This window comes from Podarcis muralis, chromosome 9 (genome assembly GCF_964188315.1).
Source record: "Podarcis muralis chromosome 9, rPodMur119.hap1.1, whole genome shotgun sequence".
NCBI classification, from domain to species: Eukaryota; Metazoa; Chordata; class Lepidosauria; order Squamata; family Lacertidae; genus Podarcis; species Podarcis muralis.
This window is the reverse complement of record NC_135663.1, coordinates 41,579,857-41,651,945: the sequence shown is the minus strand read 5'-3', so window position 1 is coordinate 41,651,945 and position 72,089 is coordinate 41,579,857. Positions and strand designations below refer to the sequence as shown.

General features: G+C 42.4%; 2 protein-coding genes across 10 annotated transcripts in view; both read right to left on the bottom strand.

Moving 5' to 3' along the window:
- GRIA2 (glutamate ionotropic receptor AMPA type subunit 2) overlaps positions 1-32,255 on the bottom strand; it is a 76,344-nt gene extending 44,089 nt beyond the window's left edge. For 3 of the 7 annotated variants that reach the window (XR_003708198.2, XM_028743684.2, XM_028743686.2), the window contains exons 1-2: positions 31,434-32,254; positions 30,582-30,722 (exon numbers count right to left, since the gene is read on the bottom strand). Coding sequence is in view for 6 of the 7 variants with exons in the window: in XM_028743684.2 (XP_028599517.1) it covers positions 30,582-30,722; positions 31,434-31,527 (235 nt within the window). In the remaining variant the exon portion in view is untranslated. Of the gene's footprint in view, positions 1-30,581; positions 30,723-31,433 lie in introns of all 7 variants that reach the window. The other 4 variants (XM_028743687.2, XM_028743682.2, XM_028743681.2 and 1 more) reach the window with 3 other exon arrangements.
- Positions 32,256-41,353: 9,098 nt separating this feature from the next.
- On the bottom strand, positions 41,354-71,614 carry GLRB (glycine receptor beta). Of its 3 annotated transcripts, XM_028744032.2 has the most exons (10): positions 71,189-71,611; positions 68,259-68,414; positions 56,739-56,845; positions 55,586-55,653; positions 55,189-55,418; positions 54,313-54,395; positions 53,185-53,325; positions 48,746-48,898; positions 45,878-46,170; positions 41,354-42,225 (listed from the first exon to the last, which is right to left on the bottom strand). In XM_028744032.2, the coding sequence occupies exons 2-10, from the start codon at positions 68,378-68,380 to the stop codon at positions 41,929-41,931; spliced, it is 1,494 nt and encodes a 497-aa protein (XP_028599865.1). In that variant the 5' UTR covers positions 68,381-68,414; positions 71,189-71,611; the 3' UTR covers positions 41,354-41,928. The 3 variants fall into 3 exon arrangements, with proteins under 3 accessions (XP_028599865.1, XP_028599867.1, XP_028599866.1); XM_028744034.2 differs by lacking the exon at positions 68,259-68,414 and having other exon boundaries at positions 71,189-71,614; XM_028744033.2 differs by lacking the exon at positions 71,189-71,611 and having other exon boundaries at positions 56,739-56,841; positions 68,259-68,391.
- Between the last annotated feature and the right edge of the window lie 475 nt (positions 71,615-72,089).

Genomic DNA, 72,089 nt, shown 5'->3' with positions numbered 1-72,089 from the left:
CGGGGAAGTAAGGTTTAAGAAATAAGTTTTGAAATTATACTTGTTATTATTTGTTTGTTATGCTTTAATGTATTGTTATGTTTTGTTTTTGTAACTATAAGAAAAAAAACCCTTAATAAAAATTTTATAAAAAAAAACAAAAACAAAAGTAGAGCTGCCATATTTCAAAAAGTGAAAATCCGGACACAAAAGTTGTAGATATGGCCCAATATGGGCTGCCAAATGCCTGGGTCTCCCCGGACATTTTAGCTGTATGGCAGTCCTATCAAAAGTCACTTCTTTTGCTCCTCTCCCCCTTGTCTAAAAGGTTGCCCACCACTGCCATATACTAAACGACACATTTCTATCACCAAAAGAAAATCTTCAGTGCAAATAAGAGCACAACTGCCATGCCTAACCTATTGTTTTGCATACTAGTCTTGTACAGAATTGTTTTCAAAGGACACCATAGAAATTGCAAGTTCTGTGCTTTTGTGTTGTATTTCATTTGCCAAATTATCATCTGCCACTGCTCAATATGATTCTAATGAGTATTATTATGGTCAGTAATGGCAATTGTGCCTAGAATCCTTATAAGCATAGTTGGTCCAGAGCTTTATTTAAGAATACTCTGCTAAAAGGACAACCTGAGTCTAACAGCCTCCTCCCACTGTCTCTCCACCCTTTTTCTGGAGAAGTCCCATTCTATTCCTATTCTCTGAATGGGCAATTGGATCATGGTTGTTGTCTGCTGAGGATGAAGAAGTTGTGGCTCTTCAACCAACTATTGATTCCAAAATGAGCCAAAGAACTACGGTTTTAAATAGTTCCTGGGCCTATCTCCAAGAATGAAGTCAGTTCAGAGCCAGGCATGGGGAAGGGCCAAATTCAATGGGAGAGCAAAACCTACAGAAGGTTCCAGGTTTGATTCCTAGCACCTCCAGGTAGAAAGACCTCTGTCTGAAACTCTAGAAAGATGCTGAAGCTGCCTTAGTCTGAGTCAGATCATTTGTTTCATATATTCCTAAGGCCTCTCACTCAGATGAGAAAATAAGCCAATGTTGGTAATAACATAAATAGTGAGATATTTAGAAATATCTAGCCATTGATATATCTCTGTGAGAGTGGGATGGTGGTGCAGCTTATTGTGCAGTCTATAACAACTTTGGCCAATCTGGTGCCCTCCAGATTGGACTCCATAGTCATGCTGGCTGGAGCTGGTAGAAGTTGCAGAACAAAACATCTGGAGGACACCAGATAACTGAAGAATGATCTGTAGCTATATTAGTACTGAATAGTGCTATTAAAGCTGGTGAGTTTTCAGAATCACACCCCAGAGAGATAAAAATAAATGCTAATATTCAGTGATGTCAGTCTGATTTCTAACATTCACTGCAGTAATGAGCATAATTACCACGATGCATATTCATGAACAATATACAAAACCACATCATCTGTGGTAAAAATAACAGACATTATTGAGTTATCAGCTAATCAACTCCAACACAATAAAAGTTTACTCGCAATTTAAATCGGCAAAATCTTCCTAATTAAGACAACTTGATGAACAAGATATTATTGTGATTTAATGGCAGTGCCAATTAAGAGAGGAGGCCATCTAAAAATAAAACCTGTCTTTGAAATTAAAAATGAAAATATATCACTGTACACTAATATGAGTTGAAGGCATAGTGCATGTATTCTTTATTAATTTATTACTTGGTGTTTATTTTAACCATTTGCCATGTAATCTTGAACTTTATACCCTATTGTGTCTAAATATCTATTTCCTTTATTCTAACAGTTTATTTTACATTTTTGCTCACTGGAGTTAGCAAGTTTCTAGTTGAATTTAATACATTTTGTTTACCACCACTCACTGCGTGCTCCAGAACTCTGAATGTTCTCCATATCGCACATTTCCTCACTTGGACTGAGTAGTTAAGACCATTTGAACAACTGCACATGTTAGAATCATTCAGCTACCCGCTGATGTTACATATATACACAAAGAGACTCACTAAGACCGTCTACTGATGCCAGATCAGAGGTTCAAAGCAAGAAACTACATAGAGCAGTGGATTATAATTGATGCAGTTTTATAGAAACTTTTTATAGGGTAGCCACAATAGTCTACTCTGTCTTCAATGGCTAGTAGCTAGTAGTTCTACCTTCCCTGATGGGACGCAACATGCCTCTGAGTGCCAGTTGCTGAGAATCACAAGTGGGCAGAGTGCTGTTTCCCATAGGCATCTGTTGGCCACTATGAGAACAGGATGCTGGGTTAGAAGGGCCTTGGGCCTGATCCAGCAGGGCTCTTCTTAGGTTCTCATGTTCTATAAGGAAAAACAGCCCGCTTAAATATAGAATGGCCTTTGATATAAAGAATTCTTGCCATATAAAGAGGAAGGGGACAAATTTCACATCACTCAAATTATCTAACACACTGCTGCATGCCAATGGTTGTAACAAAGGACAGGATGCCTATACAGTGGAACCTCCATTTACAAACTTAATCTGTTCCGGAAGTCCGTTCTTAAACCAAAACCGTTCTTAAACTGAGGCACACTTTCCCTGATGAGGCCTCCCGCTGCCGGTGCCATTCCATCGTTCAGCTTCCATTCTTAGACCGAGGTAAAGTTTGCAAACCAGGACACTACTTCCAGTTTTGCGGAGTTCGTAAACCAAATAGTTTGTAAACAGGGCTGCTCTTAAACCGAGGTACCACCGTACTAGCCTTCTGGAAACAGAAGAGGTGAATCAAAAAGTGTTTGCTCTAACAAGGAAAGAGGCTGGATGTTACACTTGCATACTCACTGCAGATCCTGAACTGACGTTGAACTAGATGGCCTTTGTAAGGAATGAAAATGTCACTTTTTCATAAGAGGTCAAAAGGCCTCAGACAGTTGCAACACCAGAATAGAAGATTGCATCAGTTAGAAAACCATAGGCTTGCTTGGGAGCTTATCTTTACTGGCTTGGGATTAGAAGACCCAAAAACAGGGTGGCTTGCTGCTAGAATGTGGTTTATCTAGACACCTCAGCATGCTTCGGCAGGGTAGGACTCGTGCATGCCTAAGGGGTGGTCGGGATGTGGCTTTATCACTGGGGTAAATGTGTGAGAGCATAGGAACATGCTTCTTGATTTGGGCAAAAGTATTTAAGAGTGATGGTCCCTGAATTCAGAGGGATGGGAGAAGTCAACAGGGGTGGAGAGTTCAATATTTTAATTAGGTGATCATGATAGGCTGTAAGCCCTGTGCACCTCCAGCCAATGGGGGACAGGGGAGGGAACTTTTCGCTCAGAGTTGGAGATATATGCCTGTGTTTTTCTGAATTTGGACGTGCCTGCTTTGTGGACACCCATCCTTACAAGAATGTGTAATCAATAAACTCTTTGCTACTTCACCAACTTTGCTCAGATTTTATTTTAAGGGTCCCAAGACTCTGAGTCTTGGATCAGTGTTTTATATCCAACAGCCTTCAAGTTCCCTTCCAATTCTATGATTACATGAGTCTCATTGGAAACAAAACACATGTCTAGTAATAGATATGTTGCCTGAAGGCCAGAGGAGAAATGGAAAATGAAAATAATGCTAAGGTTATGAAAGATTTGAGGCCATTTCTGGGTCACTTCAAATCACACCTATTTTTTCTTCTTCATTAATTTTCACTTATGAGGCAGAAATTGTATGCTGATTGGATCGAGGTACCCTAATGCTAGAGTGAAAAGAAATTGTGCTGGTGTTTCAGGAGGTGAAATAGATCAGGAAGGCATACACAAATTCGTCCAGGACTAGTTTCAAGGGGGCTGTCTATTAGGGTAGTAAATGCTTCTGTGCTAAGGGAATCTAAGCTGGATAAAATGCAGGACTGCATTGCTTGTTAAGAGATATTGCTTATGAACCCCAAAGTAAAAGAAAAATCATCACGAACAACAGTTTTTCTTAAGCACCACCAGTCCCAAAGGGTGCGCCATTTAAAAAAACCTGAGTAAAACTGACAGGACTGTCATAAAAGTAGCTACTGCATGTATGACACTGGTGATTTGTTTTTACAAACGAGGCTCTCCCTACCAGAAGGATTTGTTCTCATGTTTTATGAGGTTATGATCATTTAAAGGAGATAAGCATCCATTATGATATTGACAAAAGTTATTTAGTAAACAGAATCTTGGCAATGGCAAGCAAATGCTGTAATCTGCAAATATATTTCCCAGCAGGGACTGCCAGCAAATACAGCCTTTCAGGCATTTCTGGATAGCTGTATGAAAATCAGCTTTCCTGAAATCCAAACTGCACATTTCTCTGTGCCCATCTTTAGCTTTCCATAAGAGCATGAATTCTAGCATTATACCATGATTACCCCCAAAAGTTCCAATACTCTAACTCTAACCTAATTTAATCTTCTTCTTATTCATTAATTATTATTATTACTTGTTTTTGTAATAAGGAATGGAAAACAGAAAACTGCTGATTTCAATAAGTTCTTTGTCAAACATAAGAACAAGCTAAGCTTTAAATGTGTTTTAAGAACTTGGCAAAAAATGTTCATGTGCTGGTAAATAATTTGTGATTAGAATATATGGCTTCAAATATTTTTCCTGTAAACCCAGGCCACTTTAGGACACACCTATATACAGTGGTGCCCCGCAAGAAGAATGCCTCGCAAGACAGAAAACCCGCTAGACGAAAGGGTTTTCCGTTTCGGAGGCGCTTCGCAAGACAAATTTCCCTATGGGCTTGCTTCGCAAGACGAAAACGTCTTGTGAGTCTCGCCATTTTTTTCCGCTCCCCCCCCTTTTTCAAAGCCGCTAAGCCGTTAACAGCTTAGCCGCTAAGCCTTTAATAGCCGCTAAGCCGCTAAATCGCTAATAGCGCTAATCTGCTTAGCCGCTAATAGGGTTGCTTCGCAAGACGAAAAAACCGCTAGACGAAGAGAATCGCGGAACGGATTCTTTTCGTCTTGCGAGGCACCACTGTAAACCCTGTGCACAGAAGCTGGTGTGCAAGTAAGATAGGTAGCTCCCAGTCTATATTTTCTTTGCACAGGGGAAAAAGCTGAGTTCAGAATTCAGCTTTCAAATAATTCCAGCTTTCATTTTGTGTTTGTCTCTTAAGGCAAGCTCCCAGCCCTCACTACCACAAATGTAAAATTGAAAATGTGTGGGTAATATCAGCCGGAATTCTGAAACCCAGAGATTGGCTTTTGAGAAAGGGGAAAGGTTTGCATAGCCAAGAGCTTGACCCTCCCTATGTGTCACAAAGCCAGATTCAATCATGGAATTTTTTTATTTTTTAAAAAAGTGAGCTAGTTTCTATAAAAATAGGGAAAATTAAGCAAACCTGAATGATTTGTACATAATTCAGCTTTCCTTGGTTCAGAATTAAGACAAATGTATTGTAAGGCACATCTTTTTTTACTTAGCATATCGTTTTAACACCACTTGCTAAAAAACTGTGAATATGGAAACAATCCAGCCAAAGGAAAGTGTTTTTAAAGATTATTTATTTCATTTTAAAGGACTTAAGCACATAGTTGTTTCTCAGTTTGATATCAAAGTAGTTTGCTTTGGCAGGATTGTGTCCATAAAAATTTAGCAGGTAAAACAAAAGAGACGGGCATTGTGCTATATTTATGTTTAAAAACCAAAAACATAGATTACCAAGCATATTATGTACCACAGATACTTCATGGATGATCATATTCACTGTTCAGTTGAACACAGAATAAGATATAATACGATCACTTCAATCATGGTACACGCAGCAGCAAGAGTTAGACAAACTGCAATAACACTGATGAGCTGTCTCAGGAATCAGAGGAAGTGAGAGGAAGCATGAATTTCAGCTTTGTACTTCTCTTCTGAAGAGCTGGCTTTCTGATTTAGCTTTGCTAACACATCTCCCTGCCATGTCAGACTAGGAACCATGCATCTTCAGCACCCATTTGCACACACAATTTTTCACCCAGTGGCGTAAGGGATATGACATAGCTGTCAACATTTCCCTTTTTTAATGGGAAATGCCTGTATTCCGAATAGGATTCCTCGCAAGAAAAGGGAAAAGTTGGCAGCTATGGGATATGAGTTTTGAAGCCAACTTCAGCTCAAATATGCTCTCCCGTCTGTATTTGGTTGTATATATTTATTGCTTGAATTATCAAAAAAAGAGGAAGATATTCTTTCTCAGAATTAGTTTCATTACAATTAGCACTAATCAAACATAAAGGAAAATCAAAGGCAGATTTGGGGATTCCTTGTCAAGCAAAACACTTGGGAGTTTTTTGCTGGAAGCTAAAACAAGAAACAAGAGATTTGACATACAAGTCTATGCTCTGGATGTATAAAGTCAAAGGGAAAGAGCAATGCTTGATAAATGAAAAATAGGGCAAGTATCAGAGACTTCCACACACCGTGCATCTGTTTCCCAATCTGGAAAATCCAAATAAAAGAATCCAACTAAGGGCTAGTACAAATATAAGTATGTACCACCTGTAGGCATATAGCAGAAATTTATAAATTTTAATGTGCCTCCACATCATTTACACTTACTGAAACAATACACTATCCCAAAACAAAGTTATCATTTGAAATTTGCACTTCTCTGAATTTTGCTGTGCAATTATTCAACCAAACAGTGTTATAAAAATGTGTATATTTCTGGAAAGTATGCATAAGGACGCGTGTATTCATGAAACTAGCATACAAAAATGATTAGGGGAAATTGCATATCAAAATATGGATGCTGGAGAAAATGCATACTAAAAAGAAACTGAAATTGATGATTGGCAACTGAAAGTGTGAATTGACTCCATTGCGAAGAACTGAGTTTGAGCTGATGTGAAATGATAGGAAAGGTTTTTCTGGAGTGCTGGATCTGCAATCGGCCATTCATGCAGGTGAGAAATTAGTGGTTGTTGTTAGAGGGGTAGAACATGCATGTATGAAAAGACTACTAGTTGTGATCTAGTTCTGCAAAATAGTCTGTCCTGATCTATCTTACAGGACTGTTGCTACAATAAATTACTGAGATAATAACCTCATTGGCTCCACAGAGCAGAAGCCTATCAGCATCCGCCAGCAGGTCTGTCAAAATCCCTTTTGCTCCACTCTTAAAAGGGAACCGGGGTGGAGAGCCTTGCAAAAGCCTTTGCAAACCTCCTGTCTTAAACATCAGAGCAAGATGGGGACTAAAAAGGGAAGGGGGGTGCCTCCTCCCCCTTTGGCCTGAAGATTCTGAGACTGGAAAATTAGAAGGGAAAAGGGAGGGTACTTGCAAGTGTCCCTCCTTCCCTCTTAATGCCCCAGTCTTGTGTTGTCTTGTGCCAGTCTTGTGTTGAACCTAATGACTCGCAAAAGCTTGCAAATGCTTTTCTATTACTACCATCATCAAGGAAACAAAAGCAAGGATCTTTGAGTTCTTCCACCATATGACAAGTTAACCCAAACACTACTGACACATATTTTTAAATTAATAATTAATTACTTAAATTTGTTAGTCATTTTATCTTGCCCAATGCAACCCAAAGCAATTTACAACCAAACTAAAATAACCTAATCTATCAAGTATGAAAATCTATACCACAGATGTTGATCCTGGAATATATGAATAAACAAGTTCATAATAATCTAATATACAAGTAGCCAAGAGTCCGGTAAGTCGTTTTGGTGAACGTGGGGTTATATCAAGTAACTTCATTAAATTGAAAGCTGTAAGGTAGCACATCTTCCCAATTTGTGAGCATTATAACACAAGTTGAGGAGATCTATGACCTTGTTTATGTAAATTTAAGTATTGTCAGCATTCCTTGACAAATCTAAATGACAAGTATGAAAGTCAAATGTTTAGCAAGTATATGCTAACTACCTTAGGCAAAGTACAACACAAAATATTATTCATCCTTTCAGTAGAAAAGCAACTTGATTGGTATTTGCTTACCCACAGAAAGCTATTGCATTTCAAATTTACCGGTAATTTTAGATACAGTATGATAGAATGAAAAATAGTACTAGAAGAGTATTTTGACTGAAGCTTAATTTTTACAGTAGAATGAAAGGGACATTTTTATGTAAATGAAGAGGTAGAGCACTGGGTTTAACTTGAACTGCCATTATTTTTACAATTTTACAGTCCACTCTGGACCACAAGGTGGACCACAAGGTGGTTAACATCTCCCTATCAAATTCATACTCAACTCTATGGAACAGGTGAAATCTTCTTCCCATTTTGTTGTACCACATGAATTACCCAAGGTCTTGTATGCTATCCTTGGCATCTTGATCACTGCTGTATCCAGTTTTATTCCTCCCAGGACCTTGAGAGAATCATGGAAGAAGCAATGAGCCTTCTTCAGGTAGAAGGCCATATTCCCTTCAGAGCAACACCCTGGTAGGCATTCCAGTGGGTGGGTGGCGCTAGAGTCAAAACTGAGTTATGAAGGTGAATCTTCTTTATGTATAGGACACTACATTCCAGCCACACACAACAAAGGCTTCTACACACACACACACACACACACACACACATGGCAAGCAAGAGGCATTAAAGGACACATTCCAAATCATTCACAGAGGAGAGTAGGGTTATGGCTTAGGACAGGCATAGGCAAACTCGGCCCTCCAGATGTTTTGGGACTACAATTCCCATCATCCCTGACCACTGGTCCTGTTAGCTAGGGATCATGGGAGTTGTAGTCCCAAAACATCTGGAGGGCCGAGTTTGCCTATGCCTGGCATAGAGTACAAGGGCCAGGTGACGAGACCACAAGAGCCACATTCAGCCGCTGGGCATGAGACTTCCTACCTCCAGACTACAGGAAACAGGTAATGGGGCGAGATTTAACCACACACTCAGCAAGCTGTAGCTGGAGAATGGCATACAGTGGTGCCTCGCAAGACGAAAAGAATCCGTTCTGCGATTCTCTTTGTCTGCCGGTATTTTTGTCTTGCGAAGCAACCCTATTAGCGGATTAGCGCTATTAGCGGCTATTAAAGGCTTAGCGGCTTAGCTGCTAAAAGGCTATTAGTGGCTTAGCGGCTTAGGAAAATGGGGAAAAAAGCGGGGGGGGGGGAATCGCAAGACTAGCGAGACAAAGCAAGCCCATAGGGAAATTTGTCTTGCGAAGCAACTAAAAAACGGAAAACCCTTTCGTCTAGCGGGTTTTCCGTCTTGTGAGGCATTCGTCTTGCGGGGCACCACTGTAGTTTTAGTTGCATCCAATGAAATCATTTTGTGGTTGGAACAATGCCCACTTACAGAACAGACATTCCTGTCCCTCTCCTCCCCCTACTCTCAAAAAAATCTGGTTTACGGTTTCTCCCAAGCCTCTGGGACAGATCTGAACCGAGGTGCACAGGGAGAGAAGAGGCAGATAGCAGAATGATTGCACTGGATTCAACTGGGGATGAACAAATTTTGATTCACTACATTTCTCCTTTTTTCAGTGTTAACGTCAGTTCTCCACAGTTCCATATCAATTTCTGATTATTATTATTATTTTATAACAAATCCTCATGAAAATTTGTCAGCATCTTAATGCAGCTTTGTACATAGTTTTCAACTAATATATACACTTTTTGCAAATAGTACTCTCGGATATAATGCACGGTTTGTATGCAATTTCACTTGTTTATGCCTTTCTAGGCACATTTCCCACAAAATTATGCATTTTGTACCTATTGTTTGGCTGGCTGGAGAATTGCAACACAAAATTTGGATGATGGCGAATACCTGTACTTCAGTTCTCGTATTGGTTTGAGAAGTGTGAATTAATTAGTTTCTCATTAGAATACAAACAAAATTGAATTTCTTCCCCATCCCTAGTTTAACCTCATATTATTATGAAGTTGGCAGGGACCCTACTGGCCACATCTCCAGTACGCACCATAAAATGGCCATCTAGTCCCTGCTTAAATACCTCAACTTGATACTGCTTTCATTGTGCAGCAAATCTGCACCTGTGAACTCTCCTTCATTGTGCTTGAGGAGGCTCATACAGTTACTTCTTGCCTAGGAATGCTCCTTATTCTAAAATTTGACAACCTCAGATGAATACCTCTTGAAGAAGCAGCTTCGCTTTGATACAGATCCCTTAAATAACTTCCTTTGAAGTGGGAAGCTCGACATGTATTATTTCCTATTAGGCTATAATTACAGCCAAGTTAAAAGGAAACCTCTTTCAAAGGTGAATCATACAATTATTATTATTATTATTTTAAAAAGGTGTCATCTTTCCCCAAAGTTGTCAGTAACTAGGATGTCTGGCTCCTCTGGGAATTTAAATTAGCCAAGTGAATGACAGCAGGTGGGAGATTTGTTCTTTTCCCAATACAGACATTCTTTTTCGAGTAGGTCTGTCACTCACTGGGGGCCAACACACAAACACCTCAAGGGCTACAGCCTTTTATTTCATTTGCTAACAATAAATGGCTTCCATCTACTGCCTGAGAAGAACACTTAGCCAGTGTAAAGAGATAATGTCACCTATTTTGTATTGCTAGGTAACTAGCTTTTGGCCTCCTGTATTTACTGTTAAAATTCAGATTGTAAGCTTTAATCCGCTTGCTTAGGAGAGTAATCAATTAAGAGCACAATGCCTATTTATTCAGAAGTTAATTTTCACCATGCACAATGGATTGCAATCCTCAGCATGTTTACTTGGGAGTAAGTCTCATCAAGCTAAATACAACTTATTTCTGAGTAAAACTTGCACTAGAGCATAACTATAGCCGGCCCATCTGACGGGGCCAGCTGTATGAGTTATGATCACACTTGTTAATTTTTAAGCCATTTGGTTTGTCTTGTTTCTCTGAAACAGAAAATATAGAAGATAATGTGGGTTATTGCTTTGTTTGTTACTACGTTATATGTTTTCATATTTTTATATTGTAAACCACCCTGTGATCCTCAGATGAAGGGCAGTATAGAAATTAAATTAGATAAATACATAAATAATAGAAATAGAAATAAAAGAATAGCCTTGACATGAAACGATGAAACAGTTAAAAGGTGTTACAGTTAACATGTCTACTCAGAACTCAATCCCATTTTCAGTGAAGTTTTCTATATGTCAGTATAGAAATGCACCCTAAAACCAGTCAAATTCTTATTGTTATTCTGTTGGCAGTTTTTGCTTAACATCAGTTCAGCTTATCTCACTTTTTATACATTTGCCATATGATCCTTTTAAATAATTTTTGACAGTCCTATTCAAATTTATGTATATTTATAAATAAATAAATGCAGGTGCCTTCTAAAAACACCAATTATTCTTCCCCTACATTGTCACCCTACTCATAATGAGCCTGTGCCAGCCATGGATAAGCACTTTTAAATTACATGGATTTCAGTGGAAGAGATGAAATCATCCATGAATATCTCCCCCACTGTACTCAGAACTGAACTCAAAAGTGCTTAGCATTAGCTGGATCATGCCCAACATGCTTTATTATCATTTTGTGTGGGCCAAGCCAGCTGTTCTTATTAATCTTCATCCTCTTTCATATATGCTACCTGCTAGCACAATTACAGCTGCTGTTGCCTGCCCTGGAGAAAGAGGAAACCACCTTACGCATTTCAGAAGGCACAGGAGGGCAATGCCTTGGTCACTCGGTCAAGGGCAAAAGGGAATTGCAATTATACTCCGCAGAGAGTAATAGCAAGAGACTGCTGAAGGGCAATGTGTAATCAGCAGAACGGCCAAAGGCATAAACTTATATAAACTCTCAGCAATTTGATTTTGCCCAGCACTACATGCCACAATGAATCCTCCATAGTTCTTTTGCTTATCAGAAGGCACGCTGTGCATTTTGAAACATCAAACAATATTTTGTCAGTTCCTACTGAATGACAGACAGATGGTAGGAGTGGTGGGAATGAAGTCAGGGGAGCTTGAAGGGCGAGGTCCAGTTTAAATAGCTTCAGTCAAGTTGCACCCTGGCCTTTTGTGCGTGGACTCAATTTACCTCATATTAAGGGTTCACGCTCTCCACCCTCACCTCTGTCAGCCTACTAGCTAGTGCTGCCTCCTTTCCTTCTTGTAAACCAGAGAGCAACAAGGTCACTGAATGCCTGCCTCCATCACAACGCTCAAAACCACAAGAAGCTCTGGTAAATGCAGTTCTCTAACATCCTTGAGCTCATACTATGGAGTTGGCAGCCCTCGAGATCTCAGTTTCCAAATGCTGCTTACTCCCGGGGTTCTGCTTAAGTTTTAAGTGCTTGGAAGAGGGAGGCAGAGGCTGTCATCCCATCAAAATGACAGGTTATTTACAAAAGAAAAAGAAAAAGGGAGTGGTGATGTGGGCAAGGGCAGTCATCATGGTAGGACAGTGCCACAGAGCCACTTTCTTGACAGTGGTGTGGCTACTTACCTGTAAGGTGTGCGGCTGGGGATGCACAGGCACAATAGCAGAGCCAATTGGCACTCCTGCCAATGTGACATCACAGTCCAATCTTGTTGCTGACTCAATCCACACCATCTAAGGAAGCTACAACAATGCAGCTCTTAGGAGAGTGGCTCCATGGCTCTACCCTACTACAGGTGCTACTCCTGAGAGCAGGGTCTGGATTTTTCTCTGGATAGGCAAAAACTGAGGCCAGTCACTTCATCCATTCTTTTCTTTTTTTGCAAGCACACAAGGTTTTATTTTAAAGAATCACAACAATCACAAAAATGAGTGAAAACTGAGGGCAAGCTGGGTTCACATTCCATTAATATTTGGGGGCCAGGTTTCTGAAATGAACCCATCTCTAAGTAAATCTGGCAACTCTGGGCCTCATGCATTTTAACTTGATGGATGTACAATATCTAAATGCAGGGTTTTATTTTCTTCTGGTTGGTATCTCTAAGAAAACATTCAACAGAGTAGTGCTTTGTTTGACAGGGACATGGTGTCTCATTCATCAATGAGATTCTTGTGTCGATCTTGTGTCCCAAAGTCAAATTCCACACAAACTTTGAAGGGAGGGGGATAAAGATATTTTAAGCTTTGATATATATTTCCCAGGGTTAAACCTGCCATTTCTGATGTCACAGGGCTGCTGCCCAATGTATGCACATGTCTAGTTTGCTGCCTCTTCTCTATAATGTCTACTGAAACATGTGACATGATGTCATTACACTCATGAGTTTCTTCATCATTGTCAATGACAGCCAGTGATGTAGACTGGGGTGTTCACAGCATAACGTCACAGCACTCATGGAGTTTCATTAGACATCATGGGGGAACTGAACAGAATTATACACGAGGACTGCATTTTCCAGATCATCTGTTATATCTTATTCCACTCTTGTGTCATAATTCTGTACATGTCTATGCATGAGTCCAATGGAACTTACTCCTAAGCATATGGTTACAGCCGTAGCATCTTCTGGAGGCAACCATAATGCCAAATTCAGTACCTCATCTCGAAAACAATCTGGATATAAGCCAGGATACAGAGTGGCAATAAGGAATGCTAGCGCTCAGAGGCACCAGCTTCTCAGGATGATTGAAGGGGTCCGATACGACGTACTGACATTGCACAACATCCTGACATTGCAAGTAGCCAGTTGGCAGAGCAGAATGTCCTCTGAACATTAAGGGGGCCCAGGCCCCTAGAAAAAATAACCGGGGGTCAAAAGTGCTTCGGCCCCAAGGAGCCAGCGCCTATGCTATTGCTGAAATTTAATCTCCTGTTATCAATGCATGGAGAATGAACATTCATGGAGATAGCTTGGATTTCTCCTTAAATTCTCATTGTTGATTAGGATGAATGGACAAAATTAAAGGGAAATAATTTTAACCAGCAATAATCATTTGAGGGCCTTCTTCATGTGCCACTTCCATGGGATGTCTGGCAGCATGAGAACAGGCCATTTCAGTGATTGTGCACCACTTACAGAATGTTCTCCCAAGGGAGGCACACATGAAGGTGATGCATGGGCCTAATCAAAGTACAGTATATTGCCCAGCTGTGCATTTTAAAGGATCTCAGGGTTAATGTTTTCTCTCCCACACACTTTAATAAAATAATAATAATCCCAGGTTTTTGTTGGACCTTCCTTTGCGATGTATAACATCAGTTCCTCTTTCACAACACACAGTGAAAGAACGTTCATATTGATCTAGACTCTTTCCCAGTTCAGTTAGACAGATCCTAGTGCCCTTCTTGGCTGGTATGCAAGGAATTCTCCTTAGGATAGTTGCTGGATATCTATGCCGATGTTGTCTAATGGGGCCAAATACAAAGTATCACATTTACCCAGCTGAGGCAAAAAACAGCTGGTCCTCGTGCCAAAATGCAAATTGTTTTTCAAATAGCTTTCAGCTTTGAAACAACACTATATGTGCACTCAGGCTGCTTAACAAAAACAAGTGTAAAACAAGTCCCCCTAGAAGCTCGTTTCACAAGTTTCTAGATTCTGCCAAACTGAGAAAGATTTAACCCCTGCAGCACATCAGCTGATAAGATGGGGTGTTAAATCTTGCTCCTTTGGCATTACCTAATGGGCAGTTGGATATGGCTTATGGAAAATGGCCTCAGAGGCCAACTTGGATCCCCTGGCCAGTGGATCCCCTGGCCAGGGGGTTCTCCACACCTGAAACAGATAAATGAATGAAATGTCCACACAGTTTAAGACAGCCTACCCAATATTCTGTTGATAGGGACAAAAACATTGAATTTATTCTTAGCAATCAAATACTATTGTACAGTGACATGGGTGTCTTGGATGCAATCTAAATGGAAGCTTCAGTTTTCAGAACAGGGGTAAGCCCAGGGCTCGTGGTTTTGAAAGAACAAAGCTATCAGAAGGACTACAAGCACCGTATACTTCAGGAAGTGATTTGACACAACCACAGCAAATTGAAGTACTGTTTGAAGGATATTACTCATACCACTCATGAGCTAGTTAAATCTGCAGTAACTCTACTGGTAATGAATTGTCTGATAGAAATCAATCTATACAAATCTCTAAGCTCTCGGGCATCAGATTCTTGCTTGACAGCAAAGAAGCCATTTTCTTGATTACACTAACCATTGTTCTGAAAGAAACCTGCTCTCATATGAGCCGTTTCTGTAGAGTTCAGGAGAAATAAATGCAAATGCTAATTGAGTGGCAATAAAATAACTTGGAACCACAGATTGCTGTAAGAGAATTAGCATAGTCAAGGATAATCTCTTTCAAGCATCTCTCATGGAGATGGACATCTCTGCGTCTGGCAAAGGCTCACACTTGTGCGGAGGAAAAGTTAAGGGATAGAAATCTGCAAAGCAAAGATAAGAATAACCCTGGAAACACTTAAATTAGGAGTATTTAGGAGCTAATTTTGAAGAGGGGAAAAACCCCTGACTTTATATTCCTCCCCGTCTCTCTTATCGCATAGATTGGAAATCTGTTATTTCCTTTAAAAATACTAGCCGAGCTATGCAAAAGCTTCCTGACACCAGCCTTTCTGAATACTGCATGATTTAAATAAACCACAGCTGTACTAATCCAAATCAAGAAATGTTAAGAAGCACATTTGCAACTAAGATATCAGAATTGCAAATAGTTTAAGCGTTACAGAAAATGCACTAATAGTGTGGAATCAACAGCATTTCATAGAATCATAGAATTGAAGACTTGGACACCAAGGGTCATCTAGTACAACTCTCTGCAATTCAGGAATCTCAACTAAAGCATCCATGACAAATGGCCGTCAAACCTCTGCTTAAAAACTTCCAAGGAAGGAGAATATACAACCTCCTAAGGGAGTCCATTCCACTGTTGAATAGCTCTTACCATCAGAAAATTATTCCTGATATTTAGTTGGAATCATCTTTCTTTCAACTTGAAACCATTGGTTCAGGTCCTACCTTCTGGAGCAGGAGAAAACAAGCTTTCTTCATCTTCCATGTGACAGCCCTTTAGATATTTGAGGATGGCTATCATATCTCCTCTCAGCCTCCTCTTTTCCAGGCTAAACATACCCAACTCCTTCAACCATTCCTCATAAGGCTTGGTTTCTAGACCTTTGATTATCTTGGTTGTTCTCCTCTGCAAAGGTACCAACCTGTCAATATCATCTAATGGTCCCGCAGGTCATTTTTCACTAGAGCCATGATTATAAGAATGAGACACGGCTACATGGAAGATCACTAGGACTGATTTCACGTAAATAAATGAAACTTACATTGGAATAAATAACTGATTTATTCCAGTTTCCTAATGGAATAACAAGGTTTCTTCAAATGCAATGTTTAATTGAGACAATCAATAGAGGGGGAAAGCCAGTTCAAAACTATAAGAGAAAATTTTCATCTGAAATGGATGTAGACCTTTAAAAGACCATTCAGCAAACTGCAGAGCATCAGTAGAAAATAACACCATACTGAACTGACATAATTGGGTTTTACAATGTTGCAGTAAAATATTTTCACATGTCATAAACTTGAGTAATTAATTTATTTGGGGGTAGGATCCTTTCCCCCTACCATTAAAAAAATCATTCAGTAAGCACCTGGGTACAGTATGAAACATCTATAAATAGAAATGTGGGCTAGCATTGCTGACCAAGCATCCTTGACTTACAATAGTAGGGGAAACGCAATGTCCTATTAAACCAAATGTAGCATTATGTAATTGAAATTAGATCAGGTATGAAAGGTTGTAATGTAATAAAAACTGGCCATCACCATATCACTTCCATGAAATTTAAAGATCCAGCAACCATGGGACCTTTAAGGAATAAGGCATCACAGTATATCAGCAGTTATGATGGGGCAGAATGTGAACAGACCCTTAGAGGCAGGTGCTAAGCAATGAGGACAGCATAGTCTATACCAAAATATGTCTTAATAGCAGGTGAACTGCTGAGAAAGGAGGGAGTTCCATGGATTCTGTGCCAGTTACCAGGTTCGGGAGAAGGTTCTACTGTAGATTCCTGCATTGAGCTGGATGAGGTAACCTCAAAGTTTTCTTCCAGCTAGCTCTAAAATTCTAAGATTCCAGATCCATTTCAGAGAGCCCCAGGCATGTCACTCTAATGAATGTCCATTGTAAATGCTTGGTACAGATTTTCATCTCATGACCAAGTGGAATTCCAAGAAAAATATGAGGGGCTTGGCAGCTCTCCTGAGTAACACACAACCAGCTAGAGCAGTTCTGGCTTCTGTTGCATATGAATCTCGTTATCTGTTCATTAGGGTGCATCCCGGGACCACACAATTGGGTTATATAGGCAAGACACACCCACAAATTTGATTACTGTGATTTAAACGAAAGTACATGAAATAAAGTTGGAATAAATCAAAACACAGAGCCTAGGGCTTGTTGATCAGAAGGACGTCGGTTCAAATCCCTGTGACGGGATGAGCTTCCATTGCTCGGTTCCTGCTCCTGCCCACCTAGCAGTTCGAAAGCACATCAAAGTGCAAGTAAATAAATAGGTACCACTCCAGCAGGAAGGTAAACGGCGTTTCCATGCCCTGCTCTGGTTCACCAGAAGCAGCTTAGTCATGCTGGCCACATGACCCGGAAGCTGTCTGCGGACAAACGCCGGCTCCCTCGGCCAAGTTGGAATAAATCAAATCACTGACATCAATTTCCTGAAAATCCAGTTTACCCTTGAACATTTTAAATCTCAACTTTAATCTTAAAAAAGCACCAAATAAACTTGGAACCCAACATTCTATTACTCTCCAGGATCATACCAAGAATAGGATGCAGGAAAGGAAGGGAAGGACAATGCAGCTCAGAGTGACTTAGTTCACAATGAATCCTATTTAGTTCTATGGCACTAAATCAATACATTTAGCCCAGAAAGACTAAAACTTGAGCTTTTCTTCAGTCGCTAGAGTAAGAGGCAGAAGTAGCCCCACCCAGATATTCAACCCCCAGGTGCATCTCTTTATCCATAGATGTGAATGGCTGCTGATGAAACATTGCTTTATTGAAGACAACATTACAGTGCTGTTCTGGCCACCGCAGCAAATGACACAGCAAATGAAAAGCTGATCCAGAACTGGGGTTCCTACCTCCCCCATCAACTCTGATGGCATATCTGCCAATCATACGGCATTGGGTGAGACATCCCAGATTGACAAAAGCCACCCTGTCTTCTGATGTCAATCTGGATGTCCCACTTCATCTGCTGCTGCTCCCACTGCCACTGTGAGGCCTCCACTGAGGCACGCTGAGGCCCACTGCGGTCTCTGATGTACTTCAGGAAGCTGGGCCGCAGTTCTGGAAATGCACTTCCGGAAGCATGGCACCGGCTTCTGGAAGTATGGCAGAAGCCATGGTGGGCCTGGCAGAGGAGATCTTGACTTCATGGCGGCAGCAGCAATAAGCCAGCGAAGGTTAGGCAGAGGACAAGGGGAGGCACAGCAGGCTGAAGCGGCCTGGGTAGACAGGGCATGGTGGGGGTGTCCCCAATTTGGTATGTGATGGGTATGGCAAATCTTAATGGATTTAAACCAACACATCTTTATAAGTAGTATAAGCAATCAGCATTATTTCATGCAGCGCAGAATTTATTTTTTAATTACAAGGTTAGTGTAACTGCAGAATTTACCCAGTAATTAAATATGTTTCCACGGTCCCAGTTTTAAACTAAATCAAAGGTGTGCAGTTGATGGTGCTTTTAAATAGGGGTTGGGAAACACCCACAACTTTTCTTCCTGGAAGATAAGTCACTTGTATCTAATTAACTGTCTTTTAATACCACACAAAATGTCAAAGAGGTATTAGAGACAGCTGGAAAAAAGAGGCTAAAAATGCAGAGTGTCTAGCTATTCACCGAGTACATTTGAGCATTGGAAGCAAATGGTGTTTGCCCATGCGGGTCATGATTTGGTGCCAGATACTGCCCTGATCACAGGCAACAATAATAAAGCACCCCTGGCACTCCTCATGTGCATCAAAGCTATTGGCTCATGGCCAGTGATGATAATACTGTTCTTGCCAGTATATGGTCTCTGGTGTCAATTATGACCGGCTTTCAGTCTTGCACGAAGACCCTGTTTATCCAGTACTCAAACCCTTGGGGAGTTAATCACAGCAAACAAATTGCTATTCAAAACCAGGATCTCATCTTCAGTATGTGGCCAGATCACTGCAGCATCCCCACCCTCCATTGCTCAAATACTCACCATCACATGTGAGCTTGCCAAACCAACAGGTTGCATAGGAAAAGGGTTTTGTAGGCTAAAAGGTGGCAATAGGCTGGAGAAAGGCAATATGTTGCATAGAGAAAAGATCTGGAGGCTCACAACCTGGGGACAATGCCCAGTGAATTTTAGTAGCTAAAGGGGTGGCTGAATAAGGGCTAGGCTAGATCTCATGTTGCTCACATGTTTAATGTTGATTAAATAAAGAAATAAAAATAAATAGCCAGTGTGGAATGGCAAGCTGGAATGGGATCATAGCTGGGAAGGAGATCTTTTATCCCTTAACCCTTCCATGGTCCTGATATGAATTGGGGCCCTCCACATCTGCTATTTACAGTAGAAGAAATGCTTCCATTGGCATATTGCCAATGCTGTTATGCAGAAGTACTTGCATAACTGTCTTTTTATTTATCATCGTAGGCCACTTTGGGAGCCTTTTGGGCTGAAGAGTGGAGTGAAATATAAAGAGAGAAAGAAAGAAAGAAGGAAAGAAAGAAAGAAAGAAAGACCCGTTTGGTTCCACTGATTTTTTCCCCAAGCTGCCCAGCTGAAAAGCAGCACAAAAGGAAACAGAGATTGCTTAAATAAATGATGCTGTAATATGCTTTAGGTAAGCAGCCTTGAGCTTTGGAAAGGTGGGATTCAAGGGTTTTAAATAAATCCCTTTTCTAAATAAATTAGTCTGCATACATCAGTCAATAATTCCCCTCCATGGCTTCATATATATTTTTATTGAAAAAGTAAAGAAAGGTTCAGTATTTACTGCTGCCAATAAACATTTACTTTTGAGCCATTTTTCAAAGAAGCCATTCATATTTTGTCTGAAAATATGTAAACTGCTGCTACTGAACCTTAACAATACAGTCTGCTGCCTTGTATTCTAGAATAGCAATGATTTCCTTTCTCCTTGACCTTACCCAGCTATTGATATACAATGGGTTGGAGACAGACCTGTATTCTTAAGCCTATATATGTTTTCTCTGTCCAGCTGTGTTCAGTGGAGCCTACTCCCAGGAAACTGTGCACAGGATTAGCACCTAATTTAGCTGTGCTTAACAGTGCAGTCCTATACTTCTAACTCTTCTGAGTTGAACAAGATGAAGTGTGTATTCGTTTGCAGCTTTAATCTCACTGAAATCAGCAGGAGGTTTACTCACTTTAAGCGCATTGCTTCCAATTGGAACTTAAAGGATTACTAACCCAACCTGGATTCAACTCACAGACTTTGAATGAATATAAAGGATGCAATCCATGGTGAACTCTCCTGCCCACCTCTCATGATAGCATAGGTGCTTCTCAGCATCTCCCATAAATGTGAATGGGATTCCTGCTGGAATGTACCCAATGGCTCTGGAATGAATGAACCAGTGTTCCCTTCGTCAGAATGTCACAGTGCAAAGATCCCTTCAGAGCTGTAAGCTTTGATTTAAAATTGTAATGCTCAACCTTTTCTCACACTAACACATTCTGACTTGTAGGATCTCACATATATCATCTCCACACTGAAACTACCATAGGAAAAATAACAATTTACTTTTATAGCACTGTTATTGGGCACTGAGGGACGCGGGTGGCGCTGTGGGTAAAACCTCAGTGCCTAGGACTTGCCGATCGCATGGTCGGCGGTTCGAATCCCCGCGGCGGGGTGCGCTCCCGTCGTTCGGTCCCAGCGCCTGCCAACCTAGCAGTTCGAAAGCACCTCTGGGTGCAAGTAGATAAATAGGGACCGCTTACCAGCGGGAAGGTAAACGGCGTTCCGTGTGCTGCGCTGGCTTGCCAGATGCAGCTTGTCACGCTGGCCACGTGACCCAGAAGTGTCTACAGACAGCACTGGCTCCCGGCCTATAGAGTGAGATGAGCGCACAACCCTAGAGTCTGGCAAGACTGGCTCGTACGGGCAGGGGTACCTTTACCTTTACCTTTATTGGGCACTGTAGGGAAATCCTTCACAAGGGAAAGGAATGATATGCACACTCTGGAAAAAAAGATGTATCTCCATGCAATAACTGGTATGCCATTTGGGATTTTATGGAATATCAGGAAAATGCAATGCACATTCAATGGACATTCTGTTCCTGGTAGAATATAAGAAATTGTGGACAATATCCTACTTGTGATAGAATAGATTCTTCGAATTTAAGTCACTTACGTCCATGGATTTCAGTGGGTGTGCTATGAAACGTGGGATATCACCCTATGCTCCAGAAATTATTAATTATAATAAGGGCTGTAACTCAGCTAAAGCAATGTTAACAGCACAATCCTTATCAGGTCTACTCAGAAGTGACCCCCATTGAATAAAATGGGACTTACCCCCTTATAAATGGGATTAGCATCGCAGCCATGGGCTACATTCACACAGCAAATTATTGCACTTTCGTGTTAATTTCTGCATCATATTTGAGCCTTCACAGAACGTAAAAGCCACTTCCAGAAATACAGTGGAATACAGTGCAAGTATTGTGCTCATTTCTATTTAATACAAGTTTAAGGCTCATTATTTGCAAGCAGCTTTTTTCCCTGGAAGCAAATAACAAAGAAATGCATGCTAAACTTCTGCTGTATTCCAATACAGTTCCACAAGTGGCTTTTATGTCCTGTGAAAGCTCAAATTATGATGTGGAAATTATAACAGTCAGGGAAACATCGGGGGAAATAAAATAAGCTGCCGTGCGAATGCAGCCATAGTTTGTTAGTCATGATTAAGTCGATTAATTCATCAATCAAATCTGCATTACTTTGCCTATAGGAAAAAAAAAATCTAAAGAGGGGAGACATATTTTCTTTCTCGTTTATATGATTGCAAGGGGCCAGAAGTGACACACTGCAAGATGGCAGGTGGGCGTGGGAGAGAGTGATAGCAGCAGCAAAAATGCGCAGAGAGGAAGACAGGGAGGAAAGAGTGGCTGGCAAGCACACAGCAGCAAATGAGAGATAAGGAGCAAAGAGGGAGAGTAACCTCTGTCCCAGCAAAGACACGGGAGCCGAATACTAATTGAAAGTGGGAGAAAAGGAAAACTGTGGAGGGAGAGGAGCAGAGTGAGAAGACAGCTGTGAGGGGAACAGCTGTGAAAGAGTTACAAAATTGATAGCCTGAGGTTGCAAGCTTAGTGGTGAGGCCAAACATAGTAGTGAACCACTACAGGTCTATGCCACACAAGGAATCATAGAAATGTAGCGTTGTAGAGTTGAAAGGGACCACGGGCATCATCTAGTCCAACCCCCTGCGATGCAGGAATCTTTTGGCCCAATGTGGAATGCACGGGAGGTGGTTTGTGGGTTCACATTTGAGAAGCAAGGATGAAAAGCCTCATTTTATTTAAGTGAACAATCCCGTTCAAGAAAACTGTGTAGCTATTGTTTATGCTGTGAATCAGTGTGCAAATTCTCCCATCAATCCTTGCCCATTTCATCAGTGGTAAGCTAAACCCTGACTTTTTAATAATGAAAAGTTTCTGCTCACATGTATATCTTTTTAAAGTGTGGTTTAATGCTTTGGGCAACTCTTAATTGTTTAGGCAGGGACGCGGGTGGCACTGTGGGTTAAACCACAGAGCCTAGGGCTTGCCGATCAGAAGGTCGGCGGTTCGAATCTCCGTGACTGAGTGAGCTCCCGTTGCTTGGTCCCTGCTCCTGCCAACCTAGCAGTTTGAAAGCACATCAAAGTGCAAGCAGATAAATAGATACCGCTCTGGCGGGAAGCTAAACGTCGTTTCCGTGCGCTGCTCTGGTTCGCCAGAAGTGACTTAGTTATGCTGGTCACATGACCTGGAAGCTGTCTGAGGACAAACGGCGGCTCCCTCAAATATAAAGCGAGAGGAGCGCCGCAACCCCAGAGTCGTCCGCAACTGGACTTAACAGTCAGGGGGCCCTTTACCTTTACCTAATTGTTTAGGCAGTCATAAAAGACCAACTCAATATAGTCAATGCTGCATATAGTAAATACCTCAATCACTTTGCACCAGGGGTGCAAACTTGAATAAAGTATTATGGGGGCCCAGGTAAGCCCCGCCCTGCATAATTGATCATATGACGCAGTGCACACACACCACTTGAATGGGAATGGCCATCAACTTTGTGGCGGCCTCGCTCCCTCAAATATTTTATTGTGGGGGCCGAAGCCCCCATGGCCCTAAGGAGTTTGCTCCTATGCTTTGCATGTTAACTACCAAACATAGTTAGGTAGCTGAGCCAACCAGAAATGGTATGTGCACATTTCATGAACCAGTTCTCCCCACTGCAAAACTTAGCTCTTCTGGGTGATTTCCTCCCCATTGCTTTGTGAACAGATGCAAAATGTTCATAAAGGGCAGGTATCAGGGCAAAGAGAACATGGAGAGCACAAGGCCTGTGGCTTATTATTTACTGACCCCCTACATGCGTTGATTCTCATTATTGTTCTTACATTTTTCATGTCGTTTTAGGCCGATTCCTTAATCCCACTTTAAAGCACATTGCAAATACATAATCTCTCAACACATGCCTGAGCGTGTGTATTCCACGCATACAATGTACAGTAAGCAAACATTTTTGCCTACAGGTTTGTACTGTCACGGCGTAGGTCTCACTTGCTGATAGAGAAAAGACTGAGTAACTAAATTATTAGAGCTACCTTCCTATCACTAGGAGCACTCTGCCATCTGCTGGACCCCTCATTTGCCTGCAGTCTTGTGAATGTGCTCTTCCGATGGAAGCAGGTCCAAAGTCCATCTGAGCTAGATGGGAATTGTAGTCTGTATTGTTGTATGTATAGAACTGATGTGTCTAAAGTACACAGGTGCCTTGTAAAAAGGTAGCACTGTCTTAATATGAAGCCTTTGCCAAGTACATTATTTCTATCCCTAAATAGGGTAATAACATTACCACTTTCATCTTAGATAATTTTAGAAAGTACGTTTCAATTCAAAGTGTTGGTGCTGACCTTTAAAGCCCTAAACGGCCTCGGCTTAGTATACCTGAAGGAGCATCTCCACCCCCTTTGTTCAGCCCTGAGGTCCAGTGCTGAGGCCCTTCTGACCGTAAAAAGTGAGGTTGCCTTCTCAGTAGTGGCGCCCAGGAAATAAACAACTATCTGACTTTTAGAAGACATCTGAAGGCAGCCCTGTTTAGGGAGGTTTTTAATGTCTGATGTTTTATTGTATTTCTAATATTTTGTTGGAAGCCGCCCATAGTGGCTGAGGAAACCCAGCCAGATGGGCGGGGTATAAATAATAAATTACTATTATTATATTATTATTATTATTATTATCTTTGGGGGGCAAGTTTTAGTAATGGCACTTGTAATCATGGATGTTTCCATAGGACAGCTTGTAGGTGTCACATACAGTGAAATGCCTAAGAATCACTGCATGTCGGTTACCAAACATTGTCAGGTACTAACTCTAAGCAGCCTCTCTAAGGCTTTCCAGCCACCCAAGTCCCATAATATCTTCATGGTGCCAAATCTACTTTCCTCAGAGTCTATCTTTTCATGAGATCTTTGACTTCTCCTTTTTAAACTTCGTTCTTAATCATAACCAAAATTCGGAAGCATTTTAAGTAGTTTTAACTACTTTTATATATTCTGTTTTGTTGACGGGCAACACACACACACAATTTCCTGTAGGCTCTTTTATAAAAGCTAGCTGAGGCAACCACCTGCTAATAAAGCTCGGTCCTCAAACATGAGGAAAAGATTTCAAAGGATGAGAAAATGACCCAGAAAAGGCCCAAGATCCTATTACAAGTCTTGTAGTCCAACCCTAAATGTGCTTATTGAAAAGTAAGTCCCACTTAGTTCAGTGGGACCTGCTTCCTAGTAAGCATGCTTAGAAGTGCAGTCTTAACTGAAGTCTGGCTTTGAAGAAATATCATTAGCACAACCTATTCATTCAAAGCTATCTTAGAATCCTTTTCACCAGAGACTCAAGGGTGGTTTCCATGTACATGTTTATGAGGACTGTGCCATCAAGTAATGACTTGCATGCGTACATGCCACCAGGTGTCATCACAGATGCCTTGCTTTTCAGTAGCATCAGTTCATACGATTAGAAGGGTGCATAATCAAGTCTAGAGTCATCAAGCGGCATACATTTGTGAACTAGACCTAAGAGAATGCCTTTTTAGGGTTTTAGAAAAGTTTTGACTGCAATCTTAGACTGGTTCCTATTTACATATTTGTTTGTTTGTTACTGATAGTACTAACCAAGAAATAATCTGAAACCATTTTAAGTAAGGGCACTTAATTATCTACTATAGGCATGAGGAACACTTGACTCTCCAGATACTGCTGAACTGCAACTCCCATCATCCCTTGCCATTGGCCACACTTCCAGGGGCTGATGGGAATTGTAATTCAGTAACATTTGGAGAGCTCCCTGCACCTGATCTGCTGCAGCACATGGTTGGAATTCTATCCTCTGATCTGCTTTTACTCCAGTCAAAAAGTAACACTAGTCCTAAAGCGTCTGTTAGTCGTTGTTACCTGGAGGCCCCTCCTAGCCCTAGGGTGCTACTGTAAAAGCGCTGGTTAAGATATTGAGATAAAAATCAGAGCCAATGATTTCACCAGCAATTTTTTTTGCTGATAGCATCTCTTTAACTATGTAATTCTACTTGAATTCTAGTTGAATTCAATGGGACTTGCTCCAAATCCCAAGTTAGCCAACTGGATTTTAGAAAGACTGAAGGAAATCACTAACTCATGGACAAATACTCGATTACTAATTCCAACAAAATTTATAACGTGTGTGTTTGTAGCAGGGATAGCTAGTATCTGAGGGTTAACATGACAGGAAATAAAAGTTTCATAAATGGTGAACAGGTCTTCAGTTAGGTATCACCACTAGACATACTAAATATGATATTAACATCAGGTTATTAATATTAAAATGTAATAAATTTCAACCCAAGTTTTCCTGCTCTAAATATAACATAGCACTGGCTTATATTATATTATATTATTATATTATATTATGTTATGTTATATTATATTATATTATATTATATTATAATATTATATTATATTATATTATATTATATTATATTATATTATATTATATTATATTATATTATATTATATTATATTATATTATTATATTATGTGATTTAGAATATCCAGATTAGTTATCAGTCAATTGCCACCGAAATGTTCCAGGAGCAGGTGAGGAAACCACTTGTAGGCCAAGGAGCAGATCAGGAACCTGCTGCTCTAGAACCGACCCAGGCTAGAGTAATCAGTTTGTAGATTGCAGGCCAAGCAGCATTAGGTTGGTGAACATATAAATACAAAAACAGTATTCTGAAAATGCAGAATCTAAACCAAGAGTGCCAAGTTGAAATATAACAGGGAAAGCTTTCCCATTAATAAATGATCTCACAATCTAATCAACGGTGCTGAGGGATTTTTTAAAATTCAGTTTCTTGAAAAATATAGTGTACTGCATTGCAAGTCAGTGTACCTCCTTCCTTTTGTGTGTGAGGGTGGCTCCTCCATTGAAGTAAAGAAGGAATATCTTGAAGGCTCTGTATTTGCATCGTGACTGCTGCACCACATCTCAGATTCCGACACTGACTTCCAATCCCTTCCCAATGCCATCACAAATGCCTAACCTTTAAAGGGCTCCATAACCTTTCCCCAAACTGTCTCCCCATCCATCTTTCCCAATATATCTCTGCCTATGACCTCAAACATTACCACTGTCGGCCACTTATTCCCTTGCTGTCTCTTATCCCAGAATACCTAAATGGCTGCCAAACCTTTTTACTTCCTTCCTCGAAACCATCTTTCGTTTGAGGTTCTTTCCTAAACTGAACATCCAGTGGCAACTGCAATGAAGTCTTAAGTATTTGTAACTCCATTCACCACACTGATTTAATTATCAGTCTAACATTTCCCCACCTCCCTTTCCTCTTTGCCCTCTCTTTTCCTCGTTGTCAAACTTCAGATTGGGAGTCTATTGGGGAAGGGACCTGGCTAAAGCATCATGTACATTGATGGTGCTGCAAAAAAATAAATAAATAACAGATTACTGAATTAGGCCAATGGTTCATTTTATAAAACATGCTTGACTATATTTACAAGTGCCTTTTCTCTAAACTGTCCACCAAATTCAGATTTTAAAACAAAGGTGGGGATTCCAGGTGTTGTTGCTGGCAGCTGGGATAGCTCAGTCGGTAGAGCATGAGACTCTTAATCTCAAGGTCATGAGTTTGAGCCCTGCATTGGGCAAAATATTCCTGAATTGCAGGGGGTTGGACTAGATAACCTTCATGGTACTTCCAACACTACAGTTCTACCATGATCATTGTTGATGTTGGGTGGACCTGATGGGAGCTGGAGTCCAACTACTTCTGGAGAATCACTGGTTCCCCACCCCTTTTAAAAACACCCACTATCACATGAAGTGACAGCTGTGCTTTCCCCCATAACATATCCTTTCTCTGTTTTCTTAAAGATTTCTTTTTTTAAAAAAAAGTGGTTTGTACTAGCTTTCTATTTCCTAATATTGCAGACCAATGTCCCCTTATTATCTGAGTGACATGGATTATTCAGATCTCAATAGCAGCACTCTATTTCTAGGAAAAAAGACAGGAGTAGCAATTCCTTCCTAGAAATCCCTTCGTCTGCCTTGAAAGGCCTCATCCTTAACAAGAGAAGTATGGGAGTGAGGAAAATGCACTCTGCATGTATTCCAAAGTCTTCTCTCCTTTGAATCATGTCCACATGCTCAAGTGTTATGCTTCAGAACACAGGTTCTGAAACCAGCCTTGGATGCTACAGTTAACAGCAGTTAGCAGAATCAATAGGATTCTCCCCAGATCAATTAGACATTTTTAAGAGCCTTGCATGTAACCATTGTTGATCAGGCAAAATGAAGCAAAATGTCAGTTGCCAAACCTGTTCCCTGTTCCATCTGTGCAGCTGTCCTCTTGAAGTCTCTTTCTACACGATCAACCAAGAGCCCTTAAAAACTACCCATTTGACTCTTCCATAAGCTTTCCAAGGCAGCAGCCTGCTTCATCAGGTGAAAGTTAATGAATAGGGTAAAAAGGGATGTTGCTTGCAAAAGCTTATGCCACAACAGAATAGTTCGTTTCTACAATGCCACAGGAGCAATGGTTGCCCCTGCTATAACACAGCTCTCCTTTAGGAATGTTCATTTTCATTGCAGGAAGCTGCATTTGGCAATGAACTCCCTAAGCTTTTGAATGTGTGGGGTGTGCTTTGGGGTCATGTGGGCACATCCCTGTTCTTCTTCTCCCCCTTCTTCAAGTTCTTGGCTTTAAAACCCTTGGCATCGCCCTCTTAGAAAATGCCTGTATCAACTGGGGGCAGAATGGAACACATTCCTTTAAAGACAGTATGACAAATTGCAATTCTAATCATCTTAGCTGGCAGCGATTTTTCTGCTCAGGCTATCACTTCATTCAGTCTCCTCCTCCCCTGCTCAGCTTTCAATTTTTAAGATATTGTACCTTTATTCTTACAGTCGTGTGTTGTGAGGTATCTGTTTGTTCTTAATTCAATGCGAGCGCAAACTGACAGAATTACATTTCTCTTGCAGTTACATTGCATTGCATGGGAGCAACAATTCAGACCTTAATGTTAACTAAGCCCCATTCGGTTACTGTTTTTACCTCCAGTATAGCAAAGGGGTAGCATCATAGGAGACTCTACTGAACTGAACAAAAATCTAATCAAGGAACCCTCCCATTACCTGGATGATTTAAACAAAAAATGAAATAATTTCATAGCTGTCATTTTGGTAGTGCCAGGGACAACTGTTCTTTGTTCCATCAAATATATCCCCTAAGGAGATGTACATTCCAGCTGAGGAACTTCATGAAAAACAGAGCATTTTCAGATTTGATTTTATCGTGGTATTATTTTTGCTACTTGACCCTTGCAATAGCTACATTGTGCCTGTTACTGAAGCCTTCTAGAAAACCCTCTGAGCCTTACAAAAGAGAAATATCAAGATGATGCCAAGTGAGAGACGGAAGGATGGTCACATGTGCATACTGTATATACTAAAAATTCATCTGAATCTATGTCATAGGAGACTGCTGTTCCAGAAAAGCAATGTTCCCTGTAGCAGGCTCATCACACAGGCAAGAGCCATTTCTACCCCCAAATAGAGGACTCATTCTGTGCTCACTTTTCAGTTGCTTTCCTCCCCCCAAATCAAGGAAATGTTCCTGAGAGTGCTGTGATTTATTGAGAAAGGGATGGGGCAGAGTAATTCTAATATGGAGAATTGCAAAAAGGAAAATGGCTGATCGGTAGCTCTTGCAGCTATTGCTGTTCAGAATCAACAATCCACTTGCAGCTTTTTTGCTGCTTCCCCAATCATCCTCTTGCTATGCACCCTTTCCTACACCAAGAGAGGCCTTGGGGGTTGAAACATCCCTCAAGAATCTATCTCTTTTTTTAAGCATAAAGCATATGCCAGAATGTGGACTTCTGAATTACTGAGGCAGCCTTTACAAGGCAGTGAACAGGCTTGGGATATATGGTCCCGTGCCATGTGCAACCACGCACAAGGATGCTATCTTGCCACCCCTCCCAATTTGCCCACTCCTTCTCCTCCTGCATATGTGTAGCAACTCTGCCCAGTGAGACAACAGGCTGCTTCTGGACACTGCTTTTAGAAGAGTAGGCAGAGGAACCTGGTGACAAATGTCTTTCCCCCTATTATGGAAAGATGGTGTGCTGAATATCCATCTTCCCAGTATATTCTGCTGTGGGAAGGTGAAAATATACACTATGTCTAGCAGTGGACAGGATTAAACAGCCGGTGCCCCTGAACCTGCAGGAAAAGGCAGGAAGAAAGCCCCAAATGCCGCTGTCCTGCAAGCTCTTGTCCCCACATTCTCTCCCTGCATCTCTAAAGCATTTCTTCAGGGAACAAAGAGCCGCCTTCACAAAGCAAATACCCATGCAGAAAGGGTTGACATGACATTCAGTCACAATGCATGCAGAGGTAAATAAGAGCACACCCCACATAGGCAGGGCCCATGGGGGCTTCCATTATGGAGCAGGGTGGGGTCCTGCCTACACCACAATCAGTCATGACTGCAGCCAACCTTATGTAATACATTGAAAGCACAAGAGAGAGATCCTTGGAAGTCTCTAGCCAAAATGCAAAGCAGATGGTACGATCTGGTCCGAAGGGGGTCAAGTGGCAGGACAGGAGTAGAGCAGGACTACCCTGAGCAGGCAATGGTGCAACCATCTTCCAGAGGGAAATTTAGCTGGATGGATGGGTGCATTCTCCATAGTTTAATCGCCTCACGCCCTGCCCCACGAGCCCTCCCAGGCTCTCTGGAGCAGCTGAATGCCAAAGTCATGATTCCCACCCCACTCACACACACACTTGCTTAATGCACAAGAGCACCTGCTGCCCTAACTCCACCAACACAGGAGCAAAGGGTTTCTGGGGAGGGGAGGGGAGGATTTGAATGAACTGAACATTCATGACTCACAAGCGTTGGTGACAGCGAAGCTGTTGGCCACCTCCAGATTGTCGATGTGGGGCGACAGTCGGAACTCTGAAGTGGAAAATTGAACCATCCCTACCCGAAATGCACTGTATTCCTGATCAGCTCCCCTGGGGAAGAGCCCCCCTGTAGGATGACAAACACACATAAAGACAGAACAAGAGAGACACACAGAGAGGACATCAGTGCTGCAGGCTCGGCAGTAGCGCTGCCAGACTCACAAAGAGAAAGAGACCTTCGTTTATTTGCCATGGGACTTGCCTCAGATTGCCAGTTTCACTGACCTTAGGGATGATCTATATCCTAAAATCTCAGCCATCTCTCTCCCCTTCAGGGTCCGGATACCCAAACTGAGCTTGGCAGGGGAAGGGGGGCAATATCTGGAAAGCACATGGTGTGCTGCCTTCCTCACATGAAGGGTGCAATCCAGATCCATTCAGAGCAATGAAAGGTGGGAGGTTTTAGCTTCCCCATCCTGATTTCAGTGGGATGTGGATTGCACCTTCCCAAATGTCACCAGTGAAGTGTTTAGTTTTAAGCCATGAACTGGCTTGGGGAAAGGAGTTGCTTCTAGTGGGATGGGATTCGAGAAGATGGGTAAGCTTTGGATTTAAGAAGGGGGGGGGGCACAGGAGTTGATCTAAAATGAAGGCACTTTCCCTTTTTTTGGCAAGCATCCACTCCAGCAAGAAAAGGCTGGATTTAAGGGTGCATGCCATGAATACGGCAATTGGACCTGAGTGGTGACCGTGTGCCAGAATCTCATCTAACTATATATATATATATATATATATATATATATATATATATGGGAACCTCTCTGACGGGGCCACTCACCTATTTGTATGCCGTTGGAGTAGACCCCCCAGATGAGTCCCCAAACCAAAGGAGCCAGGAAGAGAGCAATCTGCCGGATCTTTTGCATTGCCATGAAAAGTAGAGCATCCACAAAGCCACAGAATATTCCTTTGCTGCAGCCGCCGCTGCCTTCTCCTCCCTTGCCCGTTTGTCGCTCAGCAAATTAGATCCTCTGCATCTTGGGCGAGCAGATGAAGGACCCGAGCTGGAAATGAGCCCTCAGCGGGAGAAGAAGAAGAGGAGGAGGAAGAGGAAGAAGGGGGTGGATAGAGAAGCAGCCTTGGCCCGCTGCTGCAGTGCTCCCGAGGCCAGCCCGGGGAAGGGAAGAGGCGCCTGGGATGCCGTTTTCAACGCTGCTCTTGTGCTGCCGTCGCCTCGGTACAGCTCCTTCGCCGGCGAGCACACGCATTCGCCCAGCTCTGCCTCTCTCGCCCTCACACACACGCACTCACACACTCACACGCGCGCACACACCGCACACTCGCGCACAGCCAGGCAAAGCGAGCGAAGGGAAGAGGCGGCGTGCGCGTGCGCCGCCGGAGAGAGAGCCTCCTTATACCCCCCCCTCCGTACGCCCCCTCCCCGCGTAGGCCTGTACGCGCGCGCGAGCTCGGCGCGCCTTGGCCAAGGCACCGCTGCTGCTGCTGCTGCTGTTGGGGGCGGCTGGGCTCGCCAAGAGGCTGGTCCTTTTCAGCACCACGGACAACGCCACGGAAGACAGCCGGGGACAGCCAGGCTTCGGTCCAAAGCAGCTCCTTCCGTGCCCCCTACGGCTGCAGCGAAGAGCTCTCTCTCCCCCCCCCCCCCCGTCTCTCTCGTTCTCTCTCGTTTCACCGGACAATCGCGGTTTCTGTCACCCCCGCCCTCCCCACCTATTGCGAGCGATCAGGCTTCCGATCCAGAGAAGCAGAATGGTGTGGGTTGTGCCAAAGCGTAACTTAGAAATGGCCTGCTTTCCAGAGCTGCTTGCTTTCCCCTCCCCCGCTTCCCCAAATCGGACGGTTCAAGGAGCATCTTGGTCGGAGGAGGAGCTGCTCGCTCGCTTTCTGCATGCTAATCGCTTAAAAAAAAAAAAAAAATCAGACGCGTTGGCGGGCAGGAGAATGCCGTCTTAAAAAGAAGCGAAAGGAGATCAGCTCCCACCAGCTAGAGCTGGTCTGCCTGAATTTTTCACTCTTCCACTGAGGCCAAGTTCTTGCTCTGAAAGGTGGGGAAACCGAGTCAAAAAGTAGGAACGGGGTTCAGCTACATTCCCTTTCCCAGAAACAGCTGTCTGGAGTTCCATGAGCTTCAAAGGAAAGCCAGTGCAAATATTGATCTCTTCAGCACACATTCTTACACATTTGATTACATGTGCCCATTGCATACACACCCACGTTTAGCTGTGACATTTTGTACATTCAGGAAAAGTGCCACAATGGTCATATGAATACAGACCCACAGGTGCACGCCACTATTTGTTCTCTTGCTGTGGGGCACCAGAGTAGTAGATTAATATACATTAGGTTTAACCTGCAGGAAGGCTGGTGCCACAGCAATTTGGGCTGCTAAACACGCCCCCTCGCAGGCACCTGGTTGGGTGCCTGCCCGTGGGCGTAGGCCAGCCAGGTGATTTCTGGGAAGAAAACACAGTGGCACTTGCTGCTTTATTTTTCCCTAGTGGGTATCTCTCACCAGTAGGAGGGAGGATCCCTTCACTGGCCTTTGCCAGGTGCCTGATTCAGTAGACAACCCCACACCTGGCCAATATTTTTTTCATCTGAGAAGAAAGCAAAGCCTCTGGTAAGCTTTAGCAAGGCAAGAGAGAATTTGTGCTTTAAAATGAATGGAATGAAACATCCAGTGTATGCAATTTCACTGCAGCCCTGAACAACATGACAACACTTTAGGAGACTGATAGTGGGTTGTAATATACTCTGGAACCCAGTTTCCAATTTTGCACCTTCCTTCTCTTCAGTAAAGTTTTTCACAAGTAGGCAGAAGCTCAGTAATTATGTTCTGCTACTAATTTTAAGTTATGTGTTTGGCTATGGATGTCTCTCACCTCAATCTGAAGCTACAAAGACTCTCCTCCTGCAAGAGAGGGGAGTGGTTGTGGTTGGGAGCCGGACTCCGCCTCAAGCAGGGGGAATTAGCCATATTGATTTGTATGTTTTTGGTGGGTTTTTGTCGTTGTCTTGTTGGGCTGTGTATGTGATAAAGGGGAGCCATACCGGGGTGAAGGTGTCTTCTTCTGTTTGTCCCTGTGTCAGTTTCAGTTTATTGGTTAATTTTTCTAGTAAGGCTGTTTCCCATACTATTTGGTACCATTGGTCCATGCTTACTCCTGACAGGTTTCTCCGGTGTCTGGCTATGATGCTTCTGGCTGCTGAAAGTAGGTGGGTTATGAGTTCTTTGTGGTGTAAGTGGGCATTATTGTCTTGGAAGATGTTTAGTAAGGTTAATTCTGGGGTGATTTCTAATACTTGCTTGGTTATTTTGTTTATTTCTTGTATGGTTGTTGTCCAGAATAGTTGGATTCTGGCACTGGAACTCAGTTCTGGCACCTCTCAGGTGAGCACCATTGCCATTATCAGAGAAAAAAGAGAGGTGTTTAAAGCAACAGCTCATTCTGAGTTCCAGCACCTCTTTTCCTAGAAAAATAAAACTGGCCCTACCAACATTGCCAGTATGTGGCCCCTGACAGATTATCTCTGAGAAAATGTAGTCTTTGGGAGAATGTAGACTTGGAGAGAAATAAGATTTGCCCATTCCTAAACTAAAATATGCCCATAGATTTGCAGAGCAAACATTGGTGGAGCTGAGTTTACTTCCAGGGTAAGCATGCAAGGAAAAAGGTTGATCCTACAGGAGAAGCTCCTCCTTTATTGGCTGAACCACTGAGCCCCCCCCCCCCATGACAACAATAAAATGCAATTGAAGAGATTTATTTTAACAAACAAAGGTATTTTCCCCACCATTGCTGGGCCATCTCTCTTTGAGAGAGGTAGGAGATTTAAAGTGTACTGTCATCCCACTAACCAATCATGCTATTCATCTCATAGTTGTCCTCTTAGGAACAAGTGAAGCTTAGAGATCCCAGAGAAAATCACATAACAAGATGTCTTGCTTCCTTATATTCTCATATTCTGTCTTTGGAATCAGGGCTGGGTTGAGAGACAAGAGTCTGTGGTGGTGGAATCAGGGCAACAATGCAGAGGAAGGGAAGATTCATCACCACCCCTCAACTGCTCATCCTTTTGTTCTGGGAACCCATCCTCAACCCCCCACTTTATACAGAAATGGAGAAGGCACATGAACTACAACCATTGCTGCTCCTGCCGTCTCTAGTGGGGCCCTGAATTAAGAGAATAGATGGAATAGATGTACCACTTCATGACAGCCCTTGACTAATTAGTCCAGACAAGCTTTGCAAGAACAGATATATTATGGAAATTTGATGTGCCATATTTCAGCCAGCATGATTCCTAAGCTTTCTGTTATGGGGGAAAAAGAACAATACATTCCAAAGATAAAACTTGTGATTTCCACTTTCTGTTAAGCTTAGGCTGCATAAACACCATTCATATAAAACCCATTATTCCCCACCCCACAGAGAATCCTGGGAACTCTAGTTTGTTAAAGTTGCTGGGAATTGTGGAGAGTAGACTACAGTTCCCAGGCTTCTTTCGGGGGGGGGGGGGGTGTTTGCTTTAAACGGATGAGCCTGGAGTCAATGTTCTCTGACTGCCAGTGCAAAGGCTGCTGTGAAGCATAAGGGCAAAAATAAAGGCTATGCAATATGAAAAGCAGCACAGCAGTTCTGCTGGTGGAAGCTTGTTGCACAATCGTTTGTGCAACAAGAAGTATCAGCAATCTGAAGGGCAACTAGCCATGAGAACAATGCTGGCTTCCTGTGCTTTCTCATGAACAAGGCATTCCGCCAGGACAATGAATACACCAGTGTTTCCCAACCTTGGGCCTCCAGCTGTTTTTGGACTACAACTCCCATCATCCCTAGCTAGCAAGACCAGTGGTCAGGGATGATGGGAATTGTAGTTCAAAAACAGCTGGAGGCCCAAGGTTGGGAAACACTGGAATACACTACTACATGAGTGTGAAATTAAATTCCTCCTATGTTGTTTTAAATGTGCTACAAATGTATGGTGTGTGCACAGATATATCAGGTCCTTTGAGAGATTTCAAGCACATGTTTAGCTTCTTACACTTCTCGTTTCCCCTGGAGATGTTATTAGGATCAACCCATCACTTGTGCTACACCATTTTATTCCTGGGTTGTCTTCTCAGTAAGCATTTTTGAATTGCAGCTTTACTATTCAGGATTTTTTCAGTCTTCTCTAATATAGCATAATTTGCTTTCTTATGCTGTCTGTTCATTGTCAATTCAAATCAAAGATAGGGTAAATATTTTATGAGATACAGAGAAAGGCCCACCTCCAATGGATGAGTTTGGCATGAAATTAAATGATTTTCACATTCTTTCTACTCTTACCATTTTCTGTGGTTTTCTTAATATAGTTTTGAATATTGACAAGAGTGTTGTTGTGATTGTTTCTTTTAAAAGTATATAGCCTTTTCCTCCATCCAAAATAGTTTAGCCCAATTTGTCAATTCTCATCAGATTCTCAGCGGGAAGCTTCCTTGCATAAATTGATTCTATTCCGGCTATTTTTAGTTTATTGTGTAGAGAAGAGATCGTATTTTTTTACCATCTATTTTGCATCTTGAAAAATCCCCCCCCCCCCGGCAACCTTGTTGTGAAAGATCTTTTAATTAAACTGTATTGTTCATCATCTGCCCCCTTTTTGTATTACTCTTTAAAATAAACTGGAGAGTGTAGATCAGTGTTTTACATAGATTTAATGCTGGAGAAGGTATGATGTGGTATGATATGATTCAATGAACAAAGCAATACAATGGGACCACAAGAAAAATGATGCAATATATAGCTTCTGGCTGAGATGAGCACTTTGTGTTCCACTTGATAATCTCATTGGATTGCATTATAGTATTGCACAGAACAGTATAGGATTAGATTGCTTATTAGGATTATACTACAGTAATGGTGCAGAAAACGACGTCGATCCCATTGTAAACGGCGGTGTTTGAGAGCACCAATACAGATTGCCATCATTTGTTTATAATAAAGTCTCTCCCAAGGCTTTTTCGGGGGCACAACCATGACATTGCAAAGGCAATGGGCCAGTTCCAACAAAGACATGTTGGTTTCTTGATTGCCTGCATCCAAACTAATGGACAAAAAATGTACATGGGTATAAAATAGGAATGGCATACTGAAGGGAATGGGGCAATGGTGGGTGTCACAACCAGAGCCACAAAGGAGCTAACAGCAATAGAAGGAGCTTGCAAATGGCAGCATGTTGGCAGATGGGTTACAAATAAAGCTGTAGAAGTGCAGCAATAGGGATTCCATTGAGGTCTTTATGGCTGCTTTAGCAGATTCCCATCCAGGCCTAGATATTTTTTTTTTGTGAGGGAGGGGTCTGAACTGGGCTGACACAGCTGAAGATAATCTCTGCCCCCCTTGCTCCTTGTATCTCATTTCTTCAGTGCAAGGAAACATACTATTGGGAGATACCTTGTAGATGTCTTGAATGGTCACTGAAGCTATGAATGAATGTTGGAATGAAAGCACTTTAAAATATTATGGGTATATATAATGCAATGTTTAAACCTCATGTGTTATTCATGTGTAATTGTCGTAGCAAATATCCACAGGGTTGATATGCCATGGAAAGGATGGCAGCATTTATGCCTAGAATCAGTCAGAACAGGGCTTTAGGCAGCTGATCATGCAGGGACTGAAAGACCTAGGATGGCAACCAGTATTAGATGGAGTACTGGGCCAGTATGGTAAATCTGCAGGAAGTCAGGGGCAACCCAGAGGCTGAGCTGAAAAGCCTACCTAGAAGGAATGCTAGAACAAGGATAGGCTGGCTACTTACATCTCACCATAAAAAAGAAAATGCATCATCCTGCTTCAGGCACTGAAACTACTCTGGTTGGTGACACTTGTCAAGAGAGAGATAAGTTCAACCTTGCTCAAAGTCCTTGATCTCTTAGTGACTTTTGCTACTATTTGGCATGCTATCGTTCTGGACCAGCTCCAGGAGGTGATGATTGGGCCACTGTATTACAGTGGCTCTGTTCCTGCTTTCAAGGTTGTTTTCAGAAAGCAGTTATGGGGGGCTATTGCATCTTGTCTCTCATGCTATTGAACATCTATTTGAAGCCGCTGGAAGCTATTGCCAAGAGATGTGGAGTGAGGTGTTATCCATCTGCAGGTGTCCCGTTTTCTCTCTCCATTCTACCTCAATCAGGAGAGGCAGCTCAGATGCTAGAATGGTTCTTGGAAGCAGTGATGGACTGGATCCTGAGAAGACAGAAATGTTATGTGTTCTCCAGTCCCGGAGGTGGGGAGATGGCCTGTTCTGAACAGACTTGCACTCCCCTGGAAGGTCTGTAGCCTGTGGTACTCCTGGATTCAACATTGCCACTGGAAGATCAGGTGGCCTCAGTGGCTAGGAGTGCCCATTCCCAGCTATACAGTTGGTTTACCAACTACATATAGCCCCTTTTGGACAGATGTGATTTTGCCTCCATGCTCTGATACCTTTCAGATCGGATTGTTGTAACATATTCTGTGTGAAGCTGCACTGGAAGATGTCTCAGAAACTTCTTCAACTGGTCTAAAATGCATTTCTCGAATAGGACAGAGTGGGGTGTTTGGAAAGGAGCTTTGTGCTGCTTTTGCCTGTCTTCTGTTTTATGGCTGAATTGGAGGCCTGTGGGCAGAAAAGCAGGCAGAAATGGAATACTTTTATAAATAAATCACATGGGCCAATTGTATTTGGTCTCATTCTGTTGACCTAGGGATGGAAGGACATGAAACAGGCAAGGTTTTAGCCAACTGCTGAAAAAAGAGTGTGCTAGGTTATCTGAAATTCTGAAGACACCTGTGTGTCAAAACATCTATTTTGAGCAATCTAAACCCATCACTTAACCACGGGAATCAGGAGATATGAAATGTCTTGGTGCCACTCTTGGTGGCTTGCAGTTGAAGAAGTGTAAGAATAAGAAGCAGTCTGACAAATGATGGTACTGATTAAAAAGATCCTTTTGAATTTCTTCTTCTCTCCTCACTGAAGTGAGAGGGAAATGGTTGCAGTGGGATACAGTTCATGACCTTGCAAAACAAAACATGATTGTCCTCCTCATGTACTCTGCTTCCCAGCCCTTGCCAGTGATGCCACCTCAGACCTGTATTACCAAGCATATCACAGCACACAGTTCTCATGTATCCTCTTGTGTGAGTTTAGTAGAAAAAATAATTATTACATTATTGATTAAATGCTTTGTGATAAACACAACGGCCATCAAGAAGGCACAAGAGCAAAGAGGAACAGAAATTAATTTGAAAAGTAAATCCATATGGAAAGACGGTAAAGTTAAAATGTAGGCAATAATTACAGAAAAGTCATTTTGCTAACAAGGAAAATATACTTCAAAGGGGTTTGCAGCACAAGGTAATTATTTTCCCTCTAGAATCTGGAGAAGCAGTGAGTTGAAGGGAGATGAATCTATGTGTGTGTGTCCTGTCATGTGTGTGGCATGCACTAACTGCTCAAATCTGGCCATGCAATCCAACATGATTCAGTCAGTTTGTAAGAAAGTGTTGTGCATGAACAGTGAAAGGGAATGCACATCCAAAGAGAACCATCCCATGTAATTCCAATTCAACTGCAGGATGGAGACGTAAAAGCCCTATCTCATTCATACCCTGAAGTGTAAATGGGGATTGCATATAATGCCTCACTGATTAAGCTGGATGTGCATAATTCTTCCATGTATGAACTCAGTTCTTAAAATCCAGCAAGAACACCATACACTGTTTCAACCTGTGAATGTCCCCTGATAGATCAGGACCAAGAATTATTTCTCCAGTTCTTTCCACTTTAAACAGTAATGGCTTCCCCCAAAGACTCCTCGTATCAGCAGCTTGCTACGTGAACTCATTTCCATGTGGCAACATTATAAGCTGCTGTTGCTGTCTGCATGTATGAAATGAGCTAAACACTGTATCTCTGTAATAAAAAAACAACAACTTTGAAATGTCCCATATGTAAAATAATAATTTTTTAAATTTATGTTTAATTATTAGAGTACTTCTATCTCATCCTCTTAGTGCAAACCACTTAGAGGTCTAACTATAAATTTTGTTAAACAAACAAACAAACTCCTCAAGCACATTTTCCCTCCCCCCGCATGGCGTGTCCCCCCCCCATGGCATTTGGGGCCTGATGAATCTTCAATAATTGCAAACAAACAAAGTCAAATTCTCATTCTGTTTGCCCAAGTATACTGCCAATAGGAAATACATGGTTCTGTTTGTGAAATAAACAACTCAAATGCAATTCCATGCTAAGTAAGACTGAATCAGTGTCAGCTGACAAAGCTTTGTAACTTGATTCTCCTCCAGGGGCCTCAAACATCTGTAATCTTAATTAAGACACTGTACCCTGAATGTTCAGATACACAAACCCCATTTCTTTGCTCTTCACTATGGCAGTCTTGGCTGGATAAATTTCATCTCCGTTGTGTGATAGCTATTTCTTTATTTGGTTGGCTGAAATTACAGACCTCAAGAAGACAGTGCAAGTCAAAGCTTTCTTCCAAGCAGTGTCTCACTTGCTCTCGTTACCAAACTTAGGTGTGGAGATTTGATGTGAGGAAAACAATGTGGGCTGTTTGCTTTATGGCGATTTTAATTGCTAGGATCTTACCACAGAAAGATATTTTTGTGGATTTGGGGGAAAGATAGGGCTCTTGCATTCCAGATTATATGGTTGGAAGCAACACTAAATAGGGACATTAAAACTGTATGCTAAACTTTGAGATTATAGGTTGTAATCCATGACAGATGGCTAGGGCCGAGCACTGGATTTGGCTGAACCCCAAAGCTGAAACTGAACTGGGTGATGAGAAGGGATCTGGGCTTTTCCTGAGTCGTGGACAGCCCTGGATTGCTCTAGGTTGCGCTGGGTGTCCCAATCGATCCAGGACTGTCAGTGGGAAGGAAAGGAAGAAAGTCCAACCCGTTGCAGACCAGGGACACAGGGTTTTTCCTGTGATCAACTTCAAGGAAGAGGAGAAAATTAGAAAATGCCCACCCACCCACATCACCACAACAGAACACTGGATGTGGCCCATATAACCCTCCTGTGGGTCTCGAGCTTTTGTCCCAGGAAGACTGGAAGTGCTATCTGCAGGTATCCTTCTCAGGTGTGGCTGCTGTGTTGTGCAACTTCTACTTGCAAGTGTTGCGCTTAGGCTGCAAGGAGCCTAAGGGGATTCAAGCCCTTACCTGAGAGATGCCTGTCAGCTGCAGGGCAGCATGTTGCCATCTTGCTTATTGTGTGTATGGTGATAGAGGGTTTTGTGCTGGGGGGGGGCGTATCTCTATCACTGTGAGTTCCCTGGCTACCTCTGGGTGTAAATAACCTGTAGGTGTCATCTCTGACACAGTAGGTGATTGGTGGGTGCTGGCAGCATTTCCACAGATGCTGTATCTGAATTTTTTATACTATTTTTGTACGTTCTGGTTCCGTACTTGATCCTTCCCTTCCCAGGCTGAGCATCTAATAGAAACAGCAGCATTCTACTAGTGTAGTAGCTGCAAGTCTCCATCCCCGGTGTAATGAGTATGTAGGACTGCACTGTAAATGAACTTATAGATAGGACAGAACTCTTTAGCCCTGGGCTTCTTCAAAGTCCGTTGCACTGAGCCAGTCTCCATCCACTATGTTTGGCAGCACGCTTGGCTCATGCTGAAACACATGGTGCAATTTTAAATAAATGATCTGATTTTGCAAAACTAGTAATTCTCTGATCTTTATTTTTTCACATAGACAAGATCAGCTTAAGATATACTTGGCCCACTTACAAAGTCTACATGATTTGAATTACAACATCAGCTTGTTCTTCCACAGTGCCATTTAACTTTATACAAGAACAAGATGGGTCTTGGCTTTGAGAGTCATAAGGAGAACTTTTAAATACTACATATACTAGAATATTGATCTTACTGGTAATCAGCGTGCACATCGGTTTCATTATCAGAAACACTTTGACTCTTGGTTATGTTCATAGGGAGTGTTGTCCAGCTTCAATAATGTAGTATGCGTTGTCCTTCGTATATTCCTAAAGCAGGATGTACGCTGTACATTTATATACAACAGTTGGTTCAAGCACAGACATTGCGGTGTCATGCTTTCATTCAAAACCAGGATGCCCCTTGCTCTCCCCACCCCCCAATTACAGTCACATAGGGCATCTAATATGCAATATATTGCTTTGCAAATGCAAAATAATTGTTGCAGACCAGCCTTCATGATGGAATGGAATGGCATATATTGCACACACTTCTTTATTCCTCCAAAAATAAAAAGGTCTATCATAAATATACGGACCAATATATGACGTTGAAGAAAAGGAAGCAAAATGGAAACAGCGCCCTTGCATACAGATCGATCCGCTTGGCGGCTGATGGGATGACAGGCTTGGGGGGAGGGGGCTTCTTGTTGTTCTTTGCCTGAGACTTCCCAAGCCCACTGTTCACTTCGATGGGCTTCCCGTAACAGTCATAGTTTGACAGTTCAAAATCCCTTGGCAAGCTTCCAACAATACTGAAATCATTGGATCTCAGGTCAGATTTCGAAGTACAAACTTTTTTGCATCGGGTCTCCCCAACCTAGGGAAACAAACAAACAGCATTTAGGAAGCCATGAATTACTCTAGTGTTTCAATAGCAAGCACACAACCACATTAGCTAACCTATTCTATATGGGTTGAGCTGCAACTTGAGACTCATGACTAAGGCTGCAGTGCTAGCCCCACTTACCTGGGAGTAAACGCCACTGAATTCTTCTGAGTAGATGTGGTTAGGACTGCACTGTAATTTTAGATGGGCCCCTAAATCGACTGGACTCTGCAGCTATTCCAGTTGTTCCTTTGCTCTGTTAATTACATGCAAGTAAGATATACCAAACTGCCAGGTTTTCATGCTGCTGTTCCAATTGTGTTATTTGTGTATTGATTTTAATTGTTTTACTGTATATCTTGCTTAATCTGCAATTGGATTTTTAAACCACTCTGGCATAAATATGAAGACAGCTGGAATATATATATGTATGCCTTAAAAACGCAAATAAACATCTGCCTGGCTCAATTCAGATTCCATCCATCAAAGTTTTCATGCTGAACACATTTTGTCATTATCAAAGAGTCAGAGTTCTGGAACCATAATGGTAATTTATTTAAAATCTATGCTAATAAAGTCCTAAACAATCTGCTCAAAAGCAAATTATGTTTATCCATCTGAACAGAAGTTGGGTGGGGGTGTCCTTTTTAAAAAATAAATGCATTGTGAGGAATTTCAGAAAATATTCATGATGACAAACTGCACAAATGAAGAAAGAAAGAAAACATAGGCAATTTTTTTGTGATTGGATAATACTATGAAGGGACATATGAATGGACAATGCTAGCCAAAATTGTGACTCTGTGCTGATTTGTATCAGAAGCAAGGGACAGGAGATTTCTCGTTTGAGGTTTTAAAAGCTACACAAGCAATATACATATTTCTCTTTTAGGAGTGATTGCCTACATTTTCATCACCTTCAGAAATATATTCATCACATGCATGATGCCAAAGTCATTATTTTAAGCCAATGCATATTTATTAGATGGGGGCGCAGTATCTTTAAACGGGCAGGATGAAAATGTGATATTTCAAAACTTGAGGGACTGGGGAACCCAAAGCAAGAATCAACTTTCCTACAAGGAAAGACTGAAATATTTGGGCCTTAAAAAAGCACACCCTCTCACATTAATTTTTCACGTTATCTTCAGAAATAGTGAGAGAAAAATGAATGTATGCTTTAAAGGAAGTGTAAAAAGGGACCTTCTTTGAAACAACCATAGAATCAGGTAATTCATAGAACTGGAAGGGACCATGAGGAACATCTAGTCCAACTCCCTGCAATGCAGGAATCTTCCCACAACTCTGAGTCTTATGCTCTACTGACAGAGCTAGCACTGTCATATGTATGTTCAAAAGCACAAATTGAAAACGGATAGAGCTGTGGGATCAACTGGAAGAGACCACAGTGGCAACATATGAATGGACAGCTTATAGACACAGACTTTCTTTGGATAAGTACAATGATATTTTGAATGGGTTTACACAGAATATATTAGGTTATTGAAAAGTATATGTATATTAGGATAATGAGAATATGCATTTCTGTATATTAATGAATGGTAAGTATTGTTTCTTTTTTCAATCTCATCCACTTTTTCTTGCTTTCTTTTTTCTCATTCTATCTTCTTATAAATGAAACATTATTGATAAAATATTATTTTTTTTAAAAAAAACACTGGAAGAGACCACAATAATTTCATACAATTTTAAGTAAGGGACTCCTTTCACTGATTGGCACAGGAGCACGGTATGTGTGAATTCTCAAATAGAACTGAACTATTAAGTGCCCACCCCCGCTGCTTCACTAAGAAACATAGCCTACTACGTATGTGCAAAAAGAATTTGTTACAAATGATGATGATGCCGCAAAGAGTCACTAGAGGGTGCAAGATGGTAATTTGTTTCTTGGTAGGCAGGTTCTGGCACCAGGGAACAAACTCTGCTGTGTTTTCCTACTGTTCAGAGGGGAAGCTAAGCTGTACATTTCCCCATGACTGTCAGCTGGAATTAAGCAATAGCAATGCATCTATGCATCTTCTGCATAATGGATCTAGTTTTGCGCAATCATTCTGATGCTCAACTGTAGCCATGAAAATGCCGTCTGAGTTAATTGATGAGACAATAAATACATTCTGTTATGCAGCTCCATCACTGGCCCTGGAGGTCCATTTAATCTGGAGGGACGGAGGCAGGAGCACACACACACAATCTCTCTCTCTCTCTCTCTCACTCACACACACACATATACAACTAGCCTTACTTAATATAGGCACACAGACCTCTCACACACTGTCCTGACACTGTCACACATTTTTTGCTCTCTCTAACCTGGTGCACCCTGCGTGTGTGTCTCACACACCAAAGGTAAGGGTTAGGATGGGGAAAGAGTAAAGCTGGAGGGTGTGAGAGAGAGCATTTCTGTGCTCCATGGTGAGAAAGGATGCTCTCCTTTGCTTCCTCTGTTATGAGACTGCAGCAATTCAGCCTGATCTTTTATTTCCCTTCTCTTCCCTCCCCCTCCCCTTTTATGAAGATCACCCGCTCTGAGACCCCACAGCTAATTCTCCCCTGGCCTCCTTGCTGGCCAAGTAGGACCAGCTAGCCTTGGGGATTATATAATTGATTTTTGATTTTTATTCATGGTTTTTATACTGTATTTTATGCTGCTTTTATAATTAAGTGTTTTAAAGTGTTTTAAATTTGTTGTTAGCAGCCTTGAGTCCGGTTTTTGAACCGGGAAGGGTGGGGTATAAATAAAAAATGTATTATTATTATTATTATTATTATTATTATTATTATTATTAGTGCTTTTTGGTGAGAAAGGCAAGTGCAGCTGTAATTACCCTCCCCATTCCCAAGGAATTGCAATTTCTTTCCTTTTTTTAAAGGGTTAATCAATTATGTCCATGGAACAGGATCACAGCATTTAACACAAGGCATGGCATTTTGTCTTATGATGGACAGGAATAGAAAATTTCCTGAGGTCAAAGACTTGATTCATTTAAAGAGCTAAAAGACTAATCCAATTTATGGCTAAAGCATCTTCCTAGTACAAGGTGTGGTGGTGGTCCTTCGAAAATACCTAACACTACATTATACTGCCACGGCAATGTTGTGCAGCCTCTAAGAAAACAGGGCTGTTCTGAATGGCACCCCTTAGGATTTGATGCAAAGGACCACGGTTGCACATCTCTTGTTCTCAGGGCCCTCCCATGACATTTTGGAACAGGAAATGACGCCTCTCCCCACAAGCCATGGCACATATTACCCTAAGGCTAGTCAAGAAAATCCCACAAGTGCCTTTCCCCCTCCCTTGCAGTAAAAATAAAACAATAAATCGGATACCTGACCATTTGCTGCCATGACTCCCCAAATCAGCTCCCTGAGGCAGGTAACTCCCTCTGGCTAAAGGCAGGGACAAGTCTGGTTTTTTTTTTTTTACCCTTCTTTGTGCACCTACTTCAGAAGCTCTTTCAGCAAGCATCTTAAACTTTCAAAAATGCATCACAATCAAATACAATGAACTACTTAGGCAAAGCCCCTCCAATCGAGCATCTACACAGCATTGCCCCCTATGCTTAAAAAACACAAACAACCGAAAATTGAGCAAGCTAGCAAAAGACACAATAAGGGCACTTACCTGTAAAGTGCTGATGTGCACAGGGGTGCCTGTGCCATTCACAGTATTCTTCTTAGCGGCATTTCCGCCTTTCCCTTCTGCTTGCTCTGCTTTGGCCATTTTGGCTTTTTCAACTTCGATTCGCTTTGGGTTGTTCAGCATAACCTGAACCACGGCATACTCAACCAGCGAAGCAAACCCAAAGAGAAGGCAGGCAATGAGCCACACGTCTAAGGCCTTCACATAAGACACTTTGGGGAGTTCGGCAGCAAGCGTGGTACATTCTGAGGCCAAGCTGAGCACTGAAAAGATACCTAAAGTGGAGTGGGAAAGATCCAAGAATGTAATAGAAGCTTTCCTGCGCTGCTAGCCCTTTCCCCTCTTTGCTGCCTCTTCCCATGTTTATGCTGCCGGTTCCTAAAGGATGACATTTCCTAAAAAGGAACAGGACTTGCTGATGCACCACATATGCTTTGCAGGAGATGAAAATGAATGTACAAGGTGAATTATGGATTCCGGTGCATGCACTGATCACATAATAATTCTGAACACATATATAAGCAATGATGGCTACAAACGGTTTTTATTGTTGCTAACTGCTCTATTTATCTTGGCACAACTATGTCTTTCCCCCTTATCAGTGCTAGTTCCTACCACCAATCAAATGGTGTTTTAGATGTCACAAAATGATGGAGTAATATTGAAACCGAGCACCTTGACTGGTGGCTGTCTCTGCTCCTGAGTTTCCCTGCAGGGAATGTAGCAATCAAAGTGGTTGTCTATATGGGTACTAATTTTATACATCTCAAAACAGTCTGAAGCGTCCATCCTGTTGTTATGTTGCTACTTTGAAAAATGTGTGTTGAATTTAACAACTCTCTACCTTTGACGGCAAAGAGCCAAGGATATTCATCTTTGCAGAGCTACATTCTATAGTCCTTCAAATACCTTGTACTTCACAGCCATTTAAAGTTTGAAAACTAACCTCAGTCAATGGATTTCAGATTTTAGAATAAGAGTTCAGCTTGTCCTTTCATTGCTTTGTTCAACAGGGCAGCGGAGGTCACTGTGGCCTGCTGCTACTTTCCATTTGCCTTGAATCTGAGGGTGAAAAGTTCAGCCTCAGAGAGATGGAAAAGAATAAGATCTTACACTATTTCAAAGGAAATGTGTAATCTGGCTGAAGGGGGTGGAAGAAAGATTTCTATCAAGTAGCCACTTTGCTCTGAAACCAACAGTATTATGGCTTCAGAAAATGTCAGAGAAGGGCTTCTGAACATGCTGGAATTGGAAGGCCCTGGGTCCTAGCCAACAGGAGGACAACAGGTTGTGTAGACCATAGGCTGGGTGAGAGACCACAGACCAGGTGGGAAAATACGCCCCACCAGACCTCTCTATCTAGCGCTTGCAACTCTTCCCCCCCCCCCCCGGCCACACCCCTTGCCACAATTCCTGCCACAATTAGGAGTTTTTGCTTGCCTGGAACGCTTCACCCTCTTTTGCCTCTGGCATGTGGTCTAAAAAGGATTCCCTACTGCGGGAGGCATTGGAAGATAGGGGTGCCTGGCGTGCTCTGGTCCATGGGGTCACAAAGAGTCAGACATGACTAAACAACAACTTTTGATTTAGAGGAGCCTGTCCTGTCCTAGTTCTCATGCAGAGAGAACTAAAGACAGTGACACACCATCTCCTCCCTGCTAAAGTGACTTAAGACCACCACACAAACTGAATAAATGTGGGGGGCCATTTCAGTGAGGACTGTACCTGTGCAGCCTTTTCCCTTTGGCTGGTGACAGCTTGTCTTGTCTCACTTTTCTATTTGCAAGGTTCATAGTTAAGTCTGAAACTTAGTTGTGCGATACCATCAGTACTACCATCTTCAAGTTTCCTTGAAGGGGGCAACAGCATCACATGATATCTTTGGAAAACTGCTAGGGCCTCAGGGCCCACAACACAGATGCATGCTCATGGCAGCTGAAGCTTACTTTTTTGGGGAAAGGGTAGTCTGGGAACTGGTTTCAAAGGACTGCTGGGTGCATACTATTTCCACCTCCTCCAATGCCCTGGATGTAGCATCACTCTTGAAACAATTGAACATCAAGGTCGTTTTAGGAAATGAACATGGTAGCTGCTAGGATGCTTAAAGTGCCACTGTTGCTGTCTACCTCATGGCTATTTTGGTACTTGGCACTTGTGGTACACCATCTGACAGCTGCTTAGAGCCACCATTACTCATTTCCCACCATTAGGGGTGTGCATACTAGAATTCACTAGGGCCCATCGAGAAACCAACTTACACTAAAGCCAGGCTAGTGCTTGGATGGGTCCTAAGGTGGTTTGCTGGGGAGTGCCTTCAAACCTATTGGTGACTGTCCAACAGGAGATGAAACAAAAATAGGATTCCAAGTTCTCTGGGCTGTTGCTGAAATGCTCACTTGAGAGTGAGACTCACTCTCAGCCGAAATCTACAGATGGAATTGGGTATCATAGCATTTCATCATCCCACCCCCCATATGTTCAACAAATGTTGGTGAAGCCCCATATACTCCCCCTGGCTAAGGTTTAAAGATCCAGGATCTGTTATTCTACCCCTGCACCCCAAAGCTGATAATGCTTCTGAAGTTCTACTCACAGTTGCACTCATACACGCCACAGTGGTGATTTAGTGAGCAGAGACAGGAGCAACCTGTTTATAGGCTACAGATCTTGTCTTTTAAAAAGTGGAGACATGTATGGGACTGAAAAAGAGAAGATTGGGATGAGAGTGAAGAGCATGCCATGAGAGTTGAGTTGCCTTCAGTAATCCAATGAAATCTGCTACTGAAGCAACCACAGAACAGACATTGGGTGACACTGGGTGGTTCTGACAGCAGATGAAACTCAGGTTACCCAGAGGCACTCTTGCAGCACTTGCATCAGGATTGATCCAAAACGAGAGCCACGACAGGACAACAATGAGCAGCGTGGGAGCATAAACGCCCATCATGTAAAAGCCAACTTGTCTTCTTAAAGTGAAGATCACTTCTACACAGGTGTAGTAACCTTTGGAGAAAGAATAGACATGTTTAGGTATTCATGTTTCTAGAAGCCCCTGGTCTCAGATACGGATGCTTAAAATCACCCAGCCCCCTGCTCCACATTTTGTGGGTTCTTCATATGATTTCAAAGGAAGCTGTCCTGAACTTTGATCTTGCCCTAATTCAGGTTTAAATACTTTGTGGGTGGGGGGAGATTGAACAAAGAGAATATCTGCTTTCAGCAGCTCTGTGTCAGTTGACAGGAGAAAAATAAAAGCAAGAAGAAGGCTTGGTGAATGTAAGAGGTTTCTCACACTCACATATGTGCACAAATACATACAGTATCCTCCTCTGCCTATAGTGACAAAAAGGGCAGGTCTGTTTCCATAAGAGGATTACATCTTCTTGTATATAAAACATAGACAGATATCACGCCATAGCCAATATGGCAGTATTCCACTTCCTATTTTTTGTGGGAAATGAAATCTATGTAATGAAATTTCATTGTGTGACAGTGCAAATCTCCTCTTGTAAAATACAAAAATAATGTTTGGATGAATTTTCTCAATGATTTTGAGTGACACATGAGTGCAGAGCTTCAGACACAGGACTGACCACTCTCTAGCCAACCTCTTTACACAACAAATCTAAGTACGAACATTCATAATAAAACATAAAGTTCGATGCTAATGGTTTTGGGAATAATCATTTAAAAAGTCCAGGACAAAATACAACTAAATAAAACATGAAGAGCAAAATTGTCTAATTAATGTATTGAACATGTACTGGTTATTTGATCCTCTCCTATTTTATGATCTTGAGCTAGTGGAATGCTTTCTATGCCATTTATAAACGGATTCCACAGATTGTCAAATTCTTATTTCATTTTCCATACTATATATGACTTTTATGTGTTCAGCTGTTTGTGTTAGGTCAGAAATTCACTCCTGCTCTGACTAAAAGCCCTTATATTATATTTCAATAGAAAGCATAACATTCCTAGTCACCGAGATGAACAATGTAAATTTCACATTAAGGGAGGCCAGCTGGCAGTTTCATTATAATAATAATTCAATAGTCAAAACTGAACACAAGAGATATCTTGAAACTTCCTCTTGCTTGTGCTGTTTCTATCCATGTTTGCTCCCACACACTAAGAGTGCAATCCTAACTCCTATCCCCTGCTGAGGGTGGCGTTTATGAAGCAGTGACACCACAGTGGTCACAGAAGGTGGAGGAGGGCCAGGGCAATCAGGGCCAATCCCAGCACCAAGTCTAGGCTGGTGCAACAATTGGGTTTGGATGAGGCCACAGCAGGTGATGGCTACAAGACTGGCTCAGAATCCCTTTGTCTCAGCCCTGCCCTTGTAACAGCAGAGCCAAGCAAAGTGACTGCAACAACTCAATCCAACTCTCCTCCCTGCCTGGCATAGAAACTTGCTGGATTGCTCTTTAGCATACGTTTAGTAGTGTTCAGTGCTATCAGGATTCCAATTCCTCTAAAAGTAAGCACATAACTGGGAGAACAATTAATCCCCATGCTGTAGCTGCCAATACACACATTGCATCTCAGTTTTGCAGAATTACAATCTGATTCAAAATCCAGTCAAAGAATATGCAGCTGTACAAACCAGCCTGGGGCAACAACGAGAGTTAGTTTGGTAGCTGGACTTTGGCAATCGCTGCTTAATAGAGAAATGAAATGAAATAGGGAAGAAACAGTGATATAACTGAATAAAATATATGATGCCATTTGTTTCTGAATGCAATTACCTTGTAATTGTATTATGTTCTCCTACAATCTTCAGGATATGATGAGATACTGCCCCATAAAATGGCGGCAGACTATGAATTTCTTCTTCTTGCTACTACAGTTAGACCCACACACAAAAATCTAGCATTTGTACTGAAGCCATTAACTGATTTTGAATCTATGAAATTAATTAATTAATGGACTGATGTCAGGCAAAAATAAAGCTCTAATGCAAATGAGTCAGCAATCCACCCCCTCCACTGATCACTTTGATGAGGGTCTGATTATTTTCCCCTCTTACATACCTCATCATAATGCCCCCATGCTGATTATAGTGTCAACTAGTATGACTCACTAGGCTAATCATCTAGTAATTACCAAGGCCAGTTAGTACAATCATAGTCAGCAAGAAATATCTGCAGCTACCTAGCGGCAATCTGCATAAACCAGGTATCACAGATCAGGTTTCAGGAACTAAGGTTTAATGCAGTAGCTTCAGTGGTGAAACCAGTCCTTTTTTTCAGGGGGTACTCTATGGTACGCAATATTAGCACCTCTCTTTGTTGTTGTCAAAAAGTGTGGCACAACTTCATAATGAGTACTGTTCACCTGTTCACGTAATAAGCTTGGCTTGTTAACCACTTAACAGACCTAGTATTTGGTTGAACATCAAGCCATCAGAAGTATTAGAGTAGAAGAGCCAGTATCCGAAAATACATGTCATTAAGTACAAAGGATACCTAGACAGCTTACAAAAGTCATGGCATTTCCAACACTACCCATCTCATGAGCAACTGCTGGGTCACTTGACAGATGGAAGCCCTGCCAAAATTGCTTCCAGGAACCAACAATTACATCATAAGGTACATGGATGAAACAAGTTGTAACTGTTGGTACACAGTGCATGTAATTTCAGACATCTAACCTGACTGACTTTGTTGGAATTTACTCCCTTTCTGACCTCTCAAAAATAGGATAATGGAGACCATTAATTCCATCACAAGGTATATGGCACCACCAGGGTAGAAATTATTATTTTTTGCATCATAAAATATCCATTCTGACTCTTCTTTCTATATGGGGCCAATCCCAAATGGGACCATTTAATATAGTCCAGGCCATTAAGCCCAAGGTCTAAAATTATCTGGCTACATCACCAAGATCTCTACTTGGAATGCATCGCTTGAACAAACCCTATTTTAGTGCACTTGCTGAATTTCAGATCAGGCGACCCCCTCAAGCAAATGTTACAGGTCTGTTGCTGCTTAGGCTCTAGCTCCATGTTTTAGGACAGTCAGTGAAAAACCTATTCTTCTGACAGACCCAGTGAATTAAGTAGCTCAGTCCCCCTCTCCTTGGAGTTCTTGCCTATATGGTTAATTTTCTTCAGTGTAACAAGGAATGGAGCAATCCCAACCCCAGATCTGCTGACTGGAGGAGGCTAGAACTGAGCAGAGGTGCCTCTCCACTGGTGGAAAAAGGGCTGCTGGCAGGAAGGGTCATGTCCTCTGGGGAGGTTCTCCAACCTCAAACCTGCAAAAAGTTCCACTGGCATAGAGCTGATTCCACCAGTTGTTGGTGGTGTCAGGTTTCATATGTGTGGTAGAAGCAGTCTTGGATCTGCTACAGCCAAAGCCCCTCTGTTTCCCCACAACTGGGCCCCTTACTTGTACCAGCCTGAAGATCGCCTGAGTAATTTGCCCACCTTTGGTTTCAAGGAGAAAGGGGAGAAAGAATGCTGGGGCAGAAAATGGAAAATGCACCACTTTTCACTCTGGTTGGGTTCTGGAAGTGGTGAATCATCAACTGCATCACTCACATCCAGAGTAACAGACATATTATATTTCTGTTTACGGTTTCTGGAACCCTTCAGAAATATAGGTGCATTTTCTCAAACATGTTCTATCTCACAAATAAGTATACCATTCATAGGGTTGAGTGCTATCTATATCCTGCATCAGGGGTAGATAATGTGGTGCTCTCAAGATGTTGTTGGATTCCAACTCCCATCTGCCCCAGCCAACACAGCAAATAGTCAAGGGTGATAGAAACTGTAGACCAGCAACATCTAAAGGGTACAACACTGGCTGCTGCTGTTCTACCTGGATAGCCCATTAGAAATATCAAGATATTTTGAATGATAAGTCAGATATTGGGACTGCATAAACTGCTGCAAAACAAAACATGAGTTCCCCTCCATTCTGATATCTTATTTTAGAGAGAGCATCCCCCCCCCATCACTTTGTGGTTAATATGTCGATGATCATCTAAACATTAATCCAAACATATATTTTTTAAAGTAAGAATTTGACAGATTATCACCAACCAATGTCCAAAGTCCGTTTCAGGGGCCTAATCCAGCTCACCGGTCGGTTTAATCCGGCCCCTGTGGCAGTTTATTTCCTGGGGTGCAATCCTAAAAAAAGCTCTACAACTTCTTTGGTTGGCCCTACACTTGATCAAATCTGGCCCTCTTTGAAAAAAGTTTGGACACCACTGCTATAGGTGAACAGAGTCTGACCATGCCATGAAATTCATCAATGTTCAATAGTACATACCAGTTCCTTTGTAGTATTTGGTGCAGTTGCCATATTCAATATCTTCTTTCCTAATGTCAAATTGTGGCAAAGCAATTTTCTCTAGTTGAACAGGATCACCAGATTGCCAGATAAATCGTAAATCATCGGTAGTGTAACCAACTAGGTGTTTGGGGAAAAAGGATTAAGAGACAAAAATAACAAATGCAATAGCCAAATTATATTCCTTCATAGCAGGGGGTTGGACTAGATGTCCCTTGTTGTCCCTTCCACCTCTACAATTCTCAATCATACTGTCCCCTAGATTATTTGGCAGCCTCATTACTTCATGGGTATTCTTTATGCTGGTCTTATTTCACTGCTGCTGAAACATCTTCCCTGATTTCCGGTTTGTTTTCAGACACAATTCAGCATGCCATTATTTGACTCGAGAAGCCCTATATGGGTCTGGTCTCAGGCCATCTGAAGGACCACCTTTTCTTTGAAGAACCTTTCATTTGGTTAAGACTGTCCTCTGACACTATGCTGCAGGTGCCTCCTTCAAAGTTGAGTTGTGTCTCTACTGAGGATTGGGCTTTCTCCCTTTTGATATCCAGCCTGTGAATCTTTTCCCCATGCAACCGCATGGCTCCAACCCCATTGCTACCCCACCCCACCCCAATCCAGGCAAGGAGCAGGGAGGTAGGTCCACAGGTCTTTCCTCCCTATCATATACATTACTTTGGCATGGTTCCAGCCACCCTCTGCAGTCTCTTGTGATACAGAATCCCTGAAGTTGATAAGCATCCCTTCTAAAACTACGCCATGATCCTAACAGCATTTGACAGATATAAATTTCAGTGAAAACCAGTTGGGCTTCCAAGCAAATTATTTTAAGATCAGGCCTATGGAGCACAATTATATGTACTTTAACTCAGACATAACCCCTACTGAGTTCAGTGGGATTACTCCCAGGTACTTTGATGCATAGGATCAAAATACCACAGCTATGGGTTGAATTATAAAAGACAGAGACCAATGAACATGATTTTTTGAAACCATTGTACAATTCCACATTCAACAGCACTGTGCACTGTGTATCCTTTCTTCAGTTTATATAGGCACAACAGGAAGCGGTAGCTATTTTTATGCACATTCTGATTTACATACAGCTCTCCAACTGCATCTTGCAACGCTGTGTATCCATAGGAAACAAGGCCAAGTCCAACGGGCAGGAAAGCGTAACGGATAATCTGGAAATATAAACCAAAAGCTTGTGAGCAATTCAAAGCAACCTTCAAGTTAAAAGGGGAGGTGGTGGCTGTTGTTTGCTTTCATGTTCGCAAATGTAGCAGATCAGTATGCAATGTATTCATATAAAGATGCACTTATTTTTCTACTCTAGGGGAGTTTCATTGCAACATTTTCAGCACGTAGAAACCACATGCTTCATTACAGCATACAGCACAGAGACATGATCAGGCTCTCGTGGATTTATCTGTATAGTGTCCATGTGGAGTTGTGAATGTGAAAAATTGTCAGTGGAAGAGAATGATCCCTGTGCTTGTCTTATTCTTATGTTACACTGAATACAGGTATAAGCTGTCTCTACATTGTATGAAGGATTTGATGTTTTCTACAGTTCAGCTATTGTGTATGCAAGTATACAGACTACACTCATTCAACGTTATAAAACTGCATGAATGCATAGCTCAATTATTTGCACACACAGGTACTCATTGTACACTTGTTGAATGTAACATGTGAACACCCTTCTAACTTCCCAAATCCAGTGGTTTGTGTCCTCAGAAAGATTGCAGATAGTCATACCATTTCAGATCAACAGCCATTCTAACTCACAATTTTCAAGCAAGCATTCAGGCTCACTGACCATATAGTAGCTCCACTTTATTTCTCAAAAGTATCGTGTACTTCTTAATTTTATTTATTTATTTAAATCCCAAATCTGTGCCTCAGTTAATCAAGCAGTGACTTTCATTTGCTCAAAGTCTATAATAAAACTTTGCAGTTGAAAAGAAAAAGTACCTCATGCTGACCAGTACGTCTCCATTACGGAATATAAAGAGAAGAATGTTTTCTTGTGTGACGTCATGGAAGTTGGCATTTTTTTCATTTGCAAAGAACAGATCTGGCTTCCACAGACATTTAAACATGGTGGGATCTACAGTTAAAGAGTCAGACCCCTTCCAGTCAGTGGGCAGTTTAAGTCGAGGGTCATTCCATTTTTGTCTTAGGAAGATATTCACTCTGTAGTCCTATTGGAAACGTATTATAGAATGCATCAGACGGACAAGAAAATGGCAACATATGAAGCCTAAATCAAGAAGCATGTTTACACAGCTCTATTTTGGTTTCATGGAAAGCAGGCTATAAATTATGTTAATAAACCCACAAGCAGATATCCAAGAAACAGCAGCCTTACCATAGTTGTCTCTTGTATTGATCCAAAACTGTTAATGAAAATGTTGACTGCTACATCAACTGGAATTCCTAAAAGAGAGAGAGAAAGAGAAGAAGTCTTACAGTTTTCAAAAATAAAAATAAAAATAAAAAATCTCTTTCCGACATTTAAAAAACCTTTATAACAAAAAGAATTGGGATAGTTCTGTTTCAAGACTCATGCAGTGGGTAGGGAGGCTGAGGAACTGGGAGAGAAAAAAAGATAGAGATATATTAATAGGGCTGCCAAAGTTGTTGAGCAATGTAGTGCTACTCAGAACAGACCCACTGAAATTAATGGACATCACTAACTTAGGCCTATAAATTTGAATTGGCCAACTCGAAGTATAACTTAGTTGGATACAACCCCAGATGTACATGTAACAGCAAGGGCAATGATCCCTGGTAAAGTAGCACATTTCAAATTTCACAACAGCATTAGGGAAATAAAAAACATTTTTCAAATAGTGAAGCCCAAAAAAATGGGTCACCTGATGTCACTGTGACATCATGTGATTGACAGGTGGGTATCCCCACTCGCATGTCACAATGCGGCTCGGTAAGAGGAGAAATAAGGATCTGGTTCACTGCATCTACTTAACCACCTCTGCTCTACAATCCCCCTGACGCAGATGGGCAGAAATGAACCACCTTCCAAGGAGAAGGTTGCCCGTTGCCTCTCTGCCTGAGTCACGTATCTGGGCCTGGCCTCCTTCCAAACCAAGGACAGAAGGGCAGCCTTCGGAGGCAGGTGAGATGAATAAGGCACAACCCCCCACAGGAGTTTTTAATAATGGAATTAATTTGGTTTTGAGTCTCTATTCTGGTTCCATTTTGCCCATCACTTTACCTGATACTTCCTAGCCATTGCCCCGAGTTCTACTCAGAAGTATTCTCAGTAAGCATGCACAGGATTGTAGCCTAAGTGATTAATTGATTTTCTCTTTTAACTTCACAAGCCAGGCTAAGATTAAAGGGCTCAGTTACCTCTCTGTTTACTGTGGACTGGAATCTCATCAGTCCATTCCATAGGATTAAGGGAATAAAATGTAATTGGTTGTTGGTACACACACACACAAACACAATTTTTAAGTAGCTTCAACAGCTAAACTGAAGTTTATTGTACATTAACCAACCTTTGAAATTTGGTCTTATCCTGGGATCGTAAGTAACCAGAAGTCTATTCAAGATGTTGCTTGTAGAATTTGCAGGCACCCTTGCTAGATCTTCAGCTGACTGCTGTCTGTTGAAAATAATGTACACTGTTTATTTGTGTTAGAATTAGACAGTTGATCTTAGTATATTTGATTCAAGCTCCAAAAATTAAACAAAAACAGTGCAGAAGATAAATTTGCAATGTATTTGAACAAAAGAGCCACACATTTTCTGAAAAACCTGGATCTATTTTTTGTTTGTTTTGTTTTGGACCCCTGGACAGTTAAGTCCAGTCAAAGGTGACTATGGGGTTGCAGTGCTCATCTCGCTTTCAGGCCGAGGGAGACGGTGTTTGTCTAATACAGTGGTACCTCGGGTTAAGAACTTAATTCGCTCTGGAGGTCTGTTCTTAACCTGAAACTGTTCTTAACCTGCGGTACCACTTTAGCTAATGGGGCCTCCCGCTGCTGCCACGCCGCCGCTGCACGATTTCTGTTCTCATCCTGAAGCAAAGTTCTTAACCTGAGGTATTATTTCTGGGTTGACGGAGTCTGTAACCTGAAGCGTTTGTAACCTGAAGGGTCCGTAACCCACGGTACCACTGTATGCACATTGAAAGCTAAAAATGTAAAAATAAATAAATAATAAAATCCACCCCCACCCCCCCCATTAACAGAATAGCAGATGCTGTGCCGATACAAAGTTCACACAAACCAGTCTTCCTTTCCTTTGGTTTTGAATCAGGCTCAACCAGACTATACAGAGTTGCCGTGATTCTCTGCATTCATAACAGGCATTTTAAAATGGTATCTGTCTTCTTCCATTTCTGTCTTCAAAATCAAAGTGATTAGAAACAAAAGTAGATGTAAATGTCTCCGTGAATGTCAAGTGCATATGTCACTGTGAGCAAAATGTCATCTGTCTTCATTATCCAGCAAAAGTTGGCAACTCCCTGGAAAAACTGTAACAGCATGGTGCATGATCTCGCCCTGGGGTCCCCAATGTGGCACCCATGGTATCCCTGACATTCTCAGACATCCCTTTGGTGTCTGCCAAGGGTCCCTGCCCCTCCTTGTTTTTTATTTTTTAAAAGCAAACAAACTCAGCTTTTAGGGGGAGGGCTGTTGGGTTAGGGGGGACATTCTGAACATTGCCAATTTTTGAGGTTTTCAAATGAGCCCCATGACCCCAAACTATTGGGAGGGCTCTTACTTATCCATTATGCATATTGGTCAGGACATGCCCTATGAGATAAGGAGCATAGCCATGGTGAGCGCAGGGCATCACATAGTGTGTGGTTGAGATTTAAGGAGTTACACGTACTATTGGAGGTGGTAGATCTCCAAACCATATTGTGGTGGCTTTGGATAACTCTGGGAATGGGGTTGGGTTCATCAACATACACTGGCCCTCTGAACAATGTATACCTGCTTGACCCATTTATGGAAGTGCATTGAATGCAGGGCATCAAATGGGATGCAGGGTCTGAGTGTCTGGAGAGCTCTTGCTATTAATATGTTGGTATTGCTGTTTTCTAAAAACCTAGTTGCAATTCCTAAGCTGTCTTTAGGTCATGGTGATCTTAAGATTTCATCCTTTCACAATGGCAAAGTGCAGCAAAAACTCCAATATGAAATGCACGCTTAAATAACATGCCTCAGTAACTGAGTCATGTTTTGTGCTCATAATCAGTTAAAGAGTTCGTTCATAAAATGCCAGGAAGTCAGGCATCGGAGGATGCTGGTGACGAAGAGGGTGCTCAGCCAACCAGCAAGCTAGCACCCGTGCAACCATTGTTGAAGCAGCAGCATGAGCACTTTGAAGGCACCCCAAATGCCAGTCAAATGCCCTCAAATGAAAATGGCAGGCATTCCCAATATTGTGAAGAAGCCTTAAGTTCAATACATACTGATGGGATATGTTGGGTTCGGTCAGTAGCAAAAAAAAAAAAGGGGGGGGGGACTTTAGCTTGGAGATCTTTTATAAGTTGACCAAATTATAACTGAAATGGCATACAGCAGATGTTCTAATAGGGGTTTTATGGCAAGGCTTAAATAACCATAACCTTCTACATAATAGTAAACTGTGAGGTTGGAATGCTGCCATGTGGCCAGAAGGCCTTAACACTGCAACTCTCTCTGCTTGGGCCTCTCTGCTTATGCCAGGCTTACTCAACGACTGCCATGATGAAGCATCTGCTGTCAGCTCAGATGGCAAGAAGAAAAAGCTAAGAAAACCAGAAGTGGCAGGAACAGCTATCAGTGTGGCTGAGCCCACAGAGAAAGCTGATGCCCACAGTTAGAGCCTCCTACACATAAACAATACTGTATTGGAAACTCCTAGCCTGCCTCGTGAGAACCAAAAACGTTACAGATATATCAACAGAGCATCTCTGACCTTAGTGCATCTCATAAAATGACATATGCCACCTTTAGGCATTAAACATGTGAAGGAGAGCTGTGGGAATGAATGCACTACCTTTTCTCCATTCCACATCACTGTTCCAGTTTCCCTCCAACTTGCAAATGGCACCTGTTTGCAATGGGGAACCTTCTGCATTTGTGCTGGGTTCCCAACACGTTTTGGAACCCTGGAAAAATCAGGGTTCTAGAAGCCCTAGAAAATTGGGGTTCCAAAAACTGTAGAGAGCCTCCATGAGTACAGGAGGGCCACTTCTTTTCACATCTGCCGTCCAACTGCCATCCCAAGTCTGGGAAATGGTGGGAAATGTAATGGAAAGGAGGGGACATGAGCTAGTGCACTTGCATCATGGACTGGTTGGACAAAGAGGAATGGTGGGAGCAACCGGCTGGGGAACCACCAGGGGCTCAGAGCCTGAGGAGTGGTGGGACAACAGTGAGTGGTCTGAAGGACAGCAAGTATAAGTCTGGGAAGAGGCGGTGTTGGAAGCTGAAGAGGTCACAGGGCCTAGTGAGCTGGGAGAGTGTGGGGCAGAGAGAAGTCCACAATCAGATGCAGAAGTTGAAGCAGGAGAGTGGGAGGAGGGAGGCCAAAAGGTAGAGATGAGTCAGGCTAGTGAAGAGTCACGAGTCTCCCCCCCCCTCCTGCTGCAAAAAGCTCCCCTTCCCCCATTCTCCCAGAACCAGAAGAGGCATGAAAAGAGCAGAGATGCTGGCTGCACAAAGCCACAGTCTCTGATTGCTTAGAGAAAGCCTGGAATGAAGGAGATGGGGAATTTCTGTCTTGACAACGGATTTTTATGGAGTAAGACCACTGGGAATGAGCTACTCTGCTCATTAGGCCAGGAACTCAACCAAATCTGTAAAGATTGTAGTTTTGCTAATAAAGAGTTACCTCCTACTTTGAACTATGTGATTACTGGCTGGCATGTTCCTGTGACAACTTGTCTCTTTAGGACACTTCTCACACATTCACTTAAAAACTAACCCGAATGCCTCATAAGGGCTGCAGGTATGATCATAAAGTCTAAAGACACAAGGCCATTAGAAAATAGAGGTGGGTAAGCTTGCTCCCACTTGCTACGATTAATGATTTCCCCCAGAATGGTTCATTTTCTCACCTAATCCAAGGTTTATAAATTACTCATCCACTCACCCAACTCCCCTAGATGCTACCCATTCACCCTGACCCCTACAATCCTCTTCCTTCTCTTCCAGCACAAATTACCTATTGGAGGCAATGGCATTTCACACATGGTATAAGAATAACAAAGGCTGCCCTGGATAACTAAGTTGTGCTGAAAGAGAATAGGGAGGGGGCTGTGGGAATGGGGACAGGTAGGAGTGGGTGGTTATGGGGTGGGAGTGGTCTTCTCTCCCTTGAATTTTAATCTTGTATGGCCTCCGGCAAAACACCTTTTCTTGCTTCCTGGTAGTTCAGATTGGAGTACATTGTTTTAAAACCAGTACAAAGTGAAACTTTGCATAGCTATTTGAAAAATGCATTACACATAGTAGCCATCCATGTAGAGGTTGTAGTTCCCATAAGGTCCAAAGCCCTGACTGACAGATAAGGTGCTTGTCCATCACCAGCAAAAGAATTGCTATGGATTGCCTGTGCCAGTGACCCTGTCCCCTCCGCTCATTCAGGCAGATTCAAGCAAGAAACTAGCGATGACACAAGGCTAGCAGATAGGAAACCACATGGTAGCGAACATATTCACAGAACAGGATAATGTATGGCGGTGATTAGGCAGCAAGTCATTGCTGAATACAGGCAAACAAAGCAACAACTATCTTCTCTGCCTTTCACTTTTCTCTTGAGAAGCAGGATAACAGCACTCCTTGATGCAGTGCTGCCTAATAGCAGCCACATGAATTCAAACAAATACTTCCATGGTAGATTGGATTCTTGTAGAAAAGCCTGCTCCAGCAGAGCCAATCTACGAATTCTATAGCTTGCTAGTTTTGCAAGCTAGACATGAGCAACAACAATTCAGAATTTTAAGCACTACAAATCCCATGCTGCTATGTAACACTGATGAAACACACCTGTGCGATCATAAATCTATTTAATTATTATATATATATATATATATATATATATATGCTTTCGTAGATTTTCACGGGTACAGGAATGCAGGTTTTGGTGTCCTCGGGTGTCTTCCCGTGTAAAAGATGGGGTGTCTAGGCGACGTTTCGACGAGGTCTCACTCGTCATCTTCAGGCTGGTGCTTTCGGCTTCTTGTTACTGGAACAGAGCAGGATCTCAGTGTTTGAGTTCCTATAAATACTGTTGAGGAGGTGTGGTGTATAGCCTCCTATGTTCTGGGCAGAGAGGAAGTTCCCAGGCTAGTGTGCCTTTTCTTCTTTTGTTCCTTAATTACTTGAGGGATATCTTGAGTGATTTCTTGAGTGATATCCTGAGTACCACTTAGGTGGGTCATTAGGTGTGGATTAGTTGCTAAGGCCTTTGTGTCTTGACCTCTTGAACTTTGTGAAGAGTTTTTCTGAGAAGATGGCTGTACTGCACTTAGTTGTGCTCTGGCTTGGCTTCGTGTATAGGGGCGAGCTGTGGTTTTGTGGCCTGTGCCAGCCAGATCTGTGTAGGGATTGCAGGGGGGTGCAGCATCCGGAGGTGCCACCATGGTTTGGCTACTGGATGGTGTCTGTAATTTATCTGTGGAGAGGGTCTGGGTTTGGATCTGGTGTGGTTGATTGGTGATGGCGTTCTGTGTGCCTCTGGCTCTGGTGTCAGTTTTTGTGGGGAGGGCTAATTTCCAGATGTCTGGCAAGCGGGATGTGTCGTCACGCTTGTTCATGTTGTGAGGGTGTTTCTCTATCTCGATGGCTTCCATGATTATTCTCTTGTGGTGATGTTCCATGTTAAAGAGCAATTTGGAATCTGCAAAATTAATTTCGTGTCCTGTTTCTTTCATGTGTTGGAAAAGAGAGGAAGTTTTTTCTTCTTTTTTGACGGCATTCTTGTGTTCTGCAATACGTGCATTTATTCGTCTGTTTGTTTGTCCAATGTACGTGGCTGGGCAGACTTTGCAGGGTATTTCATAGACCCCTTGGTTTTCCAACTGGATTTTATCCTTGGGGTTTCTGAGGATATTGGCAGTACAGCCATCTTCTCAGAAAAACTCTTCACAAAGTTCAAGAGGTCAAGACACAAAGGCCTTAGCAACTAATCCACACCTAATGACCCACCTAAGTGGTACTCAGGATATCACTCAAGAAATCACTCAAGATATCCCTCAAGTAATTAAGGAACAAAAGAAGAAAAGGCACACTAGCCTGGGAACTTCCTCTCTGCCCAGAACATAGGAGGCTATACACCACACCTCCTCAACAGTATTTATTTATAGGAACTCAAACACTGAGATCCTGCTCTGTTCCAGTAACAAGAAGCCGAAAGCACCAGCCTGAAGATGACGAGTGAGACCTCGTCGAAACGTCGCCTAGACACCCCATCTTTTACACGGGAAGACACCCGAGGACACCAAAACCTGCATATATATATATATATATATATATATATATATATATATATATGCCAGGAGAAATCTGTTCCCTTGTTTGTGATCTGTAGAATTACCCCTGTGGTACTTTCTATGGCTTATGCTACCATGGGGATCTTTCCCCCCTATGCTCCTCAAACCCTTAGGCAAGCTGCTACTGCAGATTAAGGGCCTGCCTACATCCAATGGAATCACTTGTTTCTGTTCAAAAAGTGAAATTTTATTAGGGTAGGCTAAGCTCCGCTTCCCGCCAGCCCACATGTACAAAGACCAGGTACAAAGGAAGATTAAGTTGACACTAGGATAACACATTTTGCCCTACTTCAATTCAAATTCCACTGATAGCCAGAGACACAGCACAGGACAACACCTGCAGGAAGGGAGGGAAATCATTCTCCCCGTCTTTCTCGTTCTTCTCCTGGCCTATCTATCTGTTCTGTTTAGTGCTAACCCAGCTGGGCTATACTTCCAGATTCTAACAGGAGGCATGAAAGGGCCTACAAGTAGCAGACAGCAGAAATTTGTGTTCCAGTCACTGTAGTGAAAGACGCGGGATCAGCATTTCTGATTAATGAGCTCATGCTTTTAATCTGTTACCAAACCATTAATCGACTAAACATCCTGATTAATTCAGTAATGCCTTCAGGTTCAGTAAAGAGGATTTTGTCTTTGGCTACATAGCCTGGAATTTAAAATAAAATGACTCTCTAATATTTACATTATTTTTTTAATCTCCTATAGATTATTAAAATGACTACTACTGCCTTTGCAATGCATACAGGCTTCCCCTTCTCCCCTCTCAGTCTAGATTTGAATGCATGAAGTCATGAGCCCAAATTGCTGTTCTGCAGACAGTAAGTCAAGTGTGTACAGAGGTATTTTGCTGTAGTGGTTAACACGTTGGACTATGACAGCAAAAATCAGTTACAAACTGGGATCTTACTTTTATGGACTGTTGTATATTATATGGTAATGTACATATTTCTGGTTTGTTCATCCCACAACAAAAAGACAAACATCTCTCCATACTATAGAACAGATACACCAGCCTCTTTTTCCAAATGTATCAGAAGAAACATGAAAACAGGAAATGTGGTCCATTCATGTTTCCCGTTTCTGTGGTTGTTAGGAACATACAGAAGCTCTCTTGCCAAGCTACCCTGTTTCACAGGGTTGAAGGTTAGACTACAGTCAAGGAAAATCACAAAACAGAATGCTTGCATCCATTACTGAAACACTGCAGCCTTTCACACTTCCTATTCTGGACAACACATTGAGTCTTAAGGCACTGAATCTTAACCCATCAGTGGGTACAGGGCAAGGCCAGACAGCAAAGTGGGTGGGAGCAAATCAATCCATACAAACGCTCACCTTAACACATTTGCACAGATGCACACAGTTGCATGCACAAACACAAAGCTATTTCCCATGGAAGCAGAGTCATAGTTATTATTCTTAGTAACTCCAGTCGAGTGTCACCTTCCATTTTCCCAACACCCTTTATCTGTCCTGAATGTTCAAAAGGCAAAAAGAACTCAGAACTTCCAGCATAAGAATGGAAATAATATCAATTCACAATGCAATATCTGCCTTACAGCTATTCAAGTCCACAAACTTCAAAACAGCATCCTGAAGATTGCAGGGATGCTCTGTATGTTTGCAAGGAATAGGAATCATAGAATTGTAAAGTTGGAAGGGACCATGAGGCTCACCTAGCCCAACCTCATCAATGCAGGAATCTTTTGCTCGACATGGGGCTCAAACCTATGACCCCGAGATTAAGAGCCTCAAGCTCTACCAACTGAGCTATCCCAGCACTACAAAGAGCCTACCTATTTGCTAGGATACTTTCTCCTCTGCTTTGATCTTCTTGCAAAAGATATTCCTTGTAGAAGTAGCTGCACTTGCATCATCAACATGAAAGTCCTTTTCAGTCTTAGCCCCTGGCCACAGGAACAGCTGATATGTGAGGTGGGGCATGAAAGGGCTAGAATGCAACACAGTTCTGGGGTGAATCTGCTTCATGGGCAGGAGGTTGCCCATCCCTGTCTTACATTATCAGACACTGGGCCTAACCTGAAGCATGTCATACCAGATTTCACCCAAAACTTGTATTAACTGCATATATCAGAAATATATGGGACGCGGGTGGCGCTGTGGGTTAAAGCCTCAGCGACTAGGACTTGCCAATCGAAAGGTCGGCGGTTCGAATCCCCGCGGCGGGGTGCGCTCCCGTCGCTCGGTCCCAGCGCCTGCCAACCTAGCAGTTCGAAAGCACCCTCGGGTGGAAGTAGATAAATAGGGACCACTTACCAGCGGGAAGGTAAACGGCGTCCCGTGTGCTGTACTGGCTCGCCAGATGCAGCTTTGTCACGCTGGCCACGTGACCCGGAAGTGTCTCCGGACAGCGCTGGCTCCCGGCCTATAGAGTGAGATGAGTGCACAACCCTAGAGTCTGTCAAGACTGGCCCGTACGGGCAGGGGTACCTTTACCTTTACCTTTATCAGAAATATACACCCACTTTCTTGTAATAAGCAACAGGAACCATGGTACTCACTTAAGTCCTTGTACATGAGAACTTTGCATTACATTATGTAAACAGTATCCTAAGAGTTGTGGTGCTGGCAAATAAATACTTACAATGGGATTCCCCAATTACTGAACCAACGCTATGTTATAATTTATGCTGTCTTCCAGCAGTGGACATAGAAATAATGGCAGGCACAGAGCACTGATGAAAGTTTTGCATCCATTGTGGTTCAACCTAAGTCAATGGGACCCACTCTAATCTTTCTATTAAGCAAAAGCAACATATACCAAAAGTGAATTTTGCATCAACCTATCTTACACAAGGAGTGGTTAAGCAAGCTTATACTTAAGCAGATAATACATGAAAGGCATTCCTTAAAAGGCAGAACCCCACAAAAAGATACAATATCAATTTGATGACTCCTTTATGGTTATGCTATATAAAGTGCAACTGTTGAAACAAGCTGGCTGAGATCTAAACAGACAGAAGAAAAGCCTCTCAAACCAGTCAATAATTACATAACTAGAGCTAAACAGAAGCATGAGTAATCATGGCAAGAATTCTCCTATTTGGAAAATGGAAGAGCATTTCTAGTAAATATTTGCCTGCAATATAATAATTAACTTCTTTTCCCATGCAGATTCTCATCCCTGCAGTCCCATCTGTTGACTTCATATTGCTACTAGCCAACTTAACACTAGAATATGGCACCTGGCTAACAGCCTGCCCTGAGGGAACAGCACTGATACATTTTGTAAAATACTGAATTTTACCTACACAGCACCCAGAACCCTACCAGCCCAAGAACACTTAATTATAAGCACTTGCCCAGAGATGTATTGCATTGCCAAATTGCCCACTGTAACACTCTGTCCTTAAGCAGACACATTATAAACCTGGACTGTACATAAATCTCTTGCAGTACACTAGCTAAATTATTGTAGCTACCTATAAAATGTTTGTGTCATGAAAATGTTCTCTGTACAGTACTTTCCAGAAATAGAAAACACCAACATCCTCCTTATAATTCATCTTCAGATCACTGAGCAATTGAGTGTTGTTTTATTTTTATTAGACAAGCTACTATTTTAAGTGTGGGGAAAACTTTCAAGCTACTTGAAAGAAAGGTGGAACATAAACATAACATTAAAAAAAAATAAGTTATGCAGAATGTTTCTTCAAGCCTATGTATTCATGACAAAATATAGGCAAAGATAGAGGTGGTTAATACTTAGTGTACTTTCTATTAAGCCGTGGTTGATAGAGAGAAGCACTTACCAAGTGATAATTTACCAAAGTGTGCATTTCTTAAGCAAGTTGTCTATATTCAAGTAGTGAGGAGAATCTTATTGCTGTCCAGCTGCCTCACATTTTGATTACTTCTCACTTCTTGGTTAGACCATGTAGAATCTGCATTGTAGTTCAGGGGTTAGAAAATGGCAGACTGTGTACCAGGTCATCCTATTGGACCCAGGAGGTCATTTTGGGCAAGCCATACCCATCTGCCCAGGTAAGGGTGTGGTCAATAATGGGTTTTGTGGGCTAAGTACTTTGAACAACACTTCCCGAAAGCCTGATAATCAGATGGTTGTCAGGCATCTGGGAAGCACACAGGGCTAACAAGCTCTTTGAACTATGGGGCAGATCAAGTTCTGGCTCACTTCCCCATCTCTGTGGCATACCAATGGCTTACCAAGTTATTATATAGACTCAATAGTAGATGGCCACTTAATAAACAGTTGCCCCCTCCCTTCATGCTAACAACCGAACAAGCCAAGATTCAGGACCTAACCATTGTTTCCTGTTACGTTTGAACCCAGAAGCAATAGTTAAATAGCTTCAAAACTACCCAGGATACTGAGCCATATATTGTCTTGCTTTGAAGTCACTAACCATAGTTTTGAGGTTTGGGGACAAGCTTGTTCAACTGCTCACACAATGGGCAGAGGAAAGCATCTGAAAAGGAGGTCTGGGAATATCATGGGTTTTTGGTTTAGAATTGCCTGTGAAAATATTCAGCATGTAAATTAACTGGAAACCAGGCACTCATTATCAAAGCTTTAATTGATCAATTCAAATCAACAAGGGCATTGCTGATGTTCCACCCCCTCTTTGGATCTCACATCATCCTTGGTCTTTGGAGCACCTGTTTCCAAAAACCCATTTACCTATCCATGAGGTTTTCCCTGGTTCTGTTTACCCCTTTAACCTTCTTTTCCTCCACATTTTTCTATTTGTCTCATCTTCAAGCATTCAAATCCCAGCTTCTCAGCCCATTGCCTTCAACAATATTTCCTTTGGGCCACTAGCCCTGTAAACATCAGCTGTACCGATCCCCTTCCCCTTTCCCACTTCCCAAGCCCACATTTCCTTGTCACTCCTTCTTGCCAACTTTTTATGGCTTCTTTATCCACAGGTCATGTGCTGAAGTTTCTTCCATGCAACCTGACCCTTTGCTTCTCTCAAAAATGTTGAACCATCCATCAGTTTTCTATTACTGACATCCCTTTACATTGAGCACATAACATATCTATATACATACATGATTGATGGTTAAACCTTGTTGAGAAGCTGCTGGCAGTTTCAACTAACAAAACACCTGACTAGCTACTATTGGTCATGAATAAACATAGCTCCCACAATTCCAATAATCTGATAATAAATAAAAAAAATGAATACATTATTGTGCATTATAGTGTGAGTGGGCATCCACTCAACAGGGCTTCTTCATCCTCTCCTCCGCCTGCAATCCCTTTCGACACACACTTCTGAAAGCTGCTATGGAGGATTAGGTGGTCACAGATTGTGGGGGTGCACAGGGAGATGGATTGGGGGGAGGAGAAAAACTAGAGGTCCTGTGGCACAAGTGGATTTCCTTTGCACAAGTGGGTGGACATCACGGGATGTCACCCTTAGTGCATTAATATTGTTTATTTGAACTCTATCATTTCATAAGAAAACTATAAACGTGCACTTTATCGCACTGACATTATACACAATTAAAAATATATATGTAAGGGACATACGAAGGGCAGAGATACTGCTTCTTTTTCCCTTTTCCTTTCTTTGAAGATTTCTCTTTGGAGTAGACTTCTTCAATGCATAAGAAGAAGAAAACAAACCCAAGAATCGCCAGGGAAAACTTCATTGTGGGGACTTTTAAGTCCAGAACAAAAGTTGACCTGTGATAAACAAGAGGGGGAAAAGTCATATATTAATGAAGTTGAATGTGAAAAATAGGAAAAACTTCCTACCAAGGAAGTAAATCATTGTAAACACTAAATCATTCCAATGACAAGCTACTGGACAAAGGCTGCAATGCTATTACTGCTTACTTTGGAGTAAGTCCCATTGAACTCAGGGGTTTTATTTCCGAATACCTAAGTATAGGATTGCCCGGATAATTTATGTGGATTTCTCATTAATTAGAAATGCTTGTATGAATAATTTAGATAGATTTATTGGCTACAATCTAGAATAGTGTTGGGCATGCTTAAACCCAGTAAACTCACTCTGTCTTGGATCAGGACCATTGTGTTCTAATAGAACATGCATTCATGATGAAAATTATTTGAGGGGGAAAGGCAAGTAAGAGTAGGGAGAAATGACAAAGCTATGCGAATTTTGCACAGTGTGGAGAAAATAGGTAGGGATATCTTTTTCTCCCTCTTGTATATTACTAGAACCAGAGGTCATCCAATGAAGCTGAATGTTGAAAGATCTGGGACAGACATAAGGATGTCCTACTTCACAGCATGCCTATTTAAAGTGTGGAATTTGTTGCCGTAACATGTAGTGATGACAGTCAACTTGGATTCAGACGGAGGATAAAGCTGTCAATGTCAATAAGGCTACTAATGATGGCTACTACCTCCAGCATCACAGGAAGTAGCTGGGGATCTTGATGGGCAGAGTGCTGTTTCACTCATGTCCTACTTCTGGGGGTCCATAGAGATATCGTTGGCCTCTATGTGAACAAAATGCTGAACTAGATAGGCCTTTGGCCTGACTGAGCAGGATTATTCTTAGGTTCCTAAAGGAGCAGCTGCCTAATAGTTGGTAATTTATACCTACAGACCTGGTGTTGATATGTTTGCAGAACAAACTTACATCTTCCAGAGGAAGCTACCTAAATGGAAATCCACCTAGATGAGCTTCCCAAGAACTAAAACTTACAATATGTATGCTGGCATACACATATTTATAACATTTCAACAAAAAAATACTTGCAATTATTGAGCAAATGCAAGACATACAGATCCAGGCCTTGTCCACCCAACCCTTATTTTCACTACTAGTTCCATTAATATCAGTGGGAAGTTTTAGTAATGAGTGCTAATTAAGACATCCCACTGAACCATGTGTCTTTGCTAACAATGAATCACCTCTCTTATCATTAGTCTTGCATTTACTGCCCCGTTCACAAAGTGAAACAAATTGCATGTGTTGCTTGCATCACTGAGAACATTTACTATCACACTACATTTGCACAGCATCTTTCTTATTGAATATTTCTTATCGGCATAAAGAATAACAAACACATTTCCAACAGGGCTAAGTGTTCATGTTCAGTACCAAATACTGCTTGCCTGCTCCTAGCTGCACTGACTGAAGGAGGGAAAAAATCTCTGCATTTTATGATCTCCGCACTATATGGTGTGGGGGCGGGGGGGAGGGAATTGTCCGGGCTTCACTCTCTAGAGCAGGTGCCTGAATCTTATAACGGTGGCTGCATTTTTCTACATCTCCATTCATCTTTTTCTAGATGCAGCCACATTTTCCCCCCCTTAAAAGCAGAAAGATATTTATATCCCTTCAGTCACAGCAACAGAAGACATTCTTGTCTTCCTTCCAAGAGCAACAGAAGAAGCATCTCCTTATGCCCAGAGCAACAGCAGCCGGGGCTCCCAGCCAAATTGCAAGACATGGGACTTTCCATTCCCACAGCCAAGCTATGATCACAATGGCGGTTCTTCCCTGCCGCAGCACTGGGGGAAGTGGTGGTGGTGGTGCTTCCCCTGTCCCTCCAGTACCACAGTACCAGGTCTCCCAGCAACCCTTCCCCACCCTCCCTACCAGGGGACTTTTGTGACCTCTTCCCCCACTGTATTCTAAAGGTCAGCAGAAAGCACTGGAGCACTAAGAATTGCAAGCGGCAAAAGTCCAATGAAGAGGGAAAAGGCACAAAGCACATTTTTCACCAGAAGGTGAGTCTTGAAAGCCAATTTGAAACCAGTCGGTGTTTTTCTTTGTCATCTTCTAACAGTTGCCTATGCAACCTTGGCAACAGGTGTTCACACAAACCTCCAGCCTTGCAGGACCTTGCTTGCCCTCCCCACTCCCACATTTGAGCAACAAGGCCTCTGTGCACCATGGATCTCTGGCCAAAGCCAAAGCCACTTTCTTGCCTGCTTCACACACAAATCAAGATAGCGGTGCCTGGAGACTCCCTAGATTTTACCCACTTCCATTGTCTCCAATTTCCAGGCAAAAGCAAAATATTCCCTCTTGGACCTACTGGAGTTTCCCGCCTCTACAGTCGAGTGCAGGCTCCCTGGCTGGCTCCTTCCTCAACCAGCACAGCGCCAAGGAGGCCCCCAGATACCTCCCCAACCTCGGGAAGGGCCGGCCATGCAGAATGAGCCACTAAGCGCAACAGCAACACCCCGCCAGGAGCTGCAAAGGTGCTGGCCGAGGTACTGAAAGAAGGAAGCAAGGCAGGAGCTGCTGCAGAGGGAGAGGGCGGCTTGGAGATGGCCACCTCTGCAGGGGGACGCAGCCAGGCAGGGCTGGGCGCGCACGGAGCGCACGGAGCGCCTGGTGCCTTGGCACGGCCAATCGCCCGGCCTCTCCCCGCGGCCACCCGAAGCCTTGACATTCCTCCAAGCGGGCGCGGATGGAGAATCCCCTCCGAAGCCCAGCGACGCGGCCCTTTCCGCCAACGTCCAGGACTTACCACAAGCCAGGGAAGAGAGAGAGAAAGAGAAAAAGAGAGAGACGGCCGGGATGCCACCGGCGCCCCGTCCACCCGCTGGATTACAGCCGGAGATGGCTGAGCAGCCTGCAGCGCGCCATCGCCCAGCCGAGGTCCTGCAGCCGGCTCGAGGGGGAAGCGATCGCTCGGCGGCCGCCTCGGCGCTACCAAAATGAACCCTGCATCAGAAAAGCGTCCATCTTGCTACTGAGCATGTGCACACTGCCCTAGGAGAGGCGGCCAGGGAGCATGTGCGGCCCCTTTGCACATGGGCAGTGGGGACGTGAAGCCTCGGAGAAGCTGCTGCCCTTGCTCGGCTCTGCCCTCACTCTCAGTCACCGCCTCGTTGGCTTGCAGTGCGCGGGAATGCGAGGGCTGTGGCAACGGGAAAGGGCTCTGCAAGCGCGTGTTCGCCCAGCCTTCTCGCCCCCTTTCTCCTGGAGCATCGGGGCTGCGGTGTAGGAATAATGGCAACAGAAGGGTTCTACAGGGAGAATTTAATCGTAGTCATCTGGCGTTGGAACACAGGCACCCTTTGCTGACCTACACGAAGGTGGCAGTCTGGCAGAGGGCATGTTCCAAAAGCAAGCAGAGCCCGACCTGCCTGTCCCTTGGAATGGCGCTCTTCTTTTAATTGACAAGGCAGCTTTTTTGTTTGTTTTTTACTGTAGCAACACGTGGGGACAAAATATGATCCTTCAGTATGGTGGCGTTCCTCAATCCAAACAAGCAATGCCAAGCAGGTAGCTTTACTGGTGTACAGCAGAGGATTAAATAAAATGGCCATATGATCCTTCCCAATCCTATGATTCTGTGGGAAATCATAATAAAATGTTTCAGGCCAGACTCAGCTTTCCAATGCAAGGAGAACTTGGGAAGAATG

Coding starts and splice junctions, on each gene's coding strand:
- GLRB (XM_028744032.2), bottom strand. CDS start 68,380: ATGAAGTTTTCCCTGGCGATTCTTGGGTTTGTTTTCTTCTTCTTATGC. Junction 56,846..68,258: donor AAGCAGTATCTCTGCCCTTC/GTATGTCCCTTA, acceptor TATTTTCAACAG/ACAGCAGTCAGCTGAAGATC. Junction 55,654..56,738: donor GATAAGACCAAATTTCAAAG/GTTGGTTAATGT, acceptor TCTCTCTTTTAG/GAATTCCAGTTGATGTAGCA.